Here is a 72,089-nt window from a genome sequence, read left to right as displayed (position 1 = left end):
ATATGTCATCTCTAGTGAAGGTGTGGCAGTAGACCCTGCTAAGATAGAAGCAGTGATGGAATGGTAGAAACCGGCCAATGCCCACGAAATACGGAGTTTTCTAGGTTTGGCAAGTTATTATAAAAGATTCGTTGAAGGATTTAGTAAACTGTTTGGTCCTTTAACGGCATTGACGAAGAAGAATGCCAAGTTTGTATGGTGCGAGGATTGTGAAAGGAGTTTAAAGGAACACAAAAGAAGATTAACCACGGCACCAGTGTTGGCTTTGCCTGAGCCGCATAAGCCGTATGTGGTTTATAGTGATGCCTCTAAGATGGGATTAGGGTGCGTTTTGATGCAAGAAGAATGAGTCATTGCTTATTGTGACGCTCCCAAATTCCGATTGGGATCGGACGGACATTTAAAGTGTCGAGACATGCAACAAAAGGTTACCTGCCCCATTCATGACATATAAGATGCAATATTCCTAACATGCATCTAGCATTATGCAATATTCGCAGCGGATAATTTTTTTTTCTTTAGCAATACTATGCACCAAACCAAAATATCCCAAATACTAAAAACATACTTCATACATAATGATGTACTAAACAACTGAGATCACAACACTAGTCCAAAATAGTTGTGATCAAAAGAGTGTTGGAGATTGAACTCCACAAATACAAGTAGTAACCTAAGGTAACTACTGTACTACCATCTACGTCGCACCATCGCTTAGTCGATCGTTTCCAGTTGGTCAATTCCCGTTTCTCCTTCAGATCCTGTAACAAAATCTACCATTCAGGGGGAATGGTAGTTGGAACTACCACAGTGAGATTTGATTACAAATCTCAGCAAGTTAACAGGAAACTTCCACACAGGTTAATGATGCATGCATGGCAATAAAAGCATGAATGCATAATCAAATCATAAGTAATCATAGCATAACTTGACATACAACATAACATAACTGGCATAACTTAAACTAAAACTGAAGCTTAGCATGAACGTGACTTGAAACATAACATGAACTTGAAACATAGCATGAACGTGAACTTGAAATATAACATGGACTTGAAACATAACATAAACATAACATGCATAATTTGAACATGAACTTGAGCATGACACAACATAAATGTGAACTTGGAACATAACGTAAACGTGAACATAACATAACATGAACTTGAAACATATTCTTGTCTCATGGGATTACCATGATTGCGTGGACGTAAACTTGAACATAACATAACGTGAACTTGAAACATGACTTGAACATGAAATACATGAACTTGGAATCTTATTCAATAGACTTAATCATTAAAGTAACCATATGGGTGCATCACAGGTCCCCTTGAGCCGTGTGTCCCTGCCGATTACCACATCACATCACAGGTTTCTATACCAGCTGTGAGTGCGTTAATACGTACTCCGCAGTTGTTGTGGCCCCACGTATTCTACCTATTGAAACTTCAGATGCGTCTACTGATCATATTTGTTATTGTGAAGAAGGACAACCCATTGAAGATACTAAGCTCGATATTCTATGATTATGACTTGGACGTGAGATGAGATGCGAGTAAACATGTATTATGATTATGACTTGGACATGATATTCTATTTTTTGCAAGATTTGGTGATAGAAGAAGAAGGCGAAGTACCTTTTTCGTCATCATCTGAGGATTCTATAGTAGCCAGTGCAAGAGGTACCAATGAGGATTAGTTTTCTTCTATTAATAGATTTGTTTTGTGACTACGGTATCAATTTTGAGGATGAAATCTTTTTCTAAAGGGGGGGGAGGATGTGATGACCAAGATTTTTGCCAAGCTTTCTATGCAATTTTATTAAATATTGTTAGTTTAGGCCAAGAGAGGTGGAGTAACCCAATTAGAAATTTGGTTTGGTACTAGGCATCTAAGGCCTTGAGAAAGGCCCAAGCCCATGAGTGATTCGGCCTCTATAGGGGAATTAGGGTTTTGAAACCCAATAGAACTAGGGCGCATGCCCAACCCAATTCCTTGGAGACCACATGTCATCCAATGGAGCCTACAACTAGGACTTGATGAATCTGGACTGAATTGAGGGAAGCGATGAGAGAGAGTCCAGGGTTTTGGTCTTACACACCTACCATAGAGGATCACCGATCTTCTTGCCATTTGTCATGCATGCAAGAAGGCTTGCTTGTAAGAAGAGGTATTGTGACACTTGTCACTAATAGAGGGAGGTTTCTAGAAGGGAAATGATAAGGCTATGGAATGTGGAGCCTAGGGAAGGGCAAAGGGCAATGCACGACAACCATGGAAGAGAGAGGATTTCAGTTTCTAGAAGAAGTTGCCATGTGTCATGCATGCAAGATAGAGGATGAAGGGTTTTGCTTTGGGAATGGGTGAAATCTACATAGGAGATGAAAAGCCATGCCTTGGGTTTCTAGAAGACTCTTGGTGGGAAACTCATGAGATGGACGCCACTAGGGAAGGGTGCATGTCACCCACATTGCCCAATCTTATTCGTCCAAGACTTTGGGAAGATGAAAGAACACCTTGGGAGTTGTTGGGTTTCGGCAGCCACCTACACTCACACACACTTCACTTGCCACTTGGCAAGCATGCACATGGGTAGAGCTTCAAGAAGGAACTAGGGTTTCAAAATTGATCCTTTTGCCAATAGATACAATGGACTTAGACACCTGAGGAAGGGCAAGAAAGGAACTAGGATTTCAATTTGGAGGGCTTACACGCCACTTGTCCAAGAGATTGGCTTTTGTTCCCAACACAATCTAATGATGAGGGAAGGGGAAGAATCACACGGTGGTGCTGCCATTTGGCATCCATGCACCAAGTTTCAGTTTTCTATGGGGGAGATCACTCCTATAAGATGGGGGAGCCGAAAAACCAAGAGTCTTTTTGGGACTTTTTGAAGAAAATCTTGGAGATTTCGTTCACTCACTTTCTCTCTACACTCTTCCATTTTCTCTTCACCCAAACACCATTCACGTCACCCTCTATCCATTCAAGCATTGTTCTAAGTGTTTGCAAGATTAGAAGTCATCCATCAAGGGAAATCCACGAGGTAAGGAAGAACCAAAGGTTTCTTTTCTTGTTTCTCACACACGGCCAAGAGAGGGATGTTCTTCATGAACAAGTGATCGCACATACATTCAAAATACTTAGGGTTTCTCTTGTTTTGAAAAAAAAACCTAGAGCACTCACCCACTCAGTAATGCATGGCCTAGAGTTTAGAAAGAATGGATTCTTATGACCTTGTTACTATATTTCTTAGATTGCTTATTTTATTGGGCGTTGGATTTTTGTAAGTAAATTTCTAAGTTGTACTTGGATATTTTATGTATATGTCATGTGAACTCGTTTTTTGTTTGGTTGCATGTTGGTACTTGAAATGATGATATTCTTCCATGTAATATAATCGGTTCCTTGTATGATTGTTCAATATATGGTTAAAATGGGCAATATTAAGAAAATGGAATGAGAGGCCACATTTAGGGTTCGAATTGCATGACTCTTAACATGTTCATGCATATTTGTTATATGACCGAATGTTTTATAGGATTAAGCCCATAAAATACTTGCCTTTCCATAAGTATGTTCACTAGTATGTTTCGCTACACATGCATGTTCATTGATACAGTTTTATTAAACTCATTAGAAGATTCTAAGTTCATGAATAGTTGGTGTAATGTAGATTTCAAGATTGTTAGGTCTCGGCCATGACCATGGATGAAGTATTAACATTATGTGATTGATGTTCTAATGACATATAACCAACTCTTGGGCATGCTAGGGTTTATATGTTTCAACCATTGCATAATACATGTGAAGCTTTGAATGTTTGTTTCTTTCTTGTTATTCAAATGGCTCAGAATTTATGAAAAAGAACATGGTCGCATGTTCTAATATTTTCAAGTCGTAACGTGAAATGTACATGGATATGCATGATGGTTTGTTATATGGTCATGATTAAGCTTCGGCATTGCATGTGTCCCATGAAAGTTCTAAGTCTCCTAGTTCATGTTACATTGTGATTGTGAAAATATTTCAAAAAAGAAAATGAGTCTTTTAAAAGTTTTATCATGGCCCCAAAGGCTAGGATGAGGAAATATCCTAGTGAAACTCCCTTATCCACTCAGGAGTGTCTAAAATGGAGTGGTAACCCCTGCGTTGATGAAGTATAGTCGGCGAACCTCAAATGGTTCCTAAAGGAAAAAGGATACCGGAGCGGGGTTGCACCTAAAGCTAGAGGGTGCCCTACGGTGAAGGCGAAAAGCGAACTGTCGTACTATGAATGATTAAAAGTAGGACGTAGTCACCTTGGTCAAAGTGGGCCAATGGTTGATGCGGTAACTAGCGGGGAACACACGGTGCATAGGAGAGCCTTGAGGTATCCATTTATAAGTTAAAAGTCAAAGAAAGGCCTTGAGCTCAAAGTTATGCTATGATATAAGAACGAGAACCCGAGCTCACAAGTATGTTAAATGAACAAGTATGAAAATGATGAAAAGATGTTTTATGAAAGAAAAGGGTTATGAAAGCCATGATGCACACAGTATTTTCAAAAAAGTTAAATGCATAAGTAAAGTCTCATGTCCATGCATTCATTTCATGTTTGTTTACATAAGCCTACGATATATGTTACATGTTATTTATTTACTTACTAAGATTTTTTGAAATCTCGTTGTTGTAATTTTTCACTACCATTCCCCTACTCGGAATGATAGAAGTTGTGGCAGCTACGCAAGACCCATAGGTATGGATGGGATTTGTGAAATAGTGGAGGATGAGTTTACTGTGGAGGCTCGCCATTAGTCCACTCTAGATTTTCTTAAGGTCACAGCTTAGCGACTCAAGAAAATCCTAGCGACCCTCAATGAGTCAAATGTTGGGATTTCGTTCCTAGATCCTAAGAAGATTTTGAGGTTTAAGGATGATATGAATTTTGTGTCAATATATCTTGAGCAAGCCTGAAACTCTACTGTAGAAGCAAAGGAGGTCACTGCTGAGTTAGGATTACTATAATTGGATTTCCAAAAGACTAGGGGAGTCTTCTTGAGTTATTAGAGGATGGAACCTTGGTTTTGATCCATAAGGCTTTTTGGTGAAGGAATTCTTTTGATGACACTTGATGTAATGGTCCCACGTTTTGGGAATTTCTTTTGGAACAATTAAGTCTTTTGATGACTATTATTCAAATTTCTATTTTGGGATTTATGTGCTTCGGTACCATGATATATGTCTTGTTTATTTGACCTAAGTAGAATCTTCGTTGTGATATGCTGCATACTATTAGATATCAATAGGTGCATTGCATCTTAACTGTCATGTACGAGGGGTATGTAGCATTGTGTTACATGTCCCGACACTTTAGTCATCGTTCAATCCCAAATGGGGGCTAGGGCCTCACAGGTTTTTCGATAACTTGCAAAATTTGTGAGAAAATCTAGATGGGAGAATAATACGGATTTTTTTCTACATGCATACATTTCATATTTATCATTTATAATACATAATTTATCTTTGTGCAAGTTGGTTGTTTAACTTACTATGGTAGTCCCACTACCATGTCTCCCGGATAGGGAGAAGTTGTGTCAGATCGAAAAACCTTATGTTTAGGATGTTTTCGTTATGATGGGTTTCTAACTGAGCTTTGACTCATCTAAGTTTGTTTAATGTTTTTAAACCACTCCACATCAGAATATTTATGATGGTGGAGTAGCTTGACGGGACTTGACCCACGGAGGCATGACATAGGCTTAGATCATTTATAGAGCTTTTAAGTTATTATATAACAAAGTTTGAGAAATTTTAATAAAAGCTTATGCGTAGTCTCTTTTATAATTTCAGTATTTTGATTGATTTTATATATTATAATGAATCTTTGTAGTAGAAAATACTTTTTTTCTCAAGTTCCTAGTAGCCAATCATTTTTCCACGAGATTTCTAAAAATGACTTTATTCATAGCCAGGGGGGAGTGGGGTGTTATAGGGTTGCAGCTGAAAAGAAGGAAGAAAGGGGGCTGCATAGCAATGATTTTTTGTCTAGTTCTGGCCAAGTGATGGCATCTAATGGGGTGGTTTTGGCTTGCCATCAAGTCACTATCTGTGGCTGATCATAAGGTGGCATGACATCCAAAGTATGGACTTGCAAGAGTGGAGAAGGACAAGTAGCTTGGCAAAAAGGGGTGGTTTCGGTAGGACTAATTGGGGCTAACCGAATGGGGTCTAGTTTGGGGTTTAGTTAGGTTTTCAGTCATTGCTTACTTCAAATTAAACTTTTCGTAGTCAAATAAAATTTCCAAGATGTAAGGGAGTGGTTAAGTGTGTAAGAGTGTGTAAATGAGTGGTTAATTGCATGAGGAAGTGATTTAACCAAGTGATAAAACACTTAATTAAAACCGAGTGGTTTAGGGTTTTGAAACCAAATTTAGGGTTTCAACCATTGTGTGGGATTTAGAATTCCAATTATATTTAAATGGCTTGGGGTTTCATTAGGGTTGAAACCCTCTTTCGATTGACCAAATAGGGTTTTCTGGATGGAATAGCGTTTGGTGTAAAAGGCATGGTGGCATGGCTTGAATCACACTCCATTTCATCACATTTGCCCTCCACTTGACAAGTATCCTATGATTTCCAAGTGGATGGCTAGAATTATGACATGTGCCTAACCAAAAAGTAATCCTAGTGATCCTTAGTGAATTTGGACATCCTACATGGCGATTTGACAACTATTTAAACCAATTCCCACGTAGCGCTCTCCCCGAGTGTTACTATTCACCAAAAAAAGCTTGAAACTTTTTATTGTACCATAAAATCTTAAATAATCATATGAGTGTAATGGTGCAATTCGTTTCATGAAATTCCACTACTAAGTATCTTAATTAAGTAGAAAGACTGTGATGACCTAGACTTTTGCTAAGTCCTTACTTACAACTTTTATTATCTTAGTCTTAGCCCACTTAGATATTAGCCCAAGCTTTGGCTTGAAGAGACCTTTGGAACCAACAAGGGCCTTGCCCATCTTAGAGAAGACGTGCTCAAGCCCACTACAAGGCCCATCATGGGCTAAGGGCCAGGGCTTAGGGAACCCTAATTAGGATTTTAGGCATGGGAGGCACCTACTTGGGTGGAGAAAAGTCTTTAGTTTTCCTTATAAATCACCTCATTGGAACCTAAGGAAGAAGCATTCTTGGTTAGAATATTGTTGCCACTTGGCAAGCATGCTTGAAGGGTTTTAGAGGAATCAAAGGAAATGGAATATGATGTAGGGTTCAGCACACACCTAGGGCACACGCCCATCTCACTTACCCACGTGCCATATAGCTCACATGCAAACCTACCTCTAGAATACATTGAACTTGTACGTGAAAGTGGAAGAAGGGAGAGAGAGAAAAGAGGATTTCAGAACCCTAAGAGCAATGAGTATGTGAGTTCCTAGAAGATTTGCAATGATGAAGGGTGCACGAGGTATACCAAAAGCTTGAAGCACAAGTCTCCAAGAGACTTCAGTGTTTCAGCCAAGGAATCTACACGCCTAACCACCAAGGCCAACCACCATTTTTGCCATTTGTCATGCATGCATGGAGTATGGGAGTTTTTAGAGAAGTTCAATCATGAGGAATAGGAAGAGAGGGCCTACAAAATTTGTGCACACAACTTTTTAGGATTCTAGAAGAATCGTAGTGGGAGATGAAGACGAGAGAGGGTCAACTAGGGCAAGATACACATACACATGCCAATGCCAAATGGCAACCATGCACATGCCTAGAGACAAGAGGGCTCAAATACTGAAGAGACACATTTAGGGTTTCAGTCATAAAGACGTACACACCCTTGAAGGTTCAATGAACCTAAACTACATGAGGATCATGCCACATGTAGAGGAACTTTTGTTGTAATCAATGTGAGGCAATGATGAAGAGAAGGAAGGGAGGGTATCGGCCAAGGAAGTGGCAAGGCGTCACATGGCGACCATGCATGAAGGCTTTTCGGTTTCCACAAGTAGAATAATGATAAGAGAGAGGGAGTGTGTGGGGGAAATGATAGGTATTTAAGGGCCTCATGAAAGGGCTGACACCCTACACCCCCCAAAGGATGCCCAACGGTCATTTGTGTGATTTTCAATTTGTTTCATCTTGTGTACTCTCTCTCTCAAACACACCTACTTAGGCAAGAGCAAGCCATCATTTTCCCTTACTTCATCACCATCCTTACACACCCCATGTTAGAAAACCACACGGTGAGAAATACTAAACTTCCACTATAATCTCTTCACCTAAGCACACACGGTCACAAGAGTTGTTGCGGTAAGATGGGGCTCGGATTTGAACAAGAGAACGCTATCGCATCCAATCCATGGGAAAGGCTAGAGTGTTTGGGTTCCGTTTTGATGAATTTTGTCAAAACGTGGAAAAACTAAGGTCTCTTTAAACAAGGAAACCGAACGACCACTTGTAAGGAATGAGTGAAAAGAGACCTCTGGAAGAATGAGAGACCTTAGGCCACCACTTAGGTTTAAACTAGGGTTTCCTTTACTATGAAGTTTCGGCCATGTGAGTGATGTTCATCGTGCATGCCATGCACCACTCACACACGCCATGCTCACTAGCAAATCATTAAGACCGAAATATTGAGCAAGGAACACCATCACCTCTCGGCTTAGGGAAACTCTTTAGGCCTGAACACTTGATGAAGTTCTGAAATAGAGAAAAGAATCCTATAACCGAATGGGAAGAACACTAGCATGCCACTCACACATACTCTCAAATGAGGGTTTCGCTATTTCACTAACTCTAATGATTTGCATAATATATTTATAGCTTGCTTTCTCATTGGTATTCATTTACATCAGGTATTGGTAAGTTAGCTTCTAACCTACCGTTGGATAATGTTCGTATGTTGCATGTAAACTTTCCATGTTGTTGATTGAGCTTGATTATGAAATTGTTGTTGAAGTATGCTATGTTTCGGCCATGTCCATTTATGCCATGCTCAATTGTTGCTCGTAGACTAAAAATTCCATATTTGGGTTTCGAGTAACGTTGCACACCATGGTTGAGGTTTTTTACATGTTTTTCTATATGTACAAGAATATCACATATTCTAATTCTTTCAAGCCGTAGACGTGATGCACTTCGATACATGGCATGAAGACATGATTTCATTGCATAAGAGTTACGTAGTTCATGGCATACATTTTTGGGTCTTACATTTTAAGGAAAATGAGCTTTGTAACAAGAACATGTCACATGCATTTTGCGTTGTGTTTTAGAAAAAGAAAGTGGATACATGTTTTATCATGACCCCAAATGCTAGGATGGTGGAATATCCTAGTGGAACTCTTTTGCCCGCTTTGGAGTGCTTAAATTAGAGTGCTAACCCTTGGGTTGATAAAGAACAGTCAACAGATTTTGAGTGGGTCCTTCTTAAAGGATTTCAGTGTGAAGTAGCACCTAACTCTAGTGGGTGCAATACATGGAAAATACAGTGAAGGTGTTACGACTTGCGGTATCATATTATAAATACGGTGACGGCAAATTGCAAACTGCCATATCATATGGTACTCACACTCGGTCAAGAGGGTTCGTTATGTGATGCGGTAACTAGCAGGGAGCCCACACTACATAGGGGAGCTGTGAGGTATCCACCCACATTTTTATATTGAAAATATTATGAGAAATTAATAATAAATGGCACTCTATTCTTCAGTTATATTGTTACTTGGTGGTTACATGGTTATAAGTTCACTGTTAAATCTGTTACATGGACACACGGTCAATGATTTTGAGAAAAGCACAAGCATGAAACAAGTCTTTGGGTCAAGTACACATGACCATGCATTCATTCTCATGGTTTGCCTCTACATGCTTTTATTATCTTCAAGTATGTTATTTGTTAACTTGTTGAGATTTCGACAAATCCCACTATGGTAGTTTCCACTACCATTTTTCACCTAGAATGATAGAAATTGTGATGGGGTTAGAGGACCATGGGGAAACGGAAGAGGGAGGTTCCTTGACCATTAAGGAGGCCCCAAAGAGCCATGAGCGCTCGACGGATCCAACCATAGAGGAGAGGCTAGAAGCTACAGACTACTTCATCTATGTAGTACTTAACTTTTTGAGGAATTACAGAAGATTATTGACATCGACAAAGCCAAATAGGGTTCTTTAGATTGGCAATGTGAAAGCAGTTATGCTTTGCAAACTTGGTATTATGAGGGTTATGGTTTAAACTCCTATCTTGTATTTGGAAGATTTTGAGCAAGTACACTTTTGGGATTTCTTAGTTATATTATATTGGTCTCATGCATTAATTGCTCCAATTTTTACTTAGAATCAAACATTTTCTGCTACGATTATTGTATACTGCTTGAGACATGCTAGGTGCATTGCATATTATCTTTCATGAACGTATGTGATAATAGCTTAGTTTTGTACATTTATCTCAGTAGTAGATAGCTTTATTATATTTACTTTAGGTTAATTCATGCATTTTATAGGTTGTTTTAGAATAATGTTCTTTTCTTAAGTTTATGCCTAAATGAGTCTAAATGCATAAATATATATTTTTTTGTTCGGTTTGACAGTAATTCAAATCAAGAGAAAAGAAAGAAATCATAAAAGGAAACCTCAAGAAGTCCAAGTCTGAAAGGCGCTAGGAAACAACCTGGACATACCTTAATGTTTTGATCATAACGTTCCACTCACACATCTGATTAATGGGATTCTGGATGCATTGGAAAGCCATCTTAAAGGTATAAAAATTCATGTCTGATAATCATGTCTAAATTCTGACTCCTAAAATGAATACATGGCTACCAATCTGAGTTCTAAAAGTTAGGCGGTTGTTTTATGAGGGTATGAGGAAAATGTTAAGGTTTCTTCTATACCCGAGGGAAGCATATCATTAGGGGGGAATTGAGTAGGAGGAGGCCAGGAATAATTTTAGTTTATTGTTTTATTTTCTTTTGTCGATGGATTGTTAAACACATTGCTAAGGTGTAGAGTATAGCCCCACCATCTTTTGGTACATTCTTAACAATTTGTTTATGGTTTTTAGGTTTAAGTTTTGGTGTTTTCTGATTGATTTACCATTCTAAAAAAGAGATTTATTATGTATAATTCTTTGATTTCTCATAGACTCCAGGCATGTTGAACTTTTAGAAATCCCTCTGCATAAATCTTCTAGATCTGTTTTGCCTAAAATCAATCCAATTCATGAAACTATCTTTGAAAAGAAATATGAGCTTTAATGGCTAAATCATCAGACTAAGATCATCCTTCATATGAGTTTTAGTTGGGTTATAAAATAGATTATGGAAACTATCATTAGATGCGTTGTATGCGAATCTCGAAGCCTTAGTGTTTTAAGATATCGATATTATTCTCCATAGTTTTGGTTTTTTTTCAACAACTCAATCAACCCTTGATAATCTTTTCTATTAAGTTTTCTTGTTCTATTTGATTTTTCTGCTTTGGATTGCAATCTACACCCTTCCCTGTAGATTCAATCTCGGACTCATCGAGTTATTTACTTCATGATAATCCTACACTTGAGAGAATTATTAAAGTCGCAGCAAGCTTTTGGCATCGTTGCCAAGGAAGGCGGTGTGGTTGAAGCAACCCACTAGTAGGGAGGTTTGTTGAGTTTTGAATTTCTTCACAATTTCTGTAATATCTCTCCAACTCTTTTTTTTTTCTTTCTCTATTTACATTTATTTATCTTATTTAGTTTTAGATTTATTTTAAACTTGTTTGCAGCATTAGTACATGAGCTATTTGGGTTTCTGATAGAGATAATCATTTGATTAGGATTGAATATCATAATTTGTTTTGCAATTTGTCCAATGCATCCAATCATTCTCACACACTTGATACCATGTCAATCAATGAGAGTGTCCATGATGAGGGAAACAATACCAACATTCTAGAATATGAAGATCTTCCTCCCATTAGGACTCTTAGAGATTATTTGCAGCCCACTAGGAGTAGTCTTCCATCATGCATTGTCTTTCCACCTAGTGCATATAATTTTAATTTTAAGTCTGATATGATTCCATTACTTCCTAGATTCCACAGCTTAGAATCTGAAAATCCTTACCTACACATTAAGGAGTTTGAGAAGGTATGTACTACTTTCCATGACCAAACTTGTAGTGATGAGACCATTAAGCTTAAGTTGTTTCCTTTCTCTCTTTAAGAGAAGGCAAAGACATGGATTAACAATTTGGGACCTAGGTCAATTGGTACTTGGCAAGAGATGCAAGCTGAATTTCTAAAGAAATTCTTTCAAATCCATAGGACTAATGCTCTCAAGAGACAGATGTTGAATTTTTCACAAGAAGATAGTGAGACATTTTACCAATGTTGGGAAATATTTAAATATTTGCTTAATTCTTATCCACATCATGGCTATAAAACTTGGCGTATAATCAGTTTTTTCTATGACAACTTAAGTCCCAAAAAGGCGCCAATTCGTAGAGATGATGTGCAATGGAGAGTTTTTAAACAAAGATCCCCAAAGGCTTTTGAATATTTTGATCTCTTAGCTGAGAATGCCCAATCTTGGGATACCATTGATACTTCAGATACGTCCAAACTCTCCACCAACCCCTCTACAAGTGGTAGATACCAACTTAAGGAGGATGATGACCTTAAAGCTAGGGTAGCAACTTTTGACGCCTCCAACCTCCACTTGGGATAGAATAGAGACTTAGAGAGTGGAGACATGTAACACAAGGTTACATAACCCTGTATATGACAGTTAATATGCAATGCATCCTATAAGTGCAACTAGCAGTATGCAATAATCGCAGCGGAATAAGGGTGACTAGTTATAACTCATACCGGAATGAACTAAGAACATCCCAATAGCATTAATAACCATCATAAGTTCAAACTTAAGGATAGCATTTCCTTAATACAAAATACTTAATCTGAGTTCCATGGTTAGATCAACTATTTCATACGCTCTGAAGTATGAAGAGTCAATGCCTATGAGCATGAAAATTATTTCTTGTCTTTGTTCAAGGTCAAGCTCCTCTTCAACCATCTGCATCTAGTGATCCATCATGTTCATCCTCTACTGATCCTGTCACAACTTCTATCATTCCGGGAGAAATGATAGTGGTCCAACAAAGGGTGAGATTTACTCGAAATCTCAGTAAGTTAAACAACCAATTTGTACAGAGATAAATTATGCATGAAGAATGATAAATACAAATTGAATGAAATGCATAAAAATGTGCATGTGTCTACCATCCAGATTCCCCAACTTTTTTAGAAAAACTTTTATGCGCTTTCGCTTTTAGAGAACATTTTCACTTTCTCATTCAAAAAACAATACATTTAGAAAGAGAACATTTTATACTTCTTTACTTTCAAAAATATAACATTTCATCATTTATTTAAGCCATCATTAACATACATTTGGTAGCAACAAGGTTCCCCATCTGCACCATGAGCACCAGCTGGTGACCGTAGCACAACTCATGTTGGCACTATGTTATTGTCTACAGACATCGTTCTCAATGCATTAGTAATATAACATAACATCATCATATCATCATAACATATACATCCACCAGCATTAGGTGTCATAACATATGATTTCGCTCTTGGGTTTTTTAAAAAGAACCAATTCGTAGCCCATTGACTGTTCTTTGCCAACCTAGGGGCTATCACTCCATTCTTACTCACTCCAGAGTGGATAGAGGAGTTCCACTAGGATAATTCCCCATCCTAACCTTTGGGGTTGTGTCAATAATTATTTGTATTCTATGCTTAAAAAATGTATTTCATGACATGTGCATATATAGCAAGCTTTTTATGTGAAATGACAATTGTAGATGCAATATGCTAAAATGGTAGAAATATCACATGTCATGTAATTATACACTCAATGTATCATATAACATTATATTTTATACTCAATATGATAATTGAGACATGAACGAGACATTTATCAATAAATCATAAATAATCTATCAAGGTGTAAGTTAGAGGCCAACTTACAAACTTCCGGAGTAATTTGAAAAATAATGTCGTACTTGCATAAATCAAGTGCATACTAAGTTAGGATTAACACTTCTATGGGTGAGGTCCAAAATCAAAGGCTTCAAAAATGGATATTTATAAAAATACCCCTAGACCCTAAAAAATTGTCGTTAAGGCCTAAATTCTCACTAATTGCAAACGAGCTCCAAATTTTATAAAAATACATGGAATTCCTATTTTTTGGCATTCTAAAACCATTTATTCCTTGGATATTCAAATATCAAAGTGGAACTTTCCCAAATCGTCCCAACCCGTGGCATGCACTCTTGTTGATGCCTAAGTGTATTTTCAACTATTGGTCTCTATGAATGCATGCATATAAGATTTTCTTTAATCACAAATGATCACTAACATCTTTAATGACATAGGGAGACTAATTTTAGGAGAATAGAGTTCATCCCTACACTTAATCATGGCTAAGATATCCTTAATCTATACTTCATTCAAAACCCGATTTATACTTTATGATCAAAACAAGAAAGATTCAAAACCTATCATGGCATGCTTCTAATCACAATTTAAACCTTCCACAATTATGCTAAGACAATGATAAATCAAATCACACTTAAGTCATGCCATATCTAAATTTACACTTAAAATCATTTAGTTAACCAAACCATCCCTTAATAGACCCAGTTTTGATTTAAGCATGATAACCTTCCCAAAACTCACCCAAATTTCGTACCAACACATGGAAACAAAGCTTGACATGCTAACTAAGATCAAAAGCAATAAAACTTACAAGTTTCATGGCCTTCCAAGCACTCAAGACAGCCTTACACAAGAACACTAAAAAACTCACCAAGAACTCACTCGGTTTCACTCTTTTGATCTCTAAGAGGGGGAAGGGCTCTTCAAGGCTCAGGAGGAAGCTTTAAACTGAAGTGTGGTGGAAATGAGGGGGTGAGGGAGCCTTTTATAGGCAGCCAAGGGGACGAGGACATTGGCTTTGGTGAAGGGGATTTATGGAAGATGGTGTATAAATATGAATTTTCCAGATTTACACTCCATGATGGTGCAGGTCAAAACAATGCCCTAGACCACCATGACTTCACTCCTATGGGGGCTGGCCAAGTCGTGGGGTAGAGGAGAGGGGAGAAAAATCATCAAAACCACCCAAGGGAGCTGACGGGTTCAACAGGTTCTCCTTTGGCAGATTTTGATCAGTGTCTTGACTAATCCCTTTGAACCATCATTGCATAAATGCCTTCTACAGTTTGTGTCCTTTTGAGATGATGGGATGGAGGCGTCCTGCTGAAATTTCCAGACTGCCATCTACAGTTTGTGTCCTTTGAGCAATGGGACTAGTGGCCTGAAAGCATCATGATTTCTTCCCTACTGTGGCTACAATGGTCCTACAGTGGCAACCAGGTCATGGGGTGATAGGTGTTATTTTATGTGATTTTTATCCAGACCGATGAGAGGCAACGAGATCTAAAGAGAGACGATGAGATTTGGGTGACGAGCCTTGTCCCATGGGAAGCAAAGAGGTTTCTCTTGCCCAAAGGTGAGAAGGCTTACCTCTCGGTAGGCAAGGACATTCGTGACTAGAGGGCAAAGACTTGGGCGCGAAGATCTGGCGCCAATATCTTTCTACCTTCTGGGCCAGAAGACTTGGCGACAAGGTTCTGGGCGGTTAGATTGGCAACTAGTCTAACTGACCAACTTAAAAGTCTAACCTAAACGACATCGTAGGCAACAACTAGAAATGGCGAAAGGAGTCTTTCATTCTAATCGGGAGTCTCTCCACTCAGTAGGCAAGAAGAGTCTTTCATCCTGGTCAGGAGTCTCTACACTCAATAGGCGAGAGGAGTCTTTCATCCCGATCGGGAGTCTTTCCACTTAATAGGCAATGAGAGGGTCATGTGGTCTTTATGACCTCCATGCCAATTATATTCAATGCACACGACATCTACTCAGTGGGATAATTCATCCTGATCGAGATCAATCTGCTACTGACCACCAAATCCGAGCTCCGCAATCAATCTGTTGGCGACCAATTCCTTCCAAGCTCTGCAATTCAAGTCACATATAACTAAATCTTCCATTTTAGATAATCCTATTAATTATATGTGAATTTTGTACTAAGTGCCATGATTAAGGCTAACCTTACCATCAACCCTAATGTAATTAATAACCCAAAATTATAAGGTCCTCTTGCCAACTCAAATATCCAAAATTATTCTTATTCTAGAATAGCTCAACTCCTAATTAACTAGGATTAAGGTTACTAAAGTCAAGGCCTAAGGAGCTTTTTTAGGCGGGGTGTTACACAAGTTTGAATAGGAAACTTGAAGCCATGGAATTTAGGAAAGCTAATGAAGTCACTACTGTGCCTAACGTTAATGAGGTTTTTAGTATTTTTGAGATCATGGGACACCTAACAAATGAATGTCCCACACTTCCATCTTCTAAAGAGGTTTTGTATGATCAAGCAAATGCAATAAACATGGTCAAAAGTCATATTCCTCCCCCTATTCGACTTATAATCCTGGATGGAGAAATCATCCAAGCTTTAGTTGGAGGAATGATCATGTGGCTACAACTCCTACTCATGGTCCTCCCAATTTTATTCCTTACAATGCTCCACCACCAAAGAAAAATCTTGAGGATGCATTCCACCAAGTTTGCAACAATTTATGCAAACACAAGCAACCATCAATAATCAAAATACTCAAGCCATCAATGACATTAGGAACACACCTACTAAGTTGACCACTTCTTTGAGCAATCAAGAGAAATGAAGATTTCCTACCCAATCACAACCCAATCCACAAGGTCAGTTTAGTGTAGGTGAATCTAGTGCCAAAGGTGAAAATTTTGAGCTTGTTAAGTCTATACTACTCTTCAAAGTGGTAAGGTCATTGATAAGACCATCCCACTAAAAGAACCAGAAAAGTTTTCAAAATCAGAGAGTAGTGATAAACCTAATGAGCCAAAGAGTGATGAGGTTGTTTTTCCTATCCCTACCCCTTTTCCCCATAGTTTGGTTCCTCCTTAAAAAGTGAATCACAATGCTGAAATTTGTGAAGTGTTCAAGCAAGTTACAGTAAACATTTCACTTTTGGTTGCCATAAAGAAAATTCCTTCATATGCCAAGTTTTTAAAACATTTATGTATTGTTAAGCGCAAGCTTAATGTACAGAAGAAGGAATTTTTTACTGAACAAGTGAGTGCAATCATTCAAAACAAAGCAACTCTTAAATATGAAGATCCAGGATTTCCTACTATTTCATGCATGATTGGTAATTCTAAAATAGAGCAAGCTTTGCTTAATCTTGGATCTAGTGTGAATGTTTTGCCATATTCTTTATATGAGTAGTTAGGTCTTGGTGAATTGAAACCCACTTCCATAACTTTAAAACTTGCTGATCGATTTATGAAAATTCCTAGAGGTATTGTTGAAGATGTCTTGGTCCAAGTAGACAAATTTTATTATCCTATTGATTTTATGGTCTTGGACATGGACCCCACTCTCAATAGCAATTGCCAAATACATGTGATTTTAGAGCGCACCTTCCTTGCTACTCCTAATGCTTTGATCAATTGTAGGAATGGGCTTTTAGAACTATCTTTTGGCAATATGACTTTAGAGCTTAATATTTTCAACACTTGTAAGCCGCCTAAAGATGAAAAGGATGTTCATGAAATTAATTTTATTGAAACACTTGTTGAAGGACAGTTTTGACTAAACTTAATCATATGCAAGAGAGTATATTATTGAATGTTTTCAAAAGGCACATAAGTGCTAAACCATCTAGGGAGATGCAACGTAGGTTAAACCCAACAATGAAAAAGGTAGTTAGGACTAAAGTGCTAAAATTATTAGATGTGGGTATCATATATCCCATTGTCGATAGTAAATGGGTAAGTCCTACACAAATTATGCCTAAGAAATCAAGAATAACTGTAGTCAAGAATGAGAATAATGAGTTGATCCCAACTCGTGTTGTCACGGGTTGGCACATGTGTATTGACTATAGGAGGTTGAATGTTGTCACTAAGAAAGACCACTTCCCTTTGCCTTTCTTGCACCAAATCTTAGAGAGGGTAGCTATATATATATTTTTTTTTGGATGGGGTATTATCAAATTGAAATTGCACCTGAAGATCAAGAGAAAACCACTTTCACTTGCACTTTTGGTATCTTTGCATTCAAGAGGATGCCCTTTGGTTTATGTAATGCACTTGCCACTTTTCAAAGATGCATGTTGAGTAGTTTTAGTGATCTGATAAAACATTACTTGGAGGCTTTCATGGATGATTTTACTGTATTTGGTGACTCTTTTGATGGTTGTCTTTCTAACTTGCAAGCATCTTGACTAGGTGTGAAGAAAAGAATTTACTGTTAAATTGGGAGAAGTGTCATTTCATGATCTCAAAAGGGATTATGTTAGGCCATCTTGTGTCTTCCAAGGGCATAGAGGTTGACAAAGCAACACTTGATCTAATTTCTAATTTGCCCACACCTAAGACTGTTAAGGATATTAGATCATTTTTATGGCATGCTGAATTTTATAGAAGGTTCATAAAAGACTTTAGTTCCATATCTAGACCTATGTGAAACCTTATAACAAATGATACTCCCTTTGAATGGACCCAAGCTTGCTAAAAAGTTTTTGATAAGCTATAAGACATGCTTACCATTGCACCAATCATGCAGCCACCAGATTGGACTTTGCCTTTTCAAATCATGTGTGATGCAAGTGGTTCAATAGTAGCTGTTCTAGGGCAACGTAAGGATAAAAACCATATGTGATCTATTATGCAAGTAAGACTTTAATGGTGCTCAAATGAATTATTCTGCAACTAAAAAAGAATTACTGACTGTGGTGTTTGCTTTAGATAAATTTTGTGCATACATTCTTAGCTCTCCTGTTGTTGTTTTTATTGACCATGCAGCCTTAAAGTATCTTCTTTCTAAGAAAGATGCTAAACCACGATTGATTAAGTGGATTCTTCTACTCCAAGAATTTAACATTGCCATCAAAGATTAAAAAAAAAAAAAAAAAGGAGTAGAAAATGTGGTGGCAGATCATTTATCACATCTTACTTTTGATGATTGTATGGATGCGTTGACTATCAAGGATTCATTCCCTGATGAGCAATTGTTTTCCATTGCTAGTTTACCTTGGTATTCTGATATTGTCAATTTTATTATCACAGGTAAAACACCATCTCATTGGAATGCCCAAGATAAGAAACATTTCATGATCGAGGTACATAACTTTTTCTATGATGATCCTTATTTGTTCAAGTCCCAACAAAATCATTAGGTGTAACGCTCGTTCTTGTGGTGGAACTTTTTATAAAATGATTTTAGAAAAGACGATGGGAATTACCTTTCGTTTTAAAACTTTTTACTTCCATACCCAGGGTGCAACACTCTACGTTATAAAATAAAAATATGCTTTGAGAACAAAAGAGGTTTACAGTGGAAAACATAAACCTTATAATAAAAAGGCCACTAATACAATTAAAACTCTCATGCCTAGACTTCCGTTCTCTTCCCCTTGGGTCGTGTCCGTCTTGACGCCTACTGCTCATTTAGTTCTTGTGGGGGGAGGGGCACACATAAAAACTAAAATGAGTCAATTACTTCGTACAGATAAAATAACATAGGTTTTCAGTCATGCATTCATCACTCCATACATACTATACGTACATGAGACATGCATTCATTTTGAAAGCGTCACTAGGCGGGAGTTTTCTTTAAAAATGAGTTTTCTTTTCATAAAATGTTTCTCCCGTCAGTACCTTCATCTCTTAAAGAGTTTATGCATTCATACATTCTTTCTTATCACTTTCCATTCGACCTAAATTCCACCTGTGGCCACAGGTTAGGAATCCCTTTCAGTTAGGGGGTAGCACTAGGTCCACCGCCATTTTCTGCTACAACACCAATTTCATCAACTTTCGCACTATTTCCAAAGAGAACACCATCCCTTTGCTTCCTTTCCGTAAGATCAGTTACACCTTCAACCACATTCTCTACCCTAACAACCTCTGCCTCCTTGGTGCCCGAAGGCTCGCCCACCATTTTAGTCGCTTTCCAAACTTTTTTTTCTTTCAGTTTTGCTTCATCCTTACGCTTCCCACCCACCCTATAGACAACAGTTGTATGCCCTCGGCGGAAGCACCTCTTGCAATAAAATCCCAGTTTTTCATATTTAACTTCCTACCATATGCAAGTCGTCGGAGATACCACTATAGGAAAACCTTTCACCGGCTCTATGGTTATTAGGTCCACCTCCACACAAATTCTAGCCCCCGTAGCTCTCGTCCTATTTATGGTTGCATTATCAGTGCCAAGATAACAACCAAACCGAGCTGCAAGGATTTGGAGGCAATCCCGTCTATATAGATGCAGCAGCAATCCTGGCAAGAAAATCCACTGAGGAGCCAAAGGAGATTCCTTCTTAAGATCAAAGTCTCTAGTCCATTTGAACAACTGAAAAGAGTTTCCCTTCAACACTCTTCCTTCACGTGCCCAACCATGAATGAAATCACGTTCAGTTTTCATGTGGATCAAAACATGGTAATCGTCCATGAAACTGATTTGTGGAATCTCGAATAAGCCCCATTGTTTCACCACATGCAAACATGTAGTATCAATGGACGGCCTAACTCACATGAATTTCATCACCGAAGAAAACTTAAAGTTGTCCACAACCTTCACCATCTCTGGTTCTGAAAATATGAAGCCCAACTCCCAATCAATATCCACCAAAAACTGCATAGGAAACTTGAAGGACGAATTCTCTGCATGTTTTGAGACCACTTGAGCATAAGAAGCACCTGGAACGGCATTCCCCGCCGACAACAAGGCCATCAGAGGGGCAGCACACGCTGTCGAGAACCAACCCTAGGAGCATAAGCACCCAGAAAAGGAAACCAGAGATCCTTGGACTTTCCAAAACAGAACAAAAGAAATAAAGCCTCAGAATCGCCCCAGACCGTCTCTCTCTAAAATCACTCGCTAAAATCTCTCTGGCCCACCCGTAGTTGTATAACTTAACTATGTTCTATTACGTTATTGCCCTTACAAATTGTAACTATGACAGATTGTAATCGGTTTCTTTATCTTGCTATGGACATACTTTTATGAGTTAAGTTCTATGAAGCTGGTTTTAAGTAGACAATTTTAACTCAGAAACTTAAATTATACAGATAGTAATTATGGAATAAAAATTATATAAAAGTTTCCAATAAGAATTACATAAATAAATAATAAGAGATTAACTTTATTGAACACTTTAAATTGTTTAAGCCTATTATACAAAATTTTCCACTGTTTACATTAATAATTTTAATATGATTTCCTACTAAGTTATAATTTAAAAGTGTAGATATGTTATTAGAATTTAAATAATATTAATATGTATTAAGTTTTGATAAAAATGATTAAGTATTAATGTTATCTCCCTTAGTAGGTATTTAATTAAATAAAAATATTATTACATGTCTTTCTAGAATGTTAGTGACATATGATACCTTGTATGGAAAATGCTACTTAGACTCCTCAAAGTTACTGCTTGAGTATTTTAATTTTTTTTATTTCTTTTACTTAGTGATTAAGGAAGTGATTATTAGTGAAGTTATATATATTTTATTTAATTTTTTCTTAATGATTAAAGATGTTAAAAGAATATTGAAAAGAAAATTAAAACAAAAATAGAACAAATTTCAACTAGCAGTACGTCCAGTAATAAATGTTGGGTGGCCCGCTAGCACCGTCCACTTTGTATAGGTAACAATCTTTGACGCAAGACTTTGGAATTAGCGATACGAGTTAACTAGCTTGATTATAAATTAGGATTAAAATAGTTAGATTATTATTACTAAAGCCAATTATTGACAACTTCTTTTTATGTACCACATATGTCATAATATATGCAAACATATCATTCATCATAATCCACAATCATGTTAAATTCCACACCACGTTTAATTCAGCATTTTATAGTTATGTACGTATTATTTATGTTATGCATCTCATGTTGCATAAGACATGTATGCTTCCTTATATTCAAGTGTAAGATAAGATATATAAGATCTGTTAATAAGATGGTCATCTAGATGAATGGTACCAATGTGATTTTTATGGGTGGATGTGCAAGCCACAGACCTAAGCATGGTCCACCATAGTATGCTAGAATACTATTAGCGGTTCCCCTTCTCGCCACAGGATGTGGGGCCGGTGCACAACCTCGCACACAAGGTTAAGTGTGTTGGCCAATAAGATAAGTATGATAAGTTAGATAAGTAAGATAATTCAAGACAAGTGATGTATGTCATAAGCATATGTAGAATGATCATAACTTTAAATTTTCAACATGAAAAAGTTTATGAAAAATCTTACATTTATTATGTTTACATTTTGATGAGTTTCTTACTGAGTCTTCGATTCATTTTAGTTTTATTTTATATTTTTTTAACTATATACGTGAGGATGAGGAACACGAGCAAACGGGCCAGGATTAGATGGAGCAGTCAATTAACTCCCAAACTTCTTAGAATAAATTATTTTTATTATATGAATTTTATTCAGTTTGCCTTTAAGGCCTATATTTATGTTTTGGGACAATGTTTTGGGTTATGATATTAGTTTATGGTGCAATGTGCTTTGCAATTGCTTATCGCGTTGCCTAGTTATCCTACTTTTATTAATTTTTTCACTGCATCGTTATTGCATATTGCTAGTGTATTTAGATGCATAGCATATTATCTGTCATGTAAGATGGGTGTATAGCCTTGTGTTACATGTCTAGGCGTCTCAGTCACCGTCCAATCTCAAGCGGGGCTGGGGGCGCCACACTATTCCACCCAATCAATTATGTGATACCCCGTATTTACGTGTATTTTGACTAAGTAAATTATTGCATTTATTAAGATTATGAATTTTCTTGTTTTAAATTTCAGATGATTTACGTTATATTATTTTAAGATTTTTAATTATTAATTCAATGTGTTTTCTTATTATTAATTATTGTTCATTATTTAAATTGTTCTTAAATTTAAATTAGTTGTTTGTGGGTTTTAAAATTATTGTGTTGTTGGATTTGATTATTTTATTTTACTTAGTCTTTGTGTTTAAATTATTTTATTTAAATTTATTGTTTTGAAATAATTTTTCGTTGGATCGTTTTGTGACCCAAGATGTGAGGATTGGACCTCATTTCTTTTCCTTTCCTTTTCTTTTTCTTTTCCTCTTTTCTTTTTCCCTTTTCTCTTTTTCCTCATTCTTTTTCTTCATTTTCTCTTTTCTCCCCTGCTTCTCTCCCGTGCGCGACGTCTTCTCCTTCCCTCCCCGCGTCCATGTGTCGTCCTCTAGCCCGTCACAGTGCGCCTCCATCCGGCAACACCGCCCCTCCCAACCTCTTCCCCTCTGGCCGGTGATCCCACCCCTGTGTTTTCAGCCCCTCCCGCGCTGCGAAACTCCCCCACGCGTGGCTTCAAGCCGCACAGCTTTTGGTGCTCGCGCGCCGCCGTTGCTCCACCGCTGGCCACCACCTTTTCACCACACCATCCTCGAGCTCCCAGCTACCTAATGCACCCATCCTTGGCTCCGATCTGTCACCGGTAAAGCCCATCTATCTCCATCTCCAATTTGAGCATTTTGGCCTTCAACCACCATTTACGCCGTCACCCACGGCCGACAACCACCACCATTGGCTTCACAGACACCCCTAAGCCCTTCCCTATCAATCTCGGGTCTTCGTTTGTACCCGTTCAAAAGTGGATTTTTGAGACCCACAGCCACAGTGCATTTGGCATTGTTCTGTTGCTGTGCCGCCACTTCTAGCACCTCCGTGATCTTTCAAAAATTATATTATATGTAATGCCCCAAACCCGGTTGGCCCGGAGAATTACTACCTGTCACTTAAGAACATGTTTCTCAACACAACTAAAATAAAACTCTAAAACTTTATTAGCAAAACTCAATCTCATGTACTCTAAATAACCACATTGAAACTCTACAAAGTCATTACTGCAGCAAAATAAACTAAGGAGTCCAAAATCTCCCGGTAGTCATAACAAACCAAATTAATAACTTCAAAAGTCTTACTAAACCCAAGCCCAAGATATGATTAAATCTAAAAGACATTAAGACATCAGAATTCCTTCTTCTAACATCATCTCCCAGCTTAAACATGCTCACTAATCTAATCCAGGTCCTCAGTTGGACTCTCTATATCATCTGAAAAAAATATTATGAAGATAGGGGGTGAGTTATCAACAACTCAGTAAGCAGAGGACATATGCTAGCGTGCAAACATGAGCATTTACAAAGTATAGCATGCAGAACAAAACATTTTCCAGAGTTATCATGCAGAGCAGAACATATTTTCAAAAGTAACAGAGCGATGGTTTTAAGACACGTAAAACCCATAATACTTTGGCATAACATAAACTAAGTATCATCATCAGATCAAAATAGAGCATCAAACAGAGCAGAGACCATGTTTCACCCTCGTGGTAGGGTTGTGCTAACCCCGGTGGCCAAACCAGGCAGAGACAGAGGTGAAATCTTTCCTTTATTCTTCTCGGAGCCCCGAGTGTGCACACAGGAAAGACCACAATAAAACCACTATGTTTCCAAAGTGGGTGCACTCAGAGACAGAGAAGTTGGTACCAACCCAAACAGAGCAGAGCATAACAGAGCAAAGCAGAGACAGAGTCAGATACGAAAACCAGTACACCATGCCAAAGGTTTTTAGATGTTATATCAAAATAATACAGAGTACCAAAACAGAATCAGACAGTTTACCCATACTGAACACAAAAGCCAGAACATCTTTCTAAATAAATGCACAACTTTTCATAGTCTCAATATCGCTCCTTTTTCAGATTTCATAAACCACATGACAGAATTTAGCTCATGTCTACACAATGCATGCCAGAATATATTTTTCTTTTTTTCACACAGATTTCATGAATAATGCAGATAAGTGACCGAGGTTGATCTTTGTTTTCACAAGTTCCCATCATATCACAAAATATGCAAGATTTCATAAAATCAACCTCAATCTTATTAACTTGTATAAAACCTAACATAGGAACCCCGCTTACCTGGACAACTTAGCTTTTCAGAATTTTCTTCAAAAATGCCGAGTCGAAAAATAAATCGTCACCTATAAAAATAATCACATAATTTTCGTAAGTTTTCAATCAATCACGGATTTCGATATTTAAGCCTAAACTTCTAAAATAACCTATTTTAATATCTCAAAACTTAAAGCCCTCATAATCCCAAAATATATCATAACTTCCTAAAAATCACCAATATTCACCATGACCAACGTCAAACTCAAAACACCAATATTTAAACCTGAAACAGCCAACAAATTTCATAGCATAAACCAATCTCACACAAACAACTCCATCATCCAATCCAATCGACCCCCTTACTCCTCGGACTCAGTCCGGCACAATCAATAAATTCATAGTAAATACGAATTAGCGCATAAATACATTTAAATCTCAAAAGTTCTTTGGGAAAAATACTTACAATGCTATAATATAATTTTTGAAAGATCATGGAGGTGCTAGAAGCGGCAACGCAGCAACAAAACAGTGCCGAATGCACTGTGGCCGTGGGTCTCAAAAATCCACTTTTCAACGGGTGTAAATGAAGACCCGAGATTGATAGGGTAGGGCTTAGGGATGTCGGTGAAGCTAGTGGTGGTGGTGGTTGGCCGTGGGGTGGCGGCGCAATAGGCGGTTGAAGTGTAAAAACACCCAAAACGGAAATGTTGATGGTGGGGCTTCACCAGTGACAGATCGGAGGTGGGGTTGGGTCCATTGGGTTGCTAGGAGGTCGAGGATGATGTGGTGAGAAGATGGTGGCCGGAGGTGGCGCGACGGCGGCGCAAGGAGTGCTGCGGCTTGGTGATGTGCGTGGGAGCTAACGGCAGCACGGTTGGGGCTGAGATTACAGGGGGGTTGTCGCCGGTGGCTGGGGAGGACGGTGGGCTGGGTGGTGTCGCGCACGGCGGCGCGAGGCAGCGGGGCTGGGTGGATGAAGGAACAGACGGAGAGAGGGAGGGGGAGAGACGGCGTGCGGGAGAGGAGAGGAGAAAAAGAAAAGAAAAAGAAGGAAAAGAAAAAAAAAAAGAAGAAAAGAGGAAAAAGAAAATAGGAAAGAGAAAATGGAGGGAAAGAAATGAGATCCAATCCCCACATCTTGGGTCACAAAAATGATCCAACGGAAACGATTTTAAAACAGCAAGTAAAATAAAATAATTCAAACGTAATGATTAAAATGAAAATAAATAATTAAACCCAACAATAAGTTAATTTAATATGAAAAACAATTTAAATGTATTACAATAATCAATTATAAGAAAGCACTTCAGAATAATTTTTTACAAAATTAAAATCATAAAAATAAACCCACTAAAAATCTAACCAATTTTAAAACAAGAGAATAAATTTTTAAATTAATAACAAATAATCTTTCAATTAAAAATACACTAAAATACGGAATGTTACATTATAGCATTGTAAGTATTTTTTCAAAGAAATTTCATGATTTAAATGTATTTTTGCACTAACTCATTATACTGTGATTTGATTGGTTTTGCCAGACTGAGTCCAAGGAGTAAGGGGGTCAGTTGGATTGGATGATAGAGTTTTTTATGTGATTGGGTTATGCTATGAGATTTGTTGGCTATTTCGGGTTTAAATATGGATGTTTTTGAGTTTGACGTTGGTCATGGTGGATATTAATGATTTTAGAAAGTGATGATATATTTTGGGATTATGAGAGTTTTAAATTTTGAGGAATTAAAATAGACTATTTTAGAAGTTTAGGCTTAAATATCGAAATATGTGATTGATTGAAAACTTACGGAAATTACGTGATTATTTTTATAGGTGATGATTTATAGTCGACTCAACATTTTTGAAGGAAAATTCTGAAAACCTAAGTCGTCCAGGTAAGCAGGATTCCTATGCTAGATTTGCATAGAAATAAACGAACTGAGGTTGGTTTGTAAAAATGTGCATGTTGTTTTAAAAAAAGAAAGAGTGAGAAACAACCTCAGTATATGTTTTGCATTCACTCATGAGATACGTATGAAAGAGAAAAGAAATGTTTTTGACATGAAATGTGTAGACATGAGCAATATTTGACATGTTTATGAAATATGCAAAAGAGCGAATATGATATCATTGAGATTTTTATGCATGTGATATGAAATGATTTGGATATGTTTTTGATCAAATGGAATGATATAAATATGTTTCGCACGTGTTTTGATATGATATGGATATGATAAAACTTTGGCAGACTTATCTGTTCTGAATCTGATTCTGAATATGGTTCTGATATGATGATACTGGTTGATGTGATATGGTTGGTACCAACATGATATGAGTGCACCCTCTTTGGAAACAAAGTGACCTTTTTACATGTTCTTTCCTGTGTGCACACTCGGGGCTTCGAGATTGAAAAAGGGAAAGTTCACCATATGACACTACCTGGTTTGGCCACCGGGGATAGCATAACCCTACCACGGGAGTTAAGCATGGTATATGATACGATACGATATGATATGATAAGATGAAGATGTTCAGTTATGTTATGTTATGCCAAAGCGTTTTTGAATATGAAACGGATCTTTAAACATGAATAGTTGATTTTGAGTATGAAAAGATTGAAAAGTCGCTCTGATTTTCTGATAATACGTTTTTTTGAGATCTGCGTATAAAAATAAAATGTTTTGTTTATGCATACTAAACTTTCTGAAAAGGCTCATGTTTACATACTAGTATATGTTCTCTGCTTACTGAGTTGTTGATAACTCACCCCTTATCTCCACAATATTTTTCAAATGATTTGAATGTTCCAGTTGAGGATCAAGGATATGGAGCATGGGTGAGAAGAGTTAAGAATGATGGTTTAAGCATAGAAGGTTTATATGGTTACTGAGGATTTTCATTCAGTGAACTTGTTGTGCTCTGATGATGTGATTTGTTGGGAGGTTGATATTTATATTAAGACGTTGTATTGTCTTAGAATAGTTATTCTGGAGTAATTGATGTAAATAAATAGGTATTTTGTGCGATAGAGAAAAATTAGAGTACGTACTATATGGATGGAAAATGATTTTTTTTAAGTGACATGGGTTAACTCTCCGAACCCTCGGGGATGGGGCGTTACAAAGTACCTCATTGTCCAGCCAACAAACAGGATTTCAACCCTAATGAAACTTCAAATTGTTGAAGGGAAACTGAAACCCCAAATCCTTGAGGAAGGTGAAACCCTAAACTTCCCAAACCCTAATCATGCAACTAGATTTTGACTAAGTGTTTCTAGCTTGGTTTAAACCACTTCTACAAGCAACCAACTACTCAAATACAAGCTCTTACACTCTCATCTAGCCCTTTATACCATGGCACATTCATTTGACCAAAACAATTGCATATGGACTTGAAACCCTAATCAAAACTCCATCTATACCCTAAATGGATGTCATTCGGTTATACTTAATTATTCTAGTCAAAACCCTCTAGTTCCCCTTAGCTTCTAACACCATTTTCTCCCCTTTGAATTAACACTCTGTGGATGACTTGTACCTTGATTTCAGCCCCAAATAGTGTCCTTTATGGAAGGTCAAATACGCAAGCAAACTCATCTCAAAGTCACCCACTTGGAAACCCAGTTCCAGCCCCACAGTTTGTTTCCACTTGCACAAGCCAACTTCACATCAACTTTAATACAATTCAAACAAATCTCATGAGTAGAATCACTCTCTCAGTTAACACTTCTATACACAAGCATGGTGAGGAATCACCCTCTCGGAAAATTGTCGTTTCTTTATGCAAAATACATAAAAAAACACATTAGCAATATTTTGATGAGTAATAATCCATCCTCAATGCAAGTACAAAACCTATATAATCCATCCTCAACCAACTCAAAGACACCACCACTTGATACGGCAGGAGATCCCACATTCCGACTATCAAGTCATGTGGCCAAATACGATTCTACCCCTCTCTCCAATAGTTATTCTCTTTCTCTTGTGATGTGCGTGACAACATTTCGCGGAATGTGTTGCATCTTAAACTTTGACTTAAAGTAAAAAAAAAATTCAAAGCAGTTTTACCTACAAGTATACATGTGTTGTAGTACCTAATAGAGTCGAATCCATAGAGATTGACATATGTGATAACGAAAATAAACTTAAACAATGAAAACAAATTATTAAAAGGAACATGCAATCAAATAAAGGAGACTACTGAGATGAGGATTTTTACAGTAATAGAATATAACTGAAATGATAAAATAAATCAATATGGAGAATGATTAAAGTTTCGAGGATCCGTCTAATAATTTAGAATATTGTTTCCAATCAATTTAGCTCAGTTAAACTAGAATAATGATCTGTCTAACTGGAAAATTCAATAGTTAAGCCCAAGAAAACTAATCACTAAAGATTAAGTTTGCAAAATTGATGGTAGAAATATTCATAAACTCATTTGAATATCACAAAGATTTTTCAAACATCCAATGTATTCGGAAATCACAATAGATCAAGATAAATATATAGATAATCAAAGTATCCAATAATAATACCACTCAATCGATCAAACTCATAATATAAATTCTATTGTTGATCCAAAACAACATCTAACTCATTAGACTTCACCTCTAACCTTAGTACAAAAATTTAGCCAACCATATTCATCACAAGAACCATGGAATTTCAGGAAAAATTCTCCATAAGAAAACTAAAACAAAGCACAAAACCAAATATTACAAAACAAGCTTGAAGAAAACAAACTAACTCTCAAATATAATGAACTCTAAAGAAACTGTTCCCTCGAGGAACTCAAAGAAACCCAAAAAAGTGACTTCTTCCGAATCCGATCCTTTTCCACCTCTTCGTCAGCCCTTTATATAGAGGAAAATGATTTACACTATATTTTTTACAATACTTTATACAACTATGTTTTAAATTAAGGATATTTTTATAAAATATTTTATAAAAATAACATTATTTTACAAAAATAGCTTCATCTTATAATATTATTGTAAAATATGTTGTGAAAATATGTTATTTGTATATCATTACTCTTATATAGAACTCCAGCGTCCTCTCTGGCCCCTTTCTCTCTTATATTTTTTCTTCTTCCGTGTCTTGCATCGCTGGCCACTAGTCCATGTCTTCCTGGGTTGTGCCGCGCTCTCTCTTTTTTATTTCTTGGTTCTCCGCTTTTGCCCATCCTTCTTTCTTTCTTTTGCATGCGTGGGTTCCAGCGTGGAGCTTTCTCTCTTTCCAACGTGTGTTCTTTCTTGCGTGCATGGTTTTTCACTTTTATTTCTGGTTCTTTCTTTGTGAGTTGGCCTAAAAGTAAAAACCAGAAAAATTAAAAAGAATAATAAAATATTAAAGATGTGTTGTACATGTGAAGAAATATTATCGAATTAAATCACAAGTTATAAAATTAAGTATAAACTATGCTATCAACCAATTTAAATCACAACTTGAATTTATGTCTTTTAACTATTTTTCCATCTAAAACTAATAATAATGTCATGAAATAATTTAAATATATTGATTCTAGATGAACAAATATGCAATAATTCAGTTCAATCAGAATGGTTCAGAGAATCATTTGTCTTGTCCCGTGAATATAAAATCACGATAATTACTCCTGTAACACTTCGTATTTTTAGTGTATTTTTAATTGAAGGATTTTTTTGTTATTAATTTAAAAATTTATTCTCTTGTTTTAAAATTGGTTGGATTTTTAGTGCGTTTATTTTTATGATTTTAATTTTGTAAAAATTATTTTGAAGTGCTTTCTTATAATTGATTATTGTAATACATTTAAATTGTTTTTCATATTTAATTAACTTATTGTTAGGTTTAATTATTTATTTTCATTTTAATCACTACGTTTGAATTATTTTATTTTACTTGTTGTTTTGAAATCGTTTCCGTTGGATCATTTTTGTGATCCAAGATTTGGGGATTGGACCTCATTTCATTCCCTCTATTTTCTCTTTCCTCTCTTTTTCTTTTCTTTTCTTCTTTTCTTTTCTTTTTTTTTTCTTTTTTCTTTCCTTCTCCTTGGTTCTCCCGCTCGCACTTCTCTCCCTCTCTCTTCTCTCCGTCCGTGCATCATCCCCCAGCCCGCCGCCGTGCGCTGGCGATGACCGACACCGCCCCTCCCTCTCACCTCCCCTTCGACCGGCGATCACCCCCTGTGATTTCAGCCCCTAACTCGCTGCCGATAGCCCCCAAGCACCACACCAAGCCGCGGCACTCCTTGCGCCGCCGTCGCGCCACCTCCAGCCACCATCTTCTCACCACATCATCCTCGACCTCCTACCAACCCAATGGACCCAACCCCACCTCCGATCTGTCACCGGTAAAGCCCCACCATCAATATTTTCGTTTTTGATATTTTAGTCTTCGACCGCCCTCTACGCCGCCACCCACGGCCAACCACCACCACCACTAACTTCACCGACATCCCTAAGCCCTACCCTATCAATCTCGGGTCTTCGTTTGCACCCGTTCAAAAGTAGGTTTTTGAGACCCATGGCCACAGTGCATTTGGCACTGTTTTGTTGCTGCGTTACCGCTTCTAGCACCTTCGTGATCTTTCAAAAATTGTATTTTCCCAAAGAACTTTTGAGATTTAAATGTATTTCTGCACTAATTCATTTTTACTGTGAATTAGTTGGTTGTGGCGGACTGAGTCCGAGGAGTAAGGGGGTCGGTTGGTTTGGATGATGAAGTTGTTTGTGTGATTGGTTTATGCTATGAAATTTGTTGGCTGTTTCGCGTTTAAATATTGGTGTTTTGAGTTTGACGTTGGTCATGGTGGATATTGGCTATTTTTAGGAAGTGATGATATATTTTGAAATTATGTGGGTTTTAAGTTTTGAGAAATTAAAATAGGTTATTTTAGAAGTTTAGGCTTAAATATCGAAATCCGTGTTTGATTGAAAACTTACGAAAATTATGTGATTATTTTTATAGGTGACGATTTATATTCGACTCGACATTTTTGGAGGAAAATTCTGAAAAGCTAAGTTGTCCAGGTAAGCGAGGTTCCTATGCTAGGTTTTATACAAGTTAATAAGACTGAGGTTGATCTTATGAAAACTTGTATATTTTGTGATGTAATGGGAACTTGGGAAAAACAAAGATCAACCTCGGTCACTTATCTGCATTATTCATCAAATCTTTATGAAAAAGGAAAAATATGTTCTGACATGCATTGTGTAGACATGAGCTAAATTCTATCATGTGGTTTTTGAAATCTGAAAAAGAAAGCGATATTGAAAATATGGAAAAATTGTGCATTTATTTAGAAATATGTTCTGGCTTTTGTTGTCAGTGTGTGTAAACTGTCTAATTCTGTTTGGTACTCTGTATTATTTTGATATAACATCTTAAAACCTTTGGCATGGTGTACTGGTATTTGTATCTGACTCTGTCTCTGCTCTGTTATGCTCTACTCTGTTTGGGTTGGTACTAACTTCTCTATCTCTGAGTGCACCCACTTTGGAAACAAAGTGGTTTTATTGTGATCTTTCCTGTATGCACACTCGGGGCTCCAAGAAGAATAAAAGAAAGATTTCACCTCTGTCTCTGCCTGGTTTGGCCACCAGGGTTAGCACAACCCTACCACGGGGGTGAAACATGGTCTCTGCTCTGTGTGATGCTCTGTTTTGATCTATGATGATACTCAGTTTATGTTATGCCAAAGTACTATGGGTTTTTACTTGTCTTAAAACCATCACTCTATTACTTTTGAAAATATGTTCTGTTCTGCATGATAACTCTGGAAAATATTTTTTTCTGAATGTTATACTTTGTAAATGCTCATGTTTGCACGCTAGCATATGTCCTCTGCTTACTGAGTTGTTGATAACTCACCCCCTATCTTCATAATATTTTTCAGATGATGTGGAGAGTCCAACTAGGGACCTGGATTAGATTGGGGAGCATGATTAAGCTGAGGAGAAGATGTTAGAAGAAGGAATTCTGATGTCTTTTAGTTTTAATGTCTTTTAGATTTAATTATATCTTGGGCTTGGGTTTAGTAAGACTTATGAAATTATTAGTTTGATTTGTTATGACTACCGGGAGATTGTGGACTCCTTAGTTTATTTTGCTGCAGTAATGACTTCGTGGAGTTTTCAATGTGGTTATTTAGAGTACATGAGATTGAGTTTTGCTAATAAAGTTTTGGAGTTTTATTTTAGTTGTGTTGGGAAATATGTTCTTAAGTGTAAGGCCCAGGCGTTGTGAGGCCTGGACCCATGAGTGAAATGGCCCAGCCATTTGGTTATCTTGAAGATTTTCTGCACGACACCGTTTTGGGAGGTTAGTGTTTCTTCCTCTGTTTCCATTTCTTCCTCCCTTTCTTCTCGCACAGTCAGTTTCCTTTTTGGTTTCTTTTCCTCCCGCATTTCCTTTCTCCCACGTTACTCTTTCCTTTTCCGTTTCTTTTCATTTTTCTTTTCGTTGATTTCTGTTCCTGTTGCCGAAACACTTTCCCTAAACTTCTTCAATTTCGGTTTCTTTCTTGCGCTGCACTTAGTTTTGGTGGTTGCCGTCTGCTGCGTTTCTTCTTCCTTTGCAAGTCAGCGAGCGGTACCTCTCATCCCTCCATTTTCGACTGGTAAGAGTTCCATCTTCATTCCTTTGATTTTCGGTTTCCTCTGCTATAGCGTTATCTTGCAGATTCATCTTCGAATTTAGTTTGATTTATCCTTTTCTGCAGTTTCTGTTTCTGGCCATGAGGTTTGAGTTGTGTTTTGTGAGTTCCTGGGTGTTGTACATGGTGAGTCTTCGGGTTTGTGTGTTTCGGGTAGGCATTGAAGCCTTTGCTGGAGTTTCTAGTTGCCGTAGGTAAGTTTCTTGCCTCAGTTTCTCGCACACACTCACACACACTTCTACCTCTAGTCTTTTTCAATGAAATTTTGGGTAATGTGTTCATTTTTTTAGATTAGTTCCGTGGGCGGCTTTGGGCATTTCTTGGTATAACGAAATTCTTGTGGTGGAATGTTCTAAGTTTGGATTATTTAGAAGGGAATTTAATTTTCTTTGTCGAGTGCAGTTTATTTTTTTGAGGTACTAGTTTATATTTTCTGTTATGGAGTTGTGAATGGAAAGAAGTGTGCTTTGTGTAGTGTTGTTGGTTAATTTGTTAGTAATTGTTTGGGACTGCGAACTGTTGGATTAAGTGTGAGTTATTGGAATTTGAATTGGCATTGGTCTTGACTCTTGTATTGGACAATACTGAGTTTGATATAGAATATTTTGGGTCGAAGTGAGCGCTGTCCGGATTGTTATTTGGCTGTTTAAGTTTGATTAAACTTGCTGAATTATGGTCTAGAGTTTGGATCTTGAGTTGTTTAAGACCAATTTTGTATTGTTGGACTTTAATATTTAGTTTATATTATTTTTATGAATAGGTGATGAGACAGATAGAGACCGTATTCAAGTCATAGATAATACGCTGCAGGAGTCAGGTAAGCGGGGTTCCTATGCTAGGCCTTACACGAATTATTGAGACTGAGGTTAATTTTCTGAAAACTTTGCATATTTTTGTGGTAAAATGAGAACTTGAGAAAAACAAAACCAACCTCAGTCGTTTATTTTCATATTCATGAAATATGTATGAAAAAGAGAAAAATATGTTGTGACATGCATTGTGTAGACATGAACTAAATTCTGTCATGTGGTTTCTGAAATCTGGAAAAAAGAGCGATATTGAGAATATGAAAAGTTGTGCATTTATTTAGAAAGATGTTTTGGCTTTTGTGTTCAGCGTGTGTAAACTGTCTGATTCTGTTTTGGTACTCTGTATTATTTTGATATAACATTTGAAAACCTTTGGCATGGTGTACTGGTTTTCGTATCTGACTCTCTCTGCTTTGCTCTGTTATGCTCTGCTCTATTTGGGTTTGTACCAACTTCTCTGTCTCTGAGTGCACCCACTTTGGAAACAAAGTGGTTTTATTGTGGTCTTCCTGTGTGCACACTCGGGGCTTCGAGAAGAATAAATGAAAGATTTTACCTCTGTCTCTGCCTGGTTTGGCCACCGGGGTTAGCACAACCCTACCACGGGGGTGAAACATGGTCTCTACTCTGTTTGATGCTCTGTTTTGATCTGATGATGATACTCAGTTTATGTTATGCCAAAGTATTACAGGTTTTACTTGTCTTAAAACCATCGCTCCATTACTTTTGGAAAAACATGTTGTTCCGTATGATAACTCTGTGAAATATTTTGTTCTACATATTGTACTTTATAAATGCTCATGTTTGCACGCTAGCATATGACTTCTGCTTACTGAGTTGTTGATAACTCACCCCCTATCATGATAATATTTTTCAGATGATGTGGAGAGTCCAAATGAGGACCTGGATTAGATTGGTGAACGTGTTTAAGTTGAGGAGTTGTGGTTAGAAGAAGGACTTTTGATGTTCTTAGTTTTAATGTCTTTGAGTTTTAATTATGGGTTTAGCATGACCTATGGTTTTATCAGTTTGGTATGTTACTATTACCGGGAGATTGTGGACCCTTTGATTTATTATTATTGCATTAAAGATTGTGTGGAGTTTGTAATGAGATTATTTAGAAGATATGAGATTGATTTCACTTATGAAGTTTTTGGAGATTTTATTTGGATGTGTTGGGAGACATGTTTATGAGTGACAAGTAGTAATTCTCCAAGCCACCTGGGTTTGGGGCGTTACATTAAGTGACAGGTAGTAATTCTCTAGGCCAACTGGGTTTGGGGCGTTACAACTCCTCACATAGAAACATGCACTCTCACATCAAGATAAAGGGTTCCCACATAGGGTCTTAGAGTTAGGTATTGAAAACAGTTAAAACATCCAACACATTGAAAACATTGAAAATCAATTAGTAAATATAGATATAAACATAATTATTAAAATATTTATTCATGATTGTAGAATGGGGGTGATGTAACAGCCCGTCCAAAATTTAGTGGATGAATTTTTTTAAACTTTAGAGTATTGTGAAATCTCGGAAAGATATATTAAAACCATTGTTAGATTAAAAAAAAACCAATCATTATATTCTTACAATGCTTGCCGACGGCATATCAACATTCCAAACCAATTATTATATATTGCAGAATCATAAAAAGATAGAAAATTGGAAATCTATTCAAATACAACAGAAACTAAACATATTTTCTAGCCCCAAACATCTGCCTGCAGCATTTACAAGTAAATACCAATAACATGCAGTACAAAGCAAAGGTAATATAGTAGTCAGATCAAACAACGGTCACTTACATACAAGTTGTTGAGATAAATGAAATCATTGACTGAATTGATGCTCCGGCGATGACAAATTTAAAGCCTTTACGCTTAATTTATCTCTCTTGATTTGCATAAGTTGGTCATAAACGCACCATGCAAAACTAAGGAAATGAGCCCTATTCATTCCCTCGTTGTAGCGACCCCAGTAAGTATAATGATATGTGACATGATACCATGCCGATGCTTTTGCTTTTGCTTTTGCATTATCAGCACTGTCTCCATCACTTCCCTCGTTGAACCAAGTCCTAGCTTCCATTCTTAACGACTCTACAGCATATTTAAATGCATCCAGATCCCTCTTCCAAACAAAATGTTCTGACATTTTCCAAATATTGCCACTGAGAATTTCAGCTTCAGTTTTGATCCCGTAATAATCCATCAAATTCCCCAACTTGTAATCATACTCACTTTTGTTTCTGAAAGCATCACTGAGTAAGTCCTCAAAGCCGTCTACTTCCATGTCAGGGTCATAATGCAGTTTTGCTGATTCCAAAGTGAAGGCTTTCACCGGACTTGTGTGGGGTGCAATGGCTTTCACTTCTCGGAAAAGGTTTCCGATAACAGAACTCGATTTGTAGGTTTGTCTATTAGGCTTTTCCATGAAATCGGGATATGCGTTGATGTATAGATGAGGAGGTATTTCAGCTGCAATACCAGTTTTCGGGAAGTCAACGGCGATTGAGTGTAGCTTTGTAAGCTCCATACGTTTATGGCTCATTACCCCATGGGGATCCCTGTCTGCAACAACGGTGTGGAACATTCTGATGATTCCTAAGTTGTCTTTGGCCATATAGTTAGTGAAATACTCCTCTACTTCCTGCATGACAGCAATTAGAGGCTTTTATATGTTAGGTATGGAAGAAAGTTTGTGTACAAGGACATGAAAATGTGCGGTTAGATACCTTTATTGTAACATCATGATCAACTTCCATGCTTGGTGCTTCAACATATTCCATTGGCCCAACTTGAAGAGGAGGAATAAGATCACGGTCCCAAGAGACAAAGTACATATCTCCATCCAAATTATGTCCCGAAGATTCCTTTGGATGAGGTCTAAACGATTATTTTCAAATCATGTTAGTAACTAGTGTATACAGAAATAATGCTGAATATGACTTTTGAGTAATTGTATGGTCAAGGCAAGTAGACAAGAAAAAGAAAGCAATGGAGCGAGTATGCCAACCAATTTGAAATCTTTTCAAGTCATAAGCAGAGGAAGAAATGACAAAACAAAGTAAAAACAGAGTTTAGTCTGAATCTAGTATGTCCAAAAATTGCATATTTTACATTGCAATTTAAATAGAGAATTTAACTTTATGGTATTTTACCATATATATTACAGATTCTACTCATGGATAAAAGGTCATGTTGTTTTACGTATTGATTACATTAGATCTCTATACGGACATTATAATAATACAAAAAAGCAGTCATGAATATTAATAGGATGTGATGAATTTTAGGTTGCTATAGGATTATGTTAAACTCTGGTACAAGTGAGTGCACATATTAATAGGATTCCATGCTTTAGAATTACCAACTATTGTATTTTAAAAACTTACCTCTTTCCCTTTTGTGGAAAAACAACACAATCCACCATGTGGTGTAAAGCTGGCACATTAACAGCTTTCAGGACTTGCACATCTCCTGGGTGTAGAGAACAGTTTCTAGCAAGAACCACCTCGCCTTCAAGGACGAAGTTATTTGGGTTTGAACTGCTGGTAGTAAACATATGGGATGACTGGTTACAAAGCTGTCTACTAAAGCGAGAAACTTGCAGAAATACTTGATCATATTCCAATGTTCTGGTTTCATCTAGGCATCCCATCATATATCTTCCATTTGGAACAAAAATCCAAGTTCTAAACCTCAAGTCCATCAACTTAGATGCATGGAATGCTTGAAGCATCATTGAAAGAAATGGTTCTGCATCTGGCTTGTAATCACACAAAAGCATTTCCTTCAAAACTTTTGTGATGTCTTCCGAGAACATCATCTCCAGTGCCTCTTGTGCTCTCAACGGATCTGTTAACATGGCATTTAGTAGATCTATAGCCTCCCTTTGCTTTTTTTGAAAAGTTTGATCCTTCATTCCAAGGTTAGACAAAAGAGTGATTATCTCGCGATTCAGAAAACAAGGCTGAAACTTACTCCATTCCAAAACATTGAGTTTTGTGTCAAGTGATTTGTATCTGAACATGCTCTTTCTCAATGACAACTTCACCAATGTAGTCGGATCAACAGCCACAACACCTTTGTACCCTCCATATTGAATATGAAATGCTGATGGAATAAAACTGCAGCCTAACTTTGTTGCCACTTCGCAAGCCAATTCTTCAGATACCTTCCCTATGCCACCTGAGAAACAATATGTGACTTCTCCCCCATTAACTTCTATATCTTGAATAACTTCAATTTCATCTATGCCAACAATGGCAGTTTCTCTAGAAGAGCAAAAAGATTGACACATATAGGAACAATATTTTGCCACATTTCTGATATTTTGAAAATCACCCATCCACTCTCTAATGTCTGCTGCAGTCAAACCAGGTCTTGAAGCAAACATCCAAATAGAATTATCGAGTGTATAGTCAGATGAAAGGGCAAGAAACTCAAACTTCTTATCACCAATAACTATGCCATTTCTTAAGGTGGATATTATCCTCTCATAAACTCTGGTTCCCTTGTCCTCATCTGTAGAAGATGTTTGTAAAGATAAAGCTCTTGATCGAAGTTTATCCAAATCCTCATCAACAAAAGAAACACGTAGAAAATTATCAATATCTTCAGGATAATTGCGCAAGACCCTGTTGGAGAGATTCACCTCTGGACCACAGAAGTAGACTTTAGATGGAGTAATTTGAACCCTGTGCACATATACGAGCCCATCATCCAAAGAAATAGCAGCAGTTCTAGGAAGTCGCGTGGATGTGGCATATTCTTCGTACTGCTCCTTGAGCCATTTCACAGGTTCGTAGCAGCAATCTTTTAGATGAAAAAGTTTGTCCAGGGCAAATTCTATGTGCTCAACTTTGATTTTCTTAGGATCGACCAACCGATAAAAATCATCATCAATTGCTGGCCCAGGAACACACCCATGCTGAATTAAGGAATTGATCTTAAATAAGATATTATATGGCAGGTCAAAGCCTGTGGGTGGATTCACAATGGGCACAAGACCTGAACTGCATGAGAAAGGAGAACCTTCCATCAATCCAAGTTGGTCTTCATTTTCTTCATAGTGGACAAAATCAAGGTGCAATTCCGGAAGCTTATTTGGAAGCTCCAAACATAGAGCATAAGATTGGCCAATGCAGCTGGATGGAGTGAAATCAACTCCACGAACCCACTCAAAACGTTGACCATCAGATACGTCAGCTTTCTCATAAACCCTTGGAGCTCCAAATAACTAGGAATATAAACAAGAACTCATTTATTGAAAAAGGTAAAAGTAGCAATTTCAACACAAAAATGATTAATTCCAAGGTATGACCATATGTAATCTTGACATGAATTTTGTAACTAGAATGAGATCATAGAATTGTGGAAACAAATATTTTATTCAAGTATCTAAAGACTATACATATGATATCAACCCATAACCAGAAACTGGAAGGGGCTACAAGTTTCTTCTTCCAACTAAAGACCTACTGATACTGGTGTTTTTTTTTTTTTCAGTTTGCATATGATTGTCATTGGACCAACTGATGAATTTTTGAAATGTTGACTGATATTTAAATGTGGAACGCAAAAGTTTTATAGATGAGAAAAGGGCCTTTTCATTGGTAAGTAAAGAGTATGCAACCTATGCATATAAGAGGGACCAGATGATTAGCTTTGTATGCCTATATGAACTACGTAGTACGTGTTACTCACAAGAAAAAACCTACTTTAAAATGATGGACTCCACCTTTTTTAGGGAGAGTGCGCGGGATTTGCGATTATATCTAGTATTACTCTTGATAAAATGTTATTTTGAATTAAATTTTTCACCAGGCTAACCTGGATGAGAAGAAACTTTGTTGCTTGACCACGTGGACGATATAGCTCCATCTTCCTAGTGTTCTCATAGGAGATTTCAAACTTATATTCTACGGAAAGATGGGAAAAAAAGAAATACAATCTTCTTCTTATCTTGGAATGAAATTTCCCAGAGACACCTTCCTGCTTCCAGAGCACAGAAAACTTATCCCTCGAAACCTGATTTCCAAAGCGCAGCACTATATTATCCATGCTGATTTCCAAAGTTTGAGTCCCAAGCTTTAACTGCAGTTTCAGTATGGACAATAAATAACAGACTTTAGAACTTAGAACGCTTCATTAAAAAAAAAAAAAAAAAAATTCAAGGAACTCCTAAAAACCATTCTCACAAATTCTGCACTTTATTTTCTGAAAATAACTCATTCAAACAGAGTCAGCTAAGAAAATTAGAGCACATGCAGTTGACAATTAGATACATATTACTGCATTTGAAAGAAACTAAATCTCAAAAACACCATAATCCAAAACCAAAAGGACAATTCTAGCCAATCTGAAACCAACAAACATTCAGATTTCATAGCAATATATATACTCAAAATCATCAGGCTGACAAAAGGCTTCAGTGATACATTATCTACGAGAGGGGAAGAACAAGTGTTGCTGAGAGAAATGGAAGGCCGGGGTGAAATGTAGAGAGAGAGAGAGAGAGAGAGAGAGAGAGAGAGCCTGACCTGAGAGGAAAGCACTGAGTGTAGAATTGCTGGTGTGGGAAAAAACTAGGCTCGTGAGGAAACTATATATAGACGAGGGTAAAGAGAAAGCAGTCTCTACTCTGGCGCCAAAAGATGACTACTGTTAACAAACTCCTTCTAGCCGAAGTATACTCCCCCTAACGTAGTCAGCCCATGCAACTCACTTAACAAGTGGCAGCATGTGATTGAATTCTAAGGGAAGGAACTTTGAATCTAATAGCTTTATAACACTTGTTTACCAAGTTCACGAATGACAAACGTTGTTTAAGAAAATATATGTTCTTGCTTGGTTCCCAAATCTGTCGGTGTTTTACTTAATTTGTTACCGATGATTCCAGCTTTTGGAACAAAAAAGAATAAGAGAATCCAGATTGTTTTTTTCTAATTAAGAAAATATTGTTTGATAATATTATAATTTTTATAAAAAAATATTTAAAAATGTTAAAAAAATAATATAAAAAAAATCTTTAAAAAAAAGGCTTTTATATTATTATTTTAATACTTTTTAATATTTAAAAATAAAAGAATAAAATTTACAATATTATTAAATAATATTTTCTTAATCATTAAGTCAAAAAAAATTAAAAAAAGCAATCGAAAAAAAAAAGGGGAGACCGTTTTATTTTTCAAAGAATAATGATGAAACTGAGAAGAAATCTGGAGAAAAAGTGAAAAGTTGGGCAACGAGGAGATCATATACACAGAAATGTCTATTTTTTTTCTTCTCATTCCTTCGTCTTCTTTTTTTTTTTTTTTATTTAATGAAAAATACTACATAATCCCCTCAATGTTACAGCTCAAACTTATTGCTTGAGCATTTTAATTTTTTTAATTTTATCTTTTTACTTAGTGATTAAGAAAATGATTCTTAGTGAAGTTGTATATTTTTTTTTATTTAATGATTAATTATGTTAAAAAAATACTTTAAAAATTATTAAAAAAATAAAAATTTGTCCTTGTAACGTCCCGTCTTCGAGGGTCCGGAGAGTTAACTCATATAACCTGATAATCAACTATAACAAGGCTAGAGTACTTCCAAATTTAAGAATATAAATTCCCCAAACTTCAAATCAAACGTAAATACTTCAATTAAATAAACCATATAAACTCATTTATCCAATTTTCAATCCAACAACTCAAATAAAATCAACTCTTCTTCTTGTCTCAAATAACAAACTAGAAATAATGTAACATTAACATAAGTCTCCATAAACCGTCTAAATCCACTGAAGCAAACTTAAGAAAATATAAATAACTTCTAACATCAACACTAATGCTACGAGATACCCAACAACCATTCACTGCTAATCTTCTCCATAAACTCCAATACTGATCCTCAGCTAAACCATCAATGTCATCTGAAATATTATAAAGATTAAATGGGTGAGTTGTCAACAACTCAGCAAGCAGAGAGCATATATTAGCATGTAAACATCAGCATTTATAACATTTGATAAACATAACAAAACATTTACTTTTAGAATGCAGAAACAAAACTTTGTACAAAAACATTAGAGTGAAAATTCCAGAAAATAAACTTATTCCTAAAAAGAAAATCCGTTGGCATTTCTAAACTGAAACATTAGAATCATATCATCGTTTAATATCACATCGGGACAATACCATGTTTAACCCCCGTGGTAGGGTTATAAACCACCATTATACCCGTAGCTGGGCCATATTCCATGTTTCACCCCCGTGGTAGAGTTATAATCCACCATTATACCCGTGGTTGGGCCATATTCCATGTTTCACCCCCGTGGTAGGGTTATAAACTACCATTATACCCGTTGTTGGGCCGTATACCATGTTTCACCCCCGTGGTAGGGTTATAAACCACCATTATACCCGTGGCTGGGCCGTATACCATGTTTCACCCCCGTGGTAGGGTTATAAACCACTATTATACCCGTGGTTGGGCCTTAACAGAAACAGAACAGATTTCATCGGAATCCGATTATAATCATATACAGAATCAGAACTTCATGCCAAGGTTTTCAGATGACACATCATATCAAAACAAAATACTTAACAGCTTTAGATCACTTCTGTAAGACCCAGCCACTAACCTCCATGCACGTGGTTCACGGTTCCATAAACTGTCGCACAGGTTCACGCCTTACATCGTTTATGTTCATGTTCTTATTTCCATTTTCATGCAGGTCCGTTCATCTTGTTTCCTCTAGGTTTTATCTATTTACCATTTATAACTTGTATATATATAGTTATTTGTGTTGAACATCTCCAACCCTAAACTAAGCGCCGCTCGTATCCTCTTTACAGAAGGCCATCGTTCCTCTGCAAAAACACCAAACCAAAGCCTCGGTCTGCAACAATAAACCGCCACCGTAGAGCCATTTTCGTGCAGCAACTCCACCATACACAGTCCGCCAGTACCTCAGCCACCCTGAATCCACCACGTCAACCGTGCCCAGCCGCACGAAACTGCCGCCTAGCGCCCTTGAAGCCTCTGTTTCAAGCCCTGCCTTCCTCTGTTTTGGTAGCCGAAAACAGAGCAGTTCAGCCCCTCAAGCAGCCGAAATCTCCTCCTCCGGAAGCTCCTCCTTGTGGTGACCCCACAAAAACTGCTGGCGAGGACTCCCCATCACCCTGGTCCGCCACAAGCCGCCTCAGTTTTTCCCACGGTAAGCTCACGCCATTCCTGTTGGGGGCCCTTTTCTCTTGATCTCTCCATCGTTCTCTCACCGTGTGTCTCTCTCTCGTCTCTCTCTCTTGCTCTCGCAGCTAGTGACAAGCGCCACCCTCGTTCGCTGTAGCCAGCAACCAGCTCCACGCCGTCTTGCCCTCCCCACCTCTCCGTAAGTGCTTCAGCCGCACTGTGTGGAGTCTTCTTTTCTGGTGTACATATATAGATATATGCAGATGTATATGTAAATTACGTTAACTTAATAGTGGGAAATAATATTGTTTTTTTTATTTTCTTTCCTCTTATAGTACGCCTCCAGGGTTATTGTTTAGGGTGTTAGCTTAATTAAGTTTATGTTATGTACTTCAGATTTGAAATCATGAGTATATTGCGTGGGTTGTAAAGTATGTTTTATTTAGGCGTAGACGTGTGGATTTATTTTGTTAAATGGGTATTTTTAAAGGGCTAATATTTTTATTGGAATGGTTAGTAAGTAGACTGATAAGTAACACTTAAAAGAATATTCTAAAATATCCTTTTAAAAGAATATTTTTGTTTTATTATTATTTAAACAAAAGTATGAGTTTCTAATTATAATGATTTTGTTATAGTTATGTTACTATGTATTATAAATTATAGTAAGATCTCTTTCGTAAATAAGTTAGAATTAAATGTTTAGTCGAAGTTGGATATTGATGAGTTTAGAAAGTGAAGTTGGTATTTTGAGAATAATGAGAATTTTGAGTTTGAGGAATTAAAAATGGACTATTTTAGAAGTTGTAGGCTTGAATATCGAAATACGAGTTTGATTGGAAATTTATGAAAATTTACGTGATTATCTTATAGGTGACGATTAATTTTGTTCGGCATTGTTGAGGAAATTTTCGAAAAGCTAAGAAGTTCAGGTAAGCGGGGTTCCTATGCTAGGTTTTTATACTGATTATTGAGATTAAGGTTGACTTTTTAAAAAATCTGCATATTTTGTGATGAAATGAAAACTTGAGAAAAATCAACTTCAGTCGTTTATTTGCATCACTCATGAAACCTGTACGAAAAGAGGAAATATTTTCTGACATGCATTGTGTAGACATGAGCAATATTTGACATGTTTCTGAAATATGCAAAAGAGTGAATATGATATCATTGAGATTTTTATGCATGTGATATGAAATGATTTGGATATGTTTTTCATCAAATGGAAATGATATGAATATGTTTCGCACATGTTTGATATGATATGGATATAATAAAACTTTGGCATACTTATCTGTTCTGCATATGGTTCTGATATGATGATACTAGTTCACGTGATATGGTTGGTACCACCATGATATGATAGAGTACACCCACTTTGGAAACAAAGTGGTCTTTTTATGTGTTCTTTCCTGTGTGCACACTCGGGGCTCCGAGATTGAAAAATGGGAAGTTCACCACATGATACTGCCTGGTTTGGCCACCGGGGATAGCACAACCCTACCACGGGGGTTAAACATGGTATATGATATGATATGATAAGATGAAGATGTTCAGTTATGTTATGCCAAAGCGTTTTTGAATTTGAAATATGAATTGTTGACTTGAGTATGAAAAGATTGAAAAGTCACTCTGATTTTCTGATAATACGTTTTTCTGAGATCTGCATATAAAAAAAAATGTTTTGTTTCTGCATACTGAACTTTCTGAAAAGGCTCATGTTTACATGCTAGTATATGTTCTTTGCTTACTGAGTTGTTGATAACTCACCCCTTATCTCCATAATGTGTTTCAGATAATTTTGATGCAACAGCTGAGAATCAGGAATAGGGAGTACTTGCAAGTTTTGTGGATCATAGAAGACTAAATGCCTTAGGGTACAATGACTTTTGAAGAGTCTTTTGGTAGCGTTGATATTTTATGTGACTTTGGTATGTGGAGTAATGAATATTTCTAGTCTTTGTGAAAAGGTTTATGTATGTCAATGAGACACCACTGATGTACCTTTATGTAAGAACATGGATATTTGTGTTGAACGAATAGGTTAGTATGTTATGGAGACTCTGGTTTATTTTAAAAGTATTATTTGAAAATGATTTTTAGGTGATATGAGTTAACTCTCCGGACCCTCTGGGACGGGGCGTTACAACTTCACATGTTCGAGATAAACAGAATCAAAATATTCTCATTTGTTCATAACAAAACTTTTAAATTTTTATATTCGCTCTTTTGCATAGTTCAGAAACAAAGTATACAAAATTAGCTCATGTCTACACCAGTCATGACAGAAAAAACTTTCTCTTATATTGAATTTATGCATATGCAGAATAAACATATGAGGTTGTTTTCAGATCATTTCTTTTCAAAAACAAACACGTTTATTTTCAAAGTCAACCTTATTTTATTTCTTTTATGCAAAACTAGTATATGAACCCCACTTACCTGACTTCTTCGTATTATCAACACCTTGAGCCGGAACTCTAGTAGTAACACCACCTAAACAAAAACATATGTCCAACATTTAACAACCAATCTAGTAAGCTGCTATTGATTGAGTAATAAATCAAAACAGTCCCTTCACAACTCAATAACTATCCTAACAATTAAATCCAAACAACTCTCTCTTCAAACCATTCGCATTTAAAAACCCAAAACAACCACCTTCTATTAACACCAAACCGACTATAATTATTTCCAAAACCAACAACAGCAACTCCAATAATTAAAACATAACCCAAACCAAACTTCACTTCCAACCTTCGAATAAAACAATTTCAGTGCAAGCATCAATACTCTACTCATTCAACAATTCGAAACTTGCATAAAAGTTCAATACAACTAACTCAAAACACCCATCATTTACACCAAATAGTCTCAAATAATAATCCAAAACAGTCTCACAATTCATCCAAAATCATACTCCTCAACATCCAGAATTCCAACACACTCCACCGCAATCCAACAAATAAAACATCAACCCAAAAATAAATGTCACAAATCTTCTACTGAAAATGCTAGTGGTCTGCGCAAAGAGGAATTAATGTCTAAGTGTATGCACGGCCAACCAAAGCAGCGTGTGTGTGTGTGCGATAGACAAATCGAAGGAAATAAATAAAAGGGTCTATGGAATGTGTAACAGCAGTATAAGAACAAAATTAAGAGTAATATCAAAGAGTGGGCAGATTAGTTACCAAAAGTAAAAAGAAAAATACTCCAGAGAAGAGCTCCAACGAAGGCAGTATGCGAGACTCACGAAAACGCTGCACAAAGCCGAAACCCAAAGGAAGAAAAAAATCACAAAATCAACTAAGAGGCACAAAGAAAACAACGGAAGGGAGGAGAAGTGACTCACTGCCGTGTAACCAAGTTAGCGGCACGAGGCTTGAAGACCCACGGAGACAGCAGCGCCAACCAAACCAGAATTTTGTGTGGAGAAATAAAAAAAAACTGGGTGTTTCAAATGTGATACGGGAAGGAATTTCTATGAGGGAAACCACACAAAACAAAACGGCGTGGGGGCGAGGCACGCGAGATGGAGGAGTTTTCGGAAAAGCAGGGCAGCTGGGAAGGAAGAAAAGAAAGAGAAAAGAAAGGAGAAGAAACCGACGGAAAGAAAAGGAAATTCAAATGAGAAGAAATCACTTACCACAACGACGTCGTCCGAGTCCCTCAACAAGAGAACATGGGCTGGCTTCATGCATCCTGTTGCCTTCCAAAAGGGCTGGGCCTAGAGCCCGGGTATTACAGTCCTAGTGTGGGCGCCACCCTTTTCTTATATGGTCAAAAATTTCTTAATTTCTATAAATCATGTATTACTATAATGGAGTCACTTCAAAATTAATTTCTTACCCCTAACAATTCTTTTAATATGATCGGTAAATTCTAAAAAATGCTTAAAACTAAAATTAAATGTATGGAAATAAATAATTTATTAATATCGACCCCTAAGTTCTTGATTATAAACACCTTGTTATACGCAGAACCTAACTCCAAACCAGAAGGGAGACGATGTCATTTTGGTACTTCCAAGATTGCAGTTCTCTTGCCAGACCGTTTCTTCTTCTTCTTCTTTCTTTCTTTTTCCCTTCTTTGCTTTCCCTCTAGTTTCTTCACTTCCAAAAATCCCTCCACCTCAAATCCATTGTTTCCCCACATCTCTGCAGTTTGCTTTTCTTTTCCTTTTATTTTCCATCACATACTCAGATTCTCACTCTCCCACGGCGCCACTCGTTCAATTCATTACCAGATGATCAGTCATCCTCCAAACTTTCTCTCTTGCTCCTCTTTTTCTCCGTAAGTTCTCACCACCCCACGATCCAGTCACTGCTCAAGCCCTTCTCGGTTGGTCTCACTGCCATGAAACACATAATTGTTTTTCCTCCCATGCAAACCATGTAATGAAGCCCTTCCCATCCAGAAAGCACCATAAACTGCACCCTCACGAGCTCCCCTCAACCCACGGCCTCAACCCATGCATTGCAACACCCCATTAGCCACCGTGTGAAAACTGCCTAGCCTCCATCTGCACGTAAAACCGACGCCACCACCCCTCACCTGACCACCATAGAAGCCCCAACTCCTCTATGTGTCAACCCCGCAAGCCCTCCTCTGTTTTACAAGACCGAAACGCCGAGCACCTGCCTTCCTCCAAAGTGAACCCTAGCCACACCGCCGAAACCAAACCTGCCGCGTGATAGCCCAACTTGAGTTAGCCACCACTGCTCTGCCCTGCTCCACCTGCCCACATGGTGACACCGTGAGCATCCTAAAGCAAAGCCTATGCTTTTAAGTAAGAAAACATAGCAAATAAAGTGCTCTCAGCCCCGATACTTCCCGTACGATCGTCCACCACCCTCATGCACCTTCATCAGCGAATAGAAGATGCCAAAAAGCAAGACTCGACTTTCGGACAGCAACCCCCACCACTCGGTCATCGTGCTCCTCTCCCCCGCAGACAAGCAACACGAAGTGGATAGCACCTACTTCTCTCGACACCAAGCCAACTACCCATGGAAACCACCATCTAAGGCTAATGCCGCCCCAATCCACCGTCTTATGCCACCATTTTGGTTGTCCAGCACTACTTCCGCAGCCCTCACGTTGTATGCATGGAGCGTACATAAACCACCTCCTCCCCACCTCTCTCTCTCTCTCTCCACTTTTTCTCTCTCCACAGTGCACGACCGCTGCCTTAGCCACCTCGCCACCACTTCATAGCTGCTCTCATGGTGAGTTTTCGTTGCATGGCTCTGGGTCTTTTCTAAATTATGGTCTTTGCATTTTATGTAATGTTCTAATAACGCAGATAGTAGAGAAGATGTTTTGGAGATTACAAGCTCACCCTTCTGAGTTACAAACCAAAGCATGGGGTGTTTGAATTGTTTTGAGTTGGGTTTGAGTTTATATTTTAAACTGTCAAATCATTTTAAATGGGCTTTACTTTATTGCTATTGCTCAAGAAGTTTATGATTTTCTACTACATTATATGTTGGCAATATTAAATTATTGTTTTAATAATAGTTTATAGAGATATGAGTTTTAAATATAATTTAGTTAATTTCTAAAATGAAGTTAATTTGTTTTGCCATTTTTGATAAAATTATACTATAATAAGTTATAGTTTTTAGTGATAATAGTATTTATTAGATTTTTATAATTAAATAGTTTTCAAACCTATTTTTCGTAGTATGAATTTAGATAATGGAGAGTTTTACCAAGACCTTTTATAGGTGATGATTGGCATTCATTTAGTACGATTGTAGAAAGACTTATAATAGTTAAAGAGTTCAGGTAAGCGAGGTTCATATACTAGTTTTGCATAAAAGAAATGAAATGAAGTTGATTTTGAAAATATGCATGTTTATTTTTTTTAAAAAATCTGAAAATGACCTTAGATGTTTGTTCTGCATATGCATAAATTCTATATAAGAGAAAATATTTTTTATCATGACTGGTGTAGACATGAGCTAATTTTTGTGCATTCTGTTTCTGAACTATGTAAAAAAGTGAATATGAAAATCTAAAAGGTTTTGCTATGAATAAATGAAGATGTTTTGATTCTATTTATCTCGAACATGTGAAATAATCTGAAGCTATTCGGTATTTTTTTTATATGATATGTCATCTGAAAACCTTAGCAGGAAGTTCTGATTCTGTATCTAAATTTGATCTAGTTCTGATGATGCTCCATTCTGTTTCTGTTAAGGCCCTGCCACGTGTATAATGGTGGTTTATAACCCTATCACGGGAGTGAAACATGGTAAATGGCCCAGCCACAAGTATAATGGTGGTTTATACCCCTACCATGGGGGTGAAACATGGTATACGGCCCAGTCGCGGGTATACTGGTGGTTTATAACCCTACCACGGGAGTGAAACATGGTATACGGCCCAACCATGGGTATAATGATGGTTTAGAACCCTAACACAGGGGTGAAACATGGTATTTGTCCCAATGTGATGCTATGAGATGATATGAATATAATGTTTTAGTTTGGATATGCCAAACGATTTTTTTATTTTTTTTAACAAGTTTGTTTTTCTGAAAATTTCGCTATGATATTTTGTACCAAGTTTTGTTTATACATTCTGAAAGTAAATATGTTGTTTCTAAATTCTGAACGTAAATGTTTTGTTTTGCATACCGAACCTTATAAATGCTCATGTTTACATGCTAGTATATGGTCTCTGCTTACTGAGTTGTTGATAACTCACCCCTTATCTCCACAATATTTTTCAGATATTTTGATGGTTTAACTGAGAATCAAGATTATGAGGCATTGGGTGAGATGATTTAAGTATAGTGGATTAAGCATAGAAAGTTTTTATGAGTATTGTCGATTTTTATTAAGAAATTTTTATTGTGTTATGATAACTTGGCATTTTGAAAAATTGGTTATATTGAGGAAATTAGTTTCTGTATGATATTGGGAATTTGGATTCTATATTTATGTTACATCAAGGTAACCTCATGAAACAAGACATCATGGTGCCCCATGAGGCAAGATATCATGGTAACCCCATGAGACAAGACATCATATATAAGTTTATCTTAGGCAAGCTAGCATGCCATGCTCATTAAAGTAGGGTTTTTTTACAAGCAAGCCCATGGGCATCAAGATATATATCATGTTTACTATCATGCACGCTTAATTTATATTGTTGGTAGCTTAGGAGTATACTTGTTGAGAATTTATAAAATCTCACAATGGTAGTCTCAATTATCATTCCTCTGAAATGGTAGACGATGTGTGAGGGAATGGGGAACAACGCACCCCCAACTGGACGATGTCAAATAGATCAAGGAGGAGCCTCGGGGAGCTTATGGAGTCGATCCTCTAGTTTTTGGATATTAGTTTTTGGGATATTATTTTGTTGTTGATAGTTGAGCTGATTGAGTGGCTTGGCATTTAGATTAGAATTTTGTTGTCTGTTACTATGGAGTTCTATCTCCAATACTTTACTATTTTGTTTACAGATTAGTTGAACGAATGATGTGACCTTTGTTTATGTGAATATGGATGGAATCATTTATATTTTGGGATTAGTATTCTGGTACAATGTTTATTGTTCAAAAAAAAAAAAAATTATTTGCCGTATTTATTACATATTGTTATAAGCATGCTAATTGCATTGCATTTTAACTATCACGAACGGAAGTATATAATCTTGTGTTGCATGTCCTCGTTCTTCAAGCTTGTCAAATCTCAAAAGGAGTTTGGGGTCGTCACACCTATGAGTAAATTGAGTGTTAAAGAAAAACAAATATGGGGCCACACAAAATTAGGGCACATTTTCTTTTAAAAGAGGACAAAACCCCAATTTTATTGATAAACCTCCACTTATGATGGAGGAATACCATGATAACAAACTAAATCAACAATGCAATACTGGTAAACCTAGTCTGTCAACAATTACAATACCAAAAAATTTTCTAGAGACAGTAGAGATGTAACGCCCCGTCCCCGAGGGTTCGGAGAGTTAACTCATATAACCTGATAATCAACTCTAACAAGGCTAGAGTACTTCCAAATTCAAGAATATATATTTTTCCAAACCTCAAATCAAACTTAAATACTTCAATTAAATAAACCATATAAACTCATTTATCCAATATTCAATCCAACAACCCAAATAAAATCAACTCTTATTCATGTCTCAAATAACAACTAGAAATAATATAATATTAACATAAGTCTCCATAAATCGTCTAAATCCATTAAAACAAATTTAAGAAAAATAATTAACCTCCGACACCAACACTAATATCATGAGATACCCAACAACAAATCACTGCTAATCTTCTCTATAGACTCTAATACTGATCCTCAGCTGAACCATCGATGTCATCTGAAATATTATGAAGATTAACGGGGTGAGTTATCATCAACTCAGCAAGCAGAGAGCATATACTAGCATTTAAATATGAGCATTTATAACATTTGATAAGCCGAACAAAACATTTACTTTCAGAATGCAGAATCAAAACTTGTACAAAAACATTAGAGTGAAGTTTTCAGAAAAATAAACTTATTCCAAAAAGAAGATCCGTTGGCATTTCTAAACTGAAACATTATAATCATATCATCGTTTAGTATCACATCGGGACAATACCATGTTTCACCCCCGTGGGTAGGGTTATAAACCACCATTATACCCGTGGCTGGGCCATATTCCATATTTCACCCCCATGGTAGGGTTATAAACCACCATTATACCTGTGGCTGGGCCATATTCCACGTTTCACCCCCATTGTAGGGTTATAAACCACCATTATACCCGTGGCTGGGCCTTAACAGAAATAAAACAGATTTCATCGAAAATCCGATTACAATCATATACAGAATCAGAATTTCATGCCAAGGTTTTCAGATGACACATCATTTCCAAACAAAATACTGAAAAGCTTCAAATCATTTCACATATTCGAGATAAACATAAACAAAATATTCTCATTTGTTCATAACAAAACTTTTTTATTTTCATATTCGCTCTTTTACATAGTTCAGAAATAAAGTGCACAAAACTAGCTCATGTCTACACCAGTCATGACAGAAAAACACTTTCTCTTATATAGAATTTATGCATATGCAGAAAAAACATCTGAGGTTGTTTTTAGATCATCTCTTTTCAAAAATAAACACATTTATTCTCAAAGTCAACCTCATTTTATTTGTTTTATGCAAAACTAGTATATGAACCCCGCTTACCAGACTTCTTCGTATTATCAACACCTTAAGCCGGAACTCTAATAGTAAGACCACCTAAATAAAAAGAACATATATCCAACATTTAATAACCAATCTAGTAGGCTGCTATTTATTGAGTAATAAATCAAAATAGTCCCTTCACAGCTCAATAATTATCTAACAATTAAACCTGAACAACTCTCTCTTCAAACCATTCGCATTTAAAACCCAAAACAACCACCTTCTATTAACACCAAACTAACTATAATTATTTCCAAAACCAACAATTGTAACTCCAATAATTAAAACATAATCCAAACCAAACTTCACTTCCAACCTTCGAATAAGACAATTTCAGTGTCCGCATCAATATTCTAGTCATTAAACAATTCAAGACTTGCATAAAAATCCAATACAACTAGCTCCAAAACACCCATCAATTTACACTAAAAAGTCTCAAATAATAGCCCAAAACAGTCTCATAAATCCATCCAAAAATCATACTCCTCAACACAAAAATTCCATCACAATCAACCACCATTAAAACAGTAACTCTATTACATTTCATAATCCAAACCTATCATTCAAAAGCTGCCAAAAGCTTCAGGGAACTTACCCCAAGAGAAAAAAATCCCAAAACTCCAAACCGCTTCGAATGGGTCACTGCAGTTCACGTCCAAAAATATTCACAGAAATCTCTAGTGAAAGAGAAAATGACCTGCACAAGGAAAATTTGGGAATCTGAGTGTGTGCAATGGCAGGCCAAAATGTAGTGATTTGTGTGAGAGTAAAACCGAGTAGAACCAAAAGAAAAGAGGCCGCGTGAGTACCACCAGAAGATCAGGAAAAAGAAAGAAGAACAAACATAAAAAGAAAGAGAGGAAAGCTGGATTGAAGGAGGAAGTTACCGATTGTTCAAGATGCTGAACAAAACTACAGTGGAGTCGAAAGGTGAAGCTCCAACGCCTGAGTTGAACGCACGGTGAAAGGAGAGATAAGTTGAGAGGAAAAACAATGAGAGAACCCGATTGAGAAATCTGTAAAAGTTAGTGAAACCAAACCTTGAATGTGAAAGGAGATGAAAATCAACTGCTGGAGTCGTGGGTTGGTGCGCACGGGTGAGTGAGATACGGAAATGAAATGCAGAGGCTGTAACCACGAAGACGAAGAACAGTGCGGCGTGAGAGGGAAAATAATCCTTCACCCAAACGACGCCGCTCGGGTCTCACTTCATGCGCTTGTGGGCTGGACTCCAAGCATCCGGGCCGACTCCAAACGGGCTGGGCCTAGATCCCGGGTGTTACAAGAGAACTCGCCATAAGGTGGCAGACTGATTACAAATAGTTGCCAGACTTAATATCGTACATCCTAACAAAAGGCACAAGATAGCTATGGTAGATACTAGTACTAAGGTGGGTACTAGTCTACGTAATTAGGACTCGAGCGGCATTAACTCTTCTTCCTCTTGCTTCATGTCGTGTAACATACTGATCATTATTTAGGACATCTAAAATAAATATAATCATTTAGTTATTATTATAATTATTATTATTTTATATATTGGGTATTTAATTCTTAAATATTACTATAAATATTTTAATTCAAATTAATATTAATTTGATCATTTCACTATTAATAAATAAACGTGAAAGAATAATCAGTTAAGACTTGCAGTGTTTATCATAACACTACTGACCAAGTCTCATTGATAAATTGCCAAATCCTCTAAGTAGGCTAGGTTTGGATATAAAAAGCATTTTATCTTATTTCATCTTATCTAATCGTTACAACTTTTCTAAATTTTCATATAAAATACAATAAACAATTCAATTTTTTCAAGTCTCAAAACAATAATAATATTAGAAAATAATATTCTAACAATATTTTATTCAAGTTTCAAATTACATCTCAACTCATCTCATCTCAACTCATTATCCAAACCTGTTCATGTTAGTTTCTAGCAAATCGTAGTTCACATCACCTTCTCTTGTTTTCCCTCCATTTTCATGATCATACTGAGTCTTCCTCCTGCAAAATTCACTAAAAACACTTTGAATTAAACACGTCTAAGACGGTTTCCCATCTATACATTATCCCTCAGCCAAGCTCCGCAACACATAGCAAACACCTCCACCAACAACTGAGAAACCCAACCTCTGTTTCCTGCAAACAAACTAAGCCCAACCAACCACCGTGGTTCTAGACTGCCTCTCCCTCTATTTCGATAAGCCACGCACATCTTTATTCTCTTCCTCTGCTCCTTTGAACTCCAAAAGCTAACAACACTGTTCATCTTCCCACTATATTCCAGAATCTTCATTGTCTCCAACGTCCTCATCTTAGCTCAGACTCCAAGTGTCGTCACACTGTCCCTCTTTTGGTGAGCTCTCTATCTCTGATCTCTTCGCTGCCCAACACATATGCATCTGTTATGGTTTTTATTTGATATTTCATTTCTTTAAATACCATAAACTTATGTTAGAGGACAAACAGTGCTAAACCCTTCCCAATAAAGTTACATATTGCAGTCTGCCGTAGCCCATCTATACTCTCAGGCCCAGTTTGGATGTTGAGCTGAGTTGATTTATTTATGAATAGTAGTGAGTTGAGATGATGAAATGAGTTTTGTAGGACTCACCTAAGATGAGTTTAGATGTGTTTGGATGTTAAGATAAATTTAGATGTATTTATGGAAAGTTGAAAAAGGTTGTGGGTCCTGCATGTGAAGAAGTGTTGAGTTAAAAAAAGTTGTGGGTCTCATGTGTAAAAAGATTTTGAGTTGAAATGAGTTTAGTAATCTGAAAGTTGAGTATTTGAATGTTAGACTCAGCTTAAAATTAGACTGAACTAGTTCAGTTCAAATTCCAAACATGGCCTCAGTCTTTCAATAAATATTGGATAATGATAGGCTTACTATTTCATACCACCCGTTTACTACTCCATAATATATTTGAAATTTTTATTATTAATTTTAAGTATTTTTTTTACATCCTTAATCATTAAAAAAGAATTAAAAAAGTATACAATTTTAATAATAGTTATTTCCGTAACTATTAAGTAAAATTTAAAAATAAAATAAAATGAGTAATAAACTAGTGATAGGAGGTATTAAACTGATCATTATCTATAAATATTTGCGTGTCCTCAAGGTTAAAAGGAATTTCTTTAAGTTCTCTAAAGCTGGTTACCCTAGAATAGAGTAATTTTGGAATGATATTACGTTTATGCCCTTGTTTTGCAGCGATCAGTGAGTTAAATTCTTTTTCGTCACTCGCCTACCTGTAATGCTTTGTTAAAGTTTGGATTGCCCTTGACACTTCAGCAAGCACACGAAGATTCAACTTTATTACAAATTCACCCTTATTTCCTTCTGGAAAGTTGCTTTTATGCTTTTTGGGTTAAGCATGTGCAGACCATTATAAAATGCTATTTCTTAACTGCACTGTCACAATACTAGTACTAGTAGTATACCTTTAAGTACTATTATTACGTTATTGCCCTTATAAACTGAACTATGACAGATTGTAATCGGTTTCTTTATCTTGCTATGGACTTTCTTTTATGAGTTAAGTTCTACGAAGCTGGTTTTAAGTAGACGATTTTAACTCAGAAACTTAAATTGTATAGACAGTAATTATGGAAATAAAATTATATAAAGTTTTCCAATAAGAATTCCATTAATAAATAATAAGAGATTAATTTTATTGAACACTTCAAATTGTTTAAGCCTATTATGCAAAATTTTCAACTGTTTAATTTAATCATCTTAATATGATTTTCTACTAAGTTATAATTTGAAAGGGTAGATATGTTATTAGAATTTAAATAATATTAATATTTATTAAGTTTTGATAAAAATGTTTAATTATTAATGTTATCTTCCTTAGTAGTATTTAATTAAATACAATATCATTACACGTCTTTTTAAAAAGTTAGTGATATATGATACCATGTATGGAAAATACTACTTAGACTATCATTTCTCAAAGTTATTGCTTGAGTATTTTTTTATTTATTTAGTGATTAAGAAAGTGACTATCAATGAAGTTATATATATTTTTTAATTTTTTCTTAATGATTAAAAATGTTAAAAAAATAATAAAAAAATAGAACAAATTTCAACTAGCAGTACGTCCAACAGTAAATGTTAGGCGGCCTGCTAGTACCAGCCACTTTGTATAGGTAACAATTTTCAAGGCAAGACTTTAGAATTAGCGATACGAGGTAAGTAACTTGATTATAAATTAGGATTAATACAGTTAGATTATTATTACTAAAATCAATTATTGATAGCCTCCCTTTATGTGCCAAGTATGTCATAATTTATGCAAGCATATCATTTATCATAATCCACAATCATGTTAAATTCCGCACCACGTTTAGTTCAACATTTTATAGTTATGCACGTATTATTTATGTTATGCATCTCGCATTGTATAAGATACGTAAACTTCATTATATTCAAGTGTAAGATAAGATAAGATCAGTTAATAAGATGGTTATTTAAATGCATAGTACCAATGTGATTCTTATGGGTGGATGTGCAAGCCACAAATCTGAGCGTGGTCCACCATAGTATGCTAGAATACTATTGGTAGTTCCCCTCATGGCCAAAGGATATGGGACTAGTGCACAACCTCGCATATAAGGTTTAATGTATTGGCCAGTAAGATAAGTTAGATAAGTAAGACAATTCAAGACAAGTCATGCATGTCATAAACATATGTAGAATGATCATAACTTTAAATTTTTAACAAGAAAAAGTTTATGAAAAATCCTACGTTTATTATGTTTACGTTGTGATGAGTTTCTTACTAAGTTTTCGACTCATTTTATTTTTTTAACCACCTAGGTGAGGATTAGGAACATGAGCAGGCGGGACATGATTAGATGGAGCAGTCAATTAACTTCTAAACTTGTTAGAATAAATTATTTTTATTACATGAATTTTATTCAGTTTATTTCATTTAATATTATTTGGATACATGTTTTTATTAAATAATTCCTTTTATGAAATAAATTTTTATTTTATTAAATATGATATCTCTTGGCAAATTATTTTTATGAAGACACGTCACATCCTTAACCATAGGGAAGGGGGTGTTACATGCAGGGGTCTGGACATGCATCAAAGTCTATAGTCTCGAGAACGAAACCATAAGTAGGTTAGGCGATTATGACAAGATTGCTAATAGAAATAATGCTACCGAAGATGCTATGAAAACTTTTCATGAAAATACTGGACGAACACGTATATGCATGACGAGGAGTCGCCCTCACTCTTATAGCTACATGCATCCCATTAACATGGTGAGGAATCACCTTCTCAGTTAACACGTATATACACAGGCATAGTGAGGAATCACCACTCAGAAAGTTGGCGTTTCATTGCTTAAGAATGACTATTGTATTGCCTTGACCTACTATAAACAGGTTGGCCTAGGAGGCCAAGACAATCCAAAATACAACTCTAATTAGTTTATATGTTTTTGAATAAAATTTATAATTATATTATATTATAATTTGGGTCTGAAAAAAATTTAGACCCAAAACAATTATAGACCCAGTGAATCACTAGGTTGAGCAGGGGGTAGGACGAGGTTGAAAACTCTCCCCCAACATGGTGTGGGGCAGGGAGCTGGGAGGGGGTGCCCCCGCCCCGCACCATGTGGGTAGCACCACTAGTGAAAACAAACGAGACCTTAGTCTAAAGTAATAAAGATGTTGATGAAGTTGTCTTAAAAAACACTTCACATGATTTCAAGCAAGAAATGTATATTTTTTAAGATTTTTTGAAAAAAAAAAGAATCTACACCAAATCTCTTAATTGATCTTGTTAATGTCCATGGTTCTGTTGCATTAACTATTTAGTGAAAGTATATAATACTTTATTTCATTAAAATATTAGTGTTCGATGCAATATTTTTACAAGACTTGGGGTGGTGGTGATGCCGCTTCTATTCTATTATATATGGAGGAGCACGAGAACCTTCGAATACTTTCCTACATGAGTACACAAAACCTGATCCATTCCCTACCATATTAACCAAAAGATTGAAAAAAGCTAAAATTCAATTGTGGTTTTGGAGATTTTACAAAAGTAGAACCTGTTGATCGTGATAACTCGAAAGCCTAGTACAATTATTGGGCTAACTGGGTTATTCGAGTATTATTATAAGAGTGAGAGTTCATCCATTATGTACCACTTCTTGAAGTTCTTGTGAAACTTCTTCATTTAGACGTCAAAAATATGATTGTTAAGAGGGATGCAGAAGATAAAGTGTTACTCTACAAGGACTTGTGAAGTATGATAAGAGGAAAATCTGAGGGTGTCAAAGGACTAAGTATTTGATGTAACGCGCCATTCCCGGAGGTCCGGAGAGTTAGCTCTTAATACTTAAAATTAACTTAAATAACACAACTATAAAATCCAGAAAATCCCATAAAATATTAATCCATGAAGACAATAAAGAAATTTCCAATAACATAAATTAGAAATTCTCCAAAAACTCGAAAACATCCTCAACTTATCTAATCAAATACCCGAAAAATAAATCAGTTTACTAATCCTAACTACGACTCTCAAATAAGCATTTGTACCCTTAGACACTTATTCCACTACGATCATCACACCTTACTAAACTTTCTACTCTTGTTTTCTAGCTGAACTATCAAAATTATTTGAAAAATAATTGGAGACAATGGGTGAGTTATCAACAACTCAGTAAGCAGAGAACATATACTAGTATGTAAACATGAACATTTACAGAGTTCGGAATGCAGAACAAAAATATTTTCTTTCAGAATGCAGAATCAGAAAAATATCAGAGTGAAAGTTCAAAAATATTCATAATCAAAATCCATTTAGCATAGCATAAACTGAAACATCACATCTTATCTTATTAAATCAGAACAAATATCATGTTTAACCCCCGTGGTAAGGTTGTGCAAACCCTGGTAGCTAATCGAGTAGAAACAGAATGTGAATCTTCCCCTTATTCATTCTCAGAGCACCAAGTGTGTACATAGAAAAGACCACGTGGAAAATCACTTTGTTTCCAAAGTGGGTGCACCAAAAACAGAAAAGTTGGTACCAACTCGAACAGAGTCCACAGTTTTACACCCGTGGTGAGGTCAGAATGGAACATAAATAGAAACAGAATGTTATGCCAGAGGTTTTCAGAAATCACATAAGATCATATCAGAGTACAGAAAATCTTCAGAACAGAACAAAATCATAATACAACATAATTTATGCACAAAATTTCATATTCGCTCTCTTTTTCAAAGTTCAGAAACAAAATGTCAAAAATAAGCTCATGTCTACACCAGTCATGACAGAAAATAATTTCTTCTTAAACAAAATCTCATGAGTAATGCAGAACAAATAACTGAGGTAGTTCAAATTTCTTTTCAAAATCAAATATGTATATTTTTCAAAAATAATCTCAGCTCATTTTATTTTAATGCAAAGTCTAGCATAGGAACCCCGCTTACTTGAACTTCTTAGCTTTTCGAAAATTTCCTCAAAATGCTGAACAAATATTAATCGTCACCTATAAAAATCACGTAATTCCCGTAAATTTTCAATCAATCACGTATTTCGATATTCAAACCTAAATTGCTAAAGGAACCTATTTTAAATCCTCAAAACTTAAAGTTCTCATAATTCCTAAAATACCATCATTTTCTAAAACCATCAATATCCACTTAATCGAATTCGTACCGAATAAGAGATTTAATCGAACAAGTGTTAAGACAATTACGGAACACAATAAAAAGTAATATTTAAAATATCTAAAGTACCGACAACGTATTATAAATTAATAGAATACTTAGACTACTTTAAAAATCTTATAAAATACGCCATGAAAAATTCCTCTCTTAAAAAAAAATAGGTCTACTTCCTTTAGTTAACAATATTATTAAAATATTTTCTACACAAAAATAATGTTTTATGAGACTTAAAACCAAAACTCATTTTAACATAACAACAAAAATAAATAAATAAATACCCTTCATCCGAAAACATATTTCTGGAAAGTATAGGGGTAAAACTGGTAATAGAACTCAACTATCAAGTTAACACTTTATATATCTATATAATATATATATTTTTTGTATGTACATCACTTATAAGAATAAAACTAGATGCACACACAATACATGGGACAACACCCAGTAAGCAGTGGCAGGAGCTTACCCAAGGGAAACCAAGGCACGCGTGGAGGGGTAAGAGGCGACGATGCTGGCTGGAGGGGCTGTGGTGGTGCAGCAGAGAGCAGGAGTGCGGCGGAGCTTCCGTCGAGCTATGCAGAGCACGATAGAAAGAGAGGGAGAGGTGAGCAAGAGAGGGCGGAGAGAAAGGAGGGAGTAATCGAGGGAGGTACTCACCGCGAGGGGGTGCTACAGCTAGGGTGGCTTGAGGGTGTTCAGCGCCCTTTTCCATGTGGATGGCGATGACTTGGAGTGGCTGGTGCGGTGTGGTGCAGTGCAGTGGTCCAGTGGGTGGACCTCTATTTCGGGTGGCTAAAAACAGGGGAATAAATGGATGGGTTTTTCGTGAGAGGGGTGGCTCGCGGTAGAGTTAACCGTGGTGGTTTTCATGAGGTGGGGTCACAACGTGGTGGGGTTCTCGGTGGAGGGTATTGCAGCAGTTTATGGTGGCTGAAAGCTGCTTTGTTTTTGGATACAAAAATAGAGGAAACCGAAGCTTGCAATAGAGGCTACGGGACGCTAGGCGACAGCTTCGTGTGGCTGGGTAGTGGGCATGGTGGTGAGGTCTAAACTGAGGTTCACAGTGGAGAGTGGATGAATTGTGGGGCAGCAACGAGAGGGTACAGTGGGTGATGGAGGCTGAGGCGTGAAAAAGAAGAAGCGGCAACTCTAGGTTTTCGTTGAGGATGAAGAACGTGCAAATATATTGATGAATGGATGACCAAAAAAATAAAACCCTAGAGAGCAGAGAGAGAGACGTGTGCGCCGATGTGTCGTGTGTGTGCATGGAGTGGACGAGAGGAAAACTTACGGGAATTAAGAAATATAGACGGAAAGAGAAGAAAAGAAATAAAAATAAAAAATAATAATAACACAAACGGGGAAGTTAACATGTGGAAGGAAAGATGTTTGAAACAAAACAAACACAAAAAGAGGAGAAAAATAGAGGCATACATGCATGTGATGATAAGTGCTTAAATATATATCAAAAGGGTGATACGAAAAAAAAACCCTAGAGAAAAGAGGGAGACGTGCGTGTGCATGAATAGGGATAAAACCGACGTAAAACGTGTAGAATCGTGGAGTCTGAAAAAATAAGGCAACACGGGCTTTGGCTTATTGGTTCATTCCATGTATTTGGGCTCATGGATATGGCACGATAATGGGCTTTTCCTCTGACTTTTGGGCTTCGATCCAAAACTCTATAATCTTGCGACTTGTCTTAAAAATATTTTCGGCCCATAAAAATATTTTTAACCCAATAATAATAATAGTAATAATAAATAGGGTTGGCACTAGGCCCGGGTGTTACATTTGATTAGGTCTTTATTGACCCCAATGCTTCAAGAGCCATATGACTACATACCTACTTATGGGTTGTGATTATAACAAATCAAACAACTCAAATTTAAGTTTAAAGAAGTCTCAATATGTCTACATGATGAAAATTTGAAGATCAAGGACAATAATAGATCAAGAAAGAAAAAAGTTCACCTATAAAGATCTAAGAATATTTTTTGTACGTCTCTTACAAATTTTAAAAAGTCTTAAGGCAAAAATATATTTCAAAACTCATGAAAAATTGATTTGCATCTTTTTCATTGAAAACATAAAAAATAAGAGATACCCTTTTCCACATTTAAGCAAATGAAAGTTATTGACATGTGCTAAAAGGAGATAAACTTTTTCAAATGTGCATGATAGATTTTGAAGATTCATTTTTAAATTTGCTAAAACAAGCTTTCTCATATGTATAAACAACTCATTTTGAGATTTTCTAAGACACAACAATTACAAGCTTTGCAAGAGTCATTAGTGGGTACACCCCTAGCTAGAGCCACTGAAATTGTCAGTTTATTTTTTCTCTTTTTGTTAATTGAATTTGCATTAAAAATCCTAGAACATGACTTTCTTACATAATCCATAAGAAAAAAAATTCAATGAACTAACGTAATCATGTAATTTAATTAAAAATAAATACAATTTTATAAAAATTGACTCAAAAAGTAAAAGAATGTCAATTTTTATAAAATTGAATTTATTTTTAATTAACTTGCATGATTATGTTGGTTGATTGAATCTATTTTCTTCTAGATTGTGCAAGAATGTCATTTTATGAGATTTTCAATTCAGATTCAAAGAGCAAAAGGAAAAAAAAAAAAAAAAAGGCTGGGCAGTAAAGCAGTGTAAAGGAAATGTAAGGCTATCATTACCCATTTCAAAATAGAATAAATGCATGAGGATAAAATGCACCCAAGAAATTTTTTCTCCAGACTCCTCAATATCTTCCTTTCTAATACTCCTAACTCATTCCTTATTAGCTCTACACGATGACTTTCTCTAAAGATTCGTGGGAATGTCCTGGTTTCCTTCATCATGACAATGAGCAAAATCTGTCAGTGTGAATTCATCTTACATACAATTAAGGCTTCATATAATCTTCCTTCACCTTAAGCTTCTCTAGCCTCCACCAACCAAGAGACAAGTCTTGCAACCCGAGATCATTACATTCTTGTCTGAGGTTGTTGATAGCCCAACGTCAATCTAGGGGATACCACCACATTCTTAAACACTCCAGAGTAGTTGGAAAAGTTCCATTGATATAATGCCTCATCCTAGCTTGGGTTCGTGATCCAACTTTCATGCCACTTTTAGAAATCAATTCAGTTTTCATAAAAAACATACTCATGATAAAAGATGCATAGGCAATGAATAAATTAGGAGTGATAATATGTGACACAATCTGATAACCCAACACAACACGACAAAAAATTAGCAGGTTTGTTTTTCATATTAACAGGTTGACCTGTTAAGACACGATTCATTAGCGAGTCACTAATGGGTAAACCCACTTAACCCATTAGTAAACCGTTAAAGTTTTTAGTCAAAATTACACTTACATATTCCTTTTAACCAAAAAAAAATACTCTAATTCTATTACGTATTTCCTAACTCTCTCTCAAATCCTAACTCTCTCTTAATTCTCAGTTGAGTCTGTTCTCACTAGCCACGACAGCCTCCCACACTACCTCTAGATTGTAATTTTGGTGTTTTTATTATTTGTATTGTACTTTTGGGCTTATGTTGTTAGTTTTATATTTTTAGGAGATATTGTGATTTTAACTTTTATGTAAAATTATATTAATCAGGTCAAATAGATTATTTGGGTCAATTCAACCCATTTACATAAACGGGTCAACACAGGTCGAAACAGGTTGTTTTGTGTCGATATATTTTTAATTAATTCATAATGGGTCAAAAGAGGTTGTGTTGTGTCAACTTGTTATTTTAACAGGTCGTGTTAGGGTTTGAAGATCTTACCGTTAAGCTAACGGTTGTGTTCGGATTGACCAATATCATATAATATATACGACTTGACACGACACGAACATGACCCATTAACATGATTTGTCACCTTTAGAATAAATGTAGTAGTTACAAGAATAAATACCATGGAACTTAAACAACAAGTGTAACATGTATTCATAAGCATGGTGGTTGAGTAATTTACCTTAATTTGCAATTTCTACTAGAACACTATCGTATTTCTTGTTTGCGAGAGAGTACGATTTCATTAGCCTATATCTTGGTTGACAAATTTCTCAGAAGAGGTACAAGTAAGGCTTGCTTGGATAGTGAGATGAGATGAGATGAGATAGTTTTGGATGAATTGAATAAAATATTGTTTTGAGATTTGAAAAAGTTAAATTGTTTATTATATTTTGTGTGAGAATTTAGGAAGATTGTAATAATGAGATGAGATGAGATGATATCGTTTCTCTATCCAAACAAGCCCGTAATTTAGGAATCTGAATAAGACGGTTGACTTAGCAAATAAGCCCTTGAAACTACCCTCAAACCCTTCGGTTTTGACTTAGTACCACTTGGCCCCAAACCCCCTTTTCTACTTCCATCCCTTTTCACTTAAAAATTGTCTTTATTGATTTTTTAATCATGTACAAAAGAATTTTTTAATGCACACAAATTTTGTATGTTGTACAAAACAATATAGTTTCAAGTATTTGGCTAAGCCATGATACATAAGAAATCAAATAAAAATATTACATCCCAAATACATGAGGATATTTGGCTCTTATCTAATTTTATTTTTCCCAAGTGGCTTCTTGGATATCTTAGATTTGCCATAGTACTTTGACCTGTGGTATTTTTTGATTTCTCAACTTTTGTTCTTTCGAATCAATAATTTGCACTGACCATTCCTTATACGTTAAGTTGAGTTACAATTTTATATGTTTTGGATCAACTATAGTAGGTGGCTGGTTTCCAACACTTTTCCTCAAGGAGGAAATGCGGAACACGTCATGTATCACTTGGAATTCTATAGTGAAGATTCAACCAAAAGGTGACTGAACCTATCCTCTCCACTATCTCGTAGGGTCCCACATACTTTGGACTAAATTTAACACTTTTATCGAATTGAGTCACTCACTTCATTGATACTTTTATATGCACCCAGTCACAACCTCAAACTCTAGGCTCTTTCTTCATGTTTTATATCATGTAGAACTTCTGAGCCAAGGATCTTACCTTTCCCGACCTTATCCCAATACAAAGGAGATCTGCATCTTCTTCTATACAATGCTTCATATGGTGCCATCTTGATTGCTACTTAGAAGCAATTGTTATAAGTAAATTCTATTAAAGGAAAATGTCTTTCCCAATCAATTTTATTCTCAAGAACACACGCCTTTAGTATCTTCTAGAGTTTGTATTGTCTGTTCTTTTTGATGATGATAGACACTATTGAATACAACATTCAATCCACACTGATCCTAAAATACAACATTTCATCATCACTATTCATCTGGAACTACTCTTCGATCTTTGAAATACAACATTCCATCCTCACTGATCCTAAAATACTTCGGACCCTCATACTTCTCATTCGTCGGATCTCCAACAATGTACTATCTTCCATCTGACATTTCCTTAACTCTTCACTATCTAAAGGTTTCATCCCGTTGGAGACTTCCAATTAAGAAATTCCTCATACTGCTCAATAGAGACTCTATTTTTGATGAAGTTTTCTTGGATGATATTTTATCTCACATTGGTAATAACTAATTGTCTCTAACCATCTTCTCTCTCTGATGTTCAAATTCTTCTAACTAAATAAGTACTTGAGGCTCTTATGAACAGTGAATACTTCACATGTAACAACCTACCAAAAATTCAGTGGATGAATTTCTTTAAAAAATTCATGAAAACTCGGAAAGGTTTCATAATTCGAGCAATCTCTTAGGTGTTAATATGTCAGCATAATCAGTTTCTTAATCGCTATGGTGATAGAAATATTGTTTTACTTATTTGAGGTACTTAGGAGTATTAGAATGAGAAATGGTTTGTGCCATTAGTCTTAGATGAATATTTAGGATTTCACGACGCAATACTACGATTTTCATTTTCCGGATGATAACTACTCAGAAATTTTTTTCATTTCTTTCAGGCATTTAGGAATCAAATTTTGTAAACGAATTGTACCGGTTCATATGATTGTTTAAGATTTTATGGTGCAATATTTATTTTCAATTTATTTTCAAAGTGAATAGTAACATTTGCGATATCGCCATATGACACCCAATCCAGTCAATTTTCAAATCATAATGTGGATTGTCCAAATCAGTCTAGAGAAGTTTTATTTGGACATTTGATAAGATCTTAACCACATTTAGTAAATAGTGTAAGACACTTGGTACTAAGAGGAACCATGAGATGGAAAATGCGAAGGAAAGGAAGGAAAATCAAACATATGCCACCTAAGTCAAGCACTATTTTCAATTCAGCCAAACACTTTGTGCCAAACCAAAGAGGGCTTCAACCCTAGTGAAACCCAAAATCTTATCCCAAAATCTTGGTGGAAGTCGAAACCGTAAATGGTTTCCCAAAACCTATTTTTGTCCAATTTTAGCTTAGTGATTAATCACTTGATTAAATCAATTCCAAATGCTATTAACCACTCAAATTCATGTCATTACACTCTCTTTTATTCTTTTTATATCTTGGTAAATTCATTGGGCCAAGAAAATTTAGATTTGGGTTTGTTAGAAACCCAAACCCCAAACCAAACCCTCTTTAAACTCTAAATGAGACTCAATTGGTTTAGGCCCATTAAGACCCACCGAAAAGCACCACCCAAGTGTGGATTCTTGAGAAAGTTTCCCCCACTACCCTTGTCAGCTGAAATAGTAGCTAATGAGAGGTAAAATAGACACCCCAAAACCCCCATCACACGACAGCTTCCAAGGCTAAATACAATGGGCTGTTGCCCACTGTTTTGCCCCTAGTTTTGGCTGATGAAACACCCATCAAATGATCATCCTCTCATCCCCCAGAAGCCCTCTAGTAAGTCGTCCATGCCAGCTCCTTCATATTTTTGTTGCTTTTATTTCTTTCTTGGAGAGAACTCGAAGCCTTTGTAAGTAGATTCTCACAAAACTTTCTTCATATCAATTGCTCCTCTCTGAATCTAGTTTCAATTGGCATATTTTGTGTATTTTTTGTGGATTATTGATTGGTGAATAGTGAGTTTGAAAAAATAGAGGTCATATTGGGAGACAATTTGGATGATGTTGGGAGATCTTGATGTTTTGATGAACTTTTTGTTAAAGATAGGACTTGATATTGATATGATGAAATGCTAATTGGTTTTTATATAGGATTTGATCCAAAGCATGTTAACATTTTTATTTTGGAATCATGCATATTTTCTTTGGAGTTGAAATTGGAGCATACAAAATAGTTTCTCTTTTGAGGTTTCGATGATTTTTAGTTCTTAAAACCTAGTCCAATGGTTCTGAAATTCTTATACGATGATTCTAAGACTTTCAGTTAGATGTTAAGAGCTTTTTTAAGAGATTTGGTTTGATTAATTATTGGAAGCATGCTTTGCATGAAAATGTTTGAGTATGGATAAAATGTAGAGGCTCTGGGTTGCTTAAGGTTTTTATGAAACTTTTGCCATATGATTTTTGGATTTAATGCTGGGATCATGTTTAGGACTTGATTATGAAGTATGTAGTTTTATTCTTTAAGGTTTACTTGTTGGATATTTCAGTTTTAATGTGTTTGTTCCAAGTCAAGAACACACAATACTCTTTTGGACCTTATGAGCGTGCTGAGAAGTTTAAGTGTTGATTTTGTGATTTTTGTTGATATTAAAGCATGGTTGTTACTTAGGTTAGATTTATAAGCATGCTAAGAGAGAGTTTATGGACTTTTGAAGTTCTTGGAATTTATTGAAAGAGTATTAAATCAAGTGCCTTAAGGAGCATTCTACTTGTCTAAAATTTAGTGTTTTGACACTTTTCTTGACATGAACAGATTGCAATTTTTGTAGAATGCATTTTGTGGCCTTAGTATAATTTTTTAAACAAGGGATGTGATTTTTACATGTTGCATGCATTGGGTTGAGCATGATAGTTGAAGTTAGGATGAATTGTAACAAAAATCAAGAGTTTGGACTTTGTGTAGTTTCGGTTAAGGCATGTTTTATGTAGTTGTGATTTGTTTCAGTTTTTTTATTACATATTTGGAATTAGGACAAAATTAGTTAGTATGCAAAACCTTTAATTTAGGGGAAAAAGTGTCATTTCTCACAAGTAGAAGGGTAAAATGGTAATTTTTTAAATTTTTATGTTTCTAAGTGTTTAATGGATGTTCCTACCCTTAGAATATCTTGTTTTCAATTCACTTATTTTCACACAATTTTATATGTCATGCGTAATCACTGTAAGTTAACCTAACTTATTTTCAAGATATTTGTGTATGTGTAGTGGTAAGAAACCATCATTCATGTTTGTTATGCTTATTATAAATATTATGTTATGTCATGCCATGATTTACATCCAAGTACATATTTATCTGTTACACATTATGTTATGTCATGCGATGTTGATCTGTTACACATTATGTTATGTTATGTTTGTCTCTTACACATTATGGTATGCCATGTTTATTTGTTACATGTCATGCCATGGCATGTCATTAGTCATACGTATATTTCACGCCATGTTACGTCATATCACTTTTACTATACATGTTTATCTGTTGCACGTCATAATTACATATTAGGAGTCACACGAGTCCATCATGAAATATTTTCCAAGTCAATCACGCAAAGGCTACTCATAACGGAATCATTTTGATTGTCAGAGTACCTCCAGTAAAATAATCAAGGCCTAATCATTCTGATTGTCTGAGTATTTCTATTTTTTAAACTAGTATAAGGCACTTCTGGCAGAATCATTTTGATTGTTAGGGTACCTCTATTTAAATATTCATGTCTTAGTCATTCTGGTTGTCTGAGTATCTTCGACATAATACTTTGGACGGAAACAATTTGTTTATTCAAATTCCCAAAGAAAACAACTGACTAAATCATTATGATTGTTATTTTCATTTTAACATGTATATGTCATGTTTCAGTTATGTTAAGCTCAATTCAATCAAGTCATGTCACATCCATGTTTAGTCACATATTTCCAGTCAATCACATTTTATGTTTAAAAAATCAGTTTATTATTGAACAGGATTCCAAGTTCAAGTTCAGTTTCATATTTAGTTCAAGTCAGTTCGTGTTCAATTTAAGTTAGTTCATATGAGTTCAATTCACGTTCAATTTTAGTTCATGTTAGTTACAGTACATGTCAGTTAAGTCCACGTTAGTTTTCTAGTTATGTCAGCATCTATCATGCTATTTGGCAAGTCATGTCCCTCTCATTCATGTTCATGTTATATCATTCATGTTTTTTAGTGTCATGCATGCATTTGTATACTGCTTGTTTGAGGTGGTTGTTAACTTGCAAAGATTTATAATTAAATTTCACTTGGTAGTCCTAACTACCATTGCCCTCAAAATGGTAGATCATGCATCAGGACGTGGAGAGTCGACAGATGATCACCTGAAGAGGTCGATTTGACTCGATGACAAGGAGCTTAGTAGTTTAGTGCTCCAATTTTTAGATAGGATCATGGCTATCTTAGCCGAGTTGCGCAAGCCATTCATCATGCTAGCTTAGTAGTTATGTTCTTCTTATTACTATACTTAGGGAGCAATGTCTCTAGTACTCATGTTGTTAGATACATTTTGGACAAACACTGTAACATTTGGACATTTGTTATCATATGGTTATGAAGTATGTTTATTTTATTTTGGAATATGTTATATCTAGTACATAGTATTGCTCAAAGAAAAAACATTATCCACTACGAATATTACATATTGTTAAATGCATGCTAGGTGCATTGCATATTTATTTTTCATGAACAAGGACAGATAATCTTGTATTGCATGTCTCGACACTTCAAGCCTTGCCAAATCCCAAGCAGAGCCTAGGGGTGTCACATCACAAGTCTATCATACAGGTAATGCGTCCAAATTTTTAAGGCAACTCAAAATCATGAGTGGGGTAATTCTACTCATGACTCTTCAATTGACGAGAGGCGTAAGTAACTACTCATCCTTCTTGCATTAGTACACATCTAAGGCACAATTTGGATGCGTCATTATAAACCAGATAGGATTTATAGGGCTTAGGCAACGCTAATACTAGTGCAGTTATCAATCTTTTCTTCATATCTTGAAAACTCACTTTACATTCTTCTCCCTAGACAAATCAAGCGTTCTCTTTAGTCAAAGTATTGAATGGTTTAGGGAGTTTAGAAATTTCAAATTGTTTGTGATATCCAGCTAGTCCAAGGAAACTTCTGATCTCATGCACATTTGTTGGTCTTGACCAATTCATCACTGCTTCTATCTTGCTGAGGTCTACTACTACATCACTTGAGATTACATATAAAAAAAATCTAACTTCTTGTAGCCAAAACTCACACTTACTGAGTTTAGCATATAACTTGTGTTCCCTTAATCTATCCAGCACTACACTAAGGTGCCTTTTATGTTCTTTGACAATCCTAGAGTAGATCAAGATACGTCATCAATGAACACCACAACAAAGCTATCCATGTATAGTCTAAATAATTTGTTCATCATGTCCATGGAAGCCGCAGGAGCATTGGTTAACCCAAACGACATCTGCAGGAACTCGTAATGTCCATACCAAATTTGGAAAGCAATTTTCAGAATGTCCTGTCTCTGGTTTTCAATTGGTGGTATCCTGATCTTAGGTTTATCTTCGAAAACACTGACGATCCTTGCAGTTGATCTAAAAGGTTATCGATACGAGGCAACATATATTTATTCTTTATCGTTACCTTGTTCAACTCTCTACATCCTCATAGACCCGCCTTTCTTCTTTACAAATAAAATTGGAGCCCCCCATGGTAACGAACTAGGGCAAATGAATAATTTCTCTAACAGTTTCTCAATATACACTTTTAATTCCTTCAATTCTGCTAGAGCCATTCGTCGGATTAAGGTTGTGGTTGGCTCCAATTTATCACAAATTCGATCTCTCTATTTGGGGGTAACTCTATCAAATCATCTTAAAATACTTCAGAAAAATCTTCAACAACAGTTATTTCCTAAATTTTCTTGTTCTGGTCAAACTTCTCGACAACTAATGCTAAACAAGTCAATGCACCGATGCAATGCATCTTCTAGCTTGCCATGCCAAGATTAGTGGAGGGTTAATTGTTTCTCCAACATATTTGATTCTATCTTTAGCTAGAAATTCAAGCACGACTTCCCTTCTATGACCATCTATCTTAGCATAGTGTCTTAATAATCAATCCATTCTCAGTATTATATCAAACCCCATTAAATAGAAAATGTTCAAATCAACCCTCAATATCTTCCCTTCAACTTCTGCTAGATAGTCTTTGACCACTTGGATACACTCAACTGTACTCCCATAAGGAATTGTTGCCACAATCTTCTAAGGTAACAATTTAGTTTGCACACTACACATTCATGCAAACATAGCAGACACAAAGGACTACAACGCGCCCGAACTGAATAATGCACAAGA

At 36.2% G+C, this 72,089-nt stretch overlaps 1 protein-coding gene across 1 annotated transcript; it reads right to left on the bottom strand.

The window, feature by feature from the left end:
* Positions 1-36,223: 36,223 nt before the first annotated feature.
* Positions 36,224-41,124, bottom strand: LOC109005682 (probable RNA-dependent RNA polymerase 1). The gene is made up of 5 exons (XM_035686848.1): positions 41,095-41,124; positions 40,385-40,648; positions 37,945-39,791; positions 37,285-37,435; positions 36,224-37,199 (listed from the first exon to the last, which is right to left on the bottom strand). Exons 2-5 carry the CDS (start codon positions 40,613-40,615, stop codon positions 36,381-36,383), a joined length of 3,048 nt encoding a protein of 1,015 aa, XP_035542741.1. The 5' UTR covers positions 40,616-40,648; positions 41,095-41,124; the 3' UTR covers positions 36,224-36,380.
* Between the last annotated feature and the right edge of the window lie 30,965 nt (positions 41,125-72,089).

This window comes from Juglans regia, chromosome 16, assembly GCF_001411555.2.
Source record: "Juglans regia cultivar Chandler chromosome 16, Walnut 2.0, whole genome shotgun sequence".
In the NCBI taxonomy this organism is placed as follows: domain Eukaryota; kingdom Viridiplantae; phylum Streptophyta; class Magnoliopsida; order Fagales; family Juglandaceae; genus Juglans; species Juglans regia.
Note: the sequence above shows the minus strand (reverse complement) of the source record. Positions and strands in the feature narration are given on the sequence as shown.

Coding starts and splice junctions, on each gene's coding strand:
- LOC109005682 (XM_035686848.1), bottom strand. CDS start 40,615: ATGGATAATATAGTGCTGCGCTTTGGAAATCAGGTTTCGAGGGATAAG. Junction 37,436..37,944: donor TTTCCACAAAAGGGAAAGAG/GTAAGTTTTTAA, acceptor ATAATCGTTTAG/ACCTCATCCAAAGGAATCTT. Junction 37,200..37,284: donor ATCATGATGTTACAATAAAG/GTATCTAACCGC, acceptor GCTGTCATGCAG/GAAGTAGAGGAGTATTTCAC.